Here is a 51,054-nt window from a genome sequence, read left to right as displayed (position 1 = left end):
GGGGGCAGTGCAAGCCACTTCATTCATATCCATCAACTGTGAGCCCCAGTGATGGAGTTAACCAATCAGACAGCTGGAATTAAGCTGCTTTCATGTGCATGTTGAGTTAGTATTGTACAAGCACTCCTAGGCTAGTATGAAAATTCCCGCGGTGGCTTAAAAGCTGAAAGTACAATGCATCAAGTGCATGAAATCCAATCTGCTAAATATTGCACACATGTTTATTGGGGGCTGGGAGGAGGGATACGTAGCGAAGTGAGTTTAGGGGGAAGAAATCATCATCATCTACGACCAGGCAGCGACTGTCACCTAAAAGCAAAATAATTTCACTGGCCAATTAACAAGCGCATTGATCACTGCCTGTTCCCACTGACTACAATTACCTAACTACCCTGAAATAAGAATAAAAATGGGGTCCCGTCAAGGGGTTCAGCTTCTTAAGGAAGACTGGACCTTCGGAGGGAGCGTACCTTTTAAGGCTCAAACTGGTCGGGAAATGAACAGAGACCAGACCAGGATGTACAAAAGCAAAGCGGCTATAAGCCTGATCTTTATTAAAGCTGTTGCAACAGGGTGCTCCCCCCACACACAGGAGAGAGGAGGAGTGTAGCCTTATTGGAGTTCACCGATTGGGTCTGCGTTGCTCCCAGACGGGAGGAAGGAAGTCAAATGACACCGAGCCTGGTTCAAAGAAAGAGTTTATTCTGCTCTCCGGAATGCAGAAGGCACTTGCATGATCAGTTCACAGCAAGTCCAAAGAAATGAGAAATTTCATACAGTATATATATCCTCCAGGCACCCTCTCCCTCCTTCCCTAGGAATCCAACCACGTCAGCCTATGTACGCAGGTTGACATCACATATGTTCCTGCTCTGGTATTCTTAACCATAAAAGGGTATTCCTTCCTATACTTCTGACCATAAAAGGGTATTCCTTCCTGTACTTCTGACCATAAAAGGATCTTCCTGTTCCTACTCTTATCTTGGAGCAAGAGGTCATCATCTCCAAGAACACACTCTGGCGCTGTTCCCAGACTGGGTCTGTGGTCTTTGTGGTCAGGACATAAGATATAACCCAGGACATAACCCATTCCTTCAGGAGGACCCAGAACAAAGGTGTGCAAGCCCTTTTATAGACATTTTAAATTCCCCGCCCTGGAGTCCAAGACCACCCCCAGAAACTGTTGGGATACTGCCACCCTGGCAGTATCCCAACAACAGGTTATGGGCCCAGGACGCTTCCGCTGCGCCCATAACCTGTTGTTGGGATACTGCCAGGGAGACAAAAGCCATCATGGCCCTTGGGGCTGAATCAACTTCAGCCTTCATGGCATTAAGCCAAGGCTCAGCATCTTTAGAGGTTAACTCTTGAACCTCTTTGAAGCTTGAAGGTTCCCATACCTTCTATGAGCTACTAAGAACAGAAGGGGTGTAGCCCAAGGCCACCCCCCAGAAACATAATACATACATCACAGAAAAGGCTGTCTACAACAGAGATCTGAGTGTGTTGTTTTTTCTCTTGTCTGCTAGGTTGCTTGATTGGATTACCTGGGCATCCTGGCCACTCTTTTGTTACTCAGTTCCTGAATACAGGTCACAGGCTCACACCCAATTCATATCTTGAATGTGCCCTTAAGACAGGATGTGTGAAAGAGACATTGGGAGATTTCCCCTTTCCTTCGACCTTGCAGAGAAATATTTGAGGTCATTTTGGGAGAGGGAAAATGGTTTCAGGACTTTGCTGTGGGTTTCAGACATGTGGTTTGCATATTTGTATGTGTTTGCTTAGTACATTTAGGAACATCTATTTTATATATATAAGTCATTCAAATTCTTATAATAACCCCCCTAACCATGTGTACATGTGACTGCCACACTTTTTGCCTAGGTTTTAGTTCTCTTAAGACTTAATTATTTGCCTCTCACTTGCCTTTGCCTTCTCCCCAGTCAAAGACGGTGAAGCAGATCCACAGACGTGACTGGAGTCAATGGGGAAATTGCACACTCCAGCCACCAACACAGTTGCACTGCCTTTTGCACTCCACAGCCCTTGGTGCAGTCGCACTGCATCATGTCTTTGGGGCATGGCAATTTAGAGCTCATTTGCCTAAAATTAGGGCAAGGATCAATGCCTTACACAACCTTCATGACAAAGCAGAAATTGAAACAATGAAATACTTTGTTGGCCTTTCTTTTTAGGTGTGAGGAAATTGCCCTGAGGTGTTTGTATGCCACTGCTTGGGTTTTTCCTAATCTGGTCTACTTCCTCTGCCCTCACTAGCAGTTTACACAGACACTGAATGGGCATAGCATTTCCTGAAAGCATCTCCATACCAGGTAAAGGTTTTGCTTTTCAGATGCCTATGCTTTTATGAGGCATAGGAACAGGGACTGTAAAAAAGATTTCCACGACTAAGAAAGGATAGAACACCCCACAGGCTGGGTCAGGCAATTCTGAACTTGCAGAACCCGCCTCTGAATAGGATTGTCTAATAACCTGTAATCTAAAGGTAATTGTTCTTAAAACAACAGCTCCAGAATATAGAGTGCATTGAATAGTGTCCTAACTAAATGAGCACAGGTTTGCAGCCATGTATCACATACCCTCCAACAAAAATAGAGATGTCCTATTCTATTATTATTATTATTGTTATTATTATTATTATTATTAATAATAATACCCCACCTGTCTGACTGGGTTGCCCCAGCCACTCTGAGCGGCTTCCCTCCAAGATTTATCTGATGAAAATAGGGACGTCCTATTCCATAATAATAGTAATAATAATAATAATAATAATAATAATAATAATAATAATAATAATTTTATTATTTATACCCCACACAACTCACTGGGTTGCCCCATTTACTCAGGGCGGTTTCCAACATATATAAAAGCATAATAAACCATTAAACATTTTTTAAAAAACTTCCCTATACAGTGCTGCCTTCAGATGTCTTCTAATGTCTAGTTACTTATCTCCTTGTTTTAGGGGTTACATAACTCCATACCCTCCAATATTTCTCCGATGAAAATAGGGACGTCCTAAGGGAAAGTGGGACATCCTGGGATCAAATCAGAAACCAGGATGGCTTCTGTAAATACGGTACTGTCGCTGGAAAATAGGGCCACCTCTCTCCATTGTTTTCAATGCATTTTGACATGCCTAGCTTTGCATAGGAATGGGCATGCAGACACGGAACAGTTTCGGGACGTGTCGTTGGTACACACCATTTAAAGCACATGAACCGCTCAGATCCCGGAAACTGTAGTTTAGACCTCACAGAGTGACAATTGCCAGAACCCTTGACAAACCACATTTCCCACTTTCCCAAAGGATCTTGGAGACTGTAGTTTAGAGCTGCAATCCCTAGTACCCCTAACAAACTATGGCTCCCAATGTCCTTTGGGAGTCGTCATGCGCTTTCCCGTGTGCTCATATGCTTCCCATGTGCTCATGTGCTCCCATGGACTGCAAGAAGATCAAACCTCTCCATTCTGAAGGAAATCAGCCCTGAGTGCTCACTGGAAGGACAAATCCTGAAGCTGAGGCTCCAATACTTTGGCCACCTCATAAGAAGAGAAGACTCCCTGGAAAAGACCCTGATGTTGGGAAAGATGGAGGGCACAAGGGGAAGGGGACGACAGAGGACCGAGATGGTTGGACAGTGTTCTTGAAGCTACCAGCATGAGTTTGACCAAACTGCGGGAGGCAGTGGAAGACAGAAGTGCCTGTCGTGCTCTGGTCCAGGGGGTCACAAAGAGTCGGACACGACTAAACGACTAAACAACAACAACAACATGTGCTTTAAATGAATGGTCCGTACACAGCCATTGTTACTTTCAATGGTATTTGTACAGCTTTAAAAAGTTGGGTGAGCTAGAAACGATTGCGTTTCTTTTCTTTACAAATAAACACTAGTCAATAAGAAGGACAAGTACATAATTTCCTGCTCCCTCCCTCCTTAAATAAAATAGTTCAACGCTTTCAACCACATGTGCCCATGATTGCATGAGTTGGGGATTTTTAATTCTATTTCCTCTTCGTAAAGGAGGTCAGGGAAGCAGAGCAAAAGTGATTCCTGCTCCACCTGTCATTCTGTAAACAATTCAAGGTTCTTTTCTTGAATCTCCCCACCTCTTGGTTCCTACTTGAGACAATGCTAGATGTCGAAAGTAACTGTCTGGTCCGCTTTGCAGATTGCCTATGTCACAGTCAGGGCCGGATTTAGCTTTGATGAGGCCCTAAGCTGCTGAAGGTAATGGGGCCCTTTCTATGTCCAGCTGTCCTTTGTCAACAACAAATTGTTGCTGTTTTTTGTGTTGAATATATGCCCTATGGTAATTTATGGTATCTAATAGGTATCTAAAGCCATTTGCACATAACAAAATATGTATTTTATCATAGTAATTCTTGAACTGAAATATAATTAAGCAGTAGTACATTAATAGTGAAATAATTATTAATTGGAAAGCTTTGGTTTTGGAACAGACTTCCAGAATGGATTAAGTTTGAGAACCAAGGTACCACTGTATATAAAGGTAAAGGTAAAGGACCCCTGACAGTTAAGTCCAGTCGTGAACGACTCTGGGGTTGCAGTGCTCATCTCGCTTTACAGGCCAAGGGAGCCGGCATTTGTTCACAGTTTTTCCAGGTCATGTGGCCAGCATGACTGAGCTGCTTCTGGTGAAACCAGAGCAGCACACGGAAACACTGTTTACCTTCCCGTTGGAGCTGTACCTATTTATCTACTTGCATTTTTTGCGTGCTTTCGAACTGCTAGGTGGGCAGGAGCTGGGACCGAGCAACGGGAGCTCACCCCGTCGCGGGGATCCGAAGCGCCAACCTTCTGATCAGCAAGCCCAAGAGGCTCAGTAGTTTAGACCACAGTGCCGCCCGTGTCCCTCTGTCCCACTGTATATAGAAATAAGAAACCAGTGATATTTTAGGGAGCAGGCTAGCAGGCCATTACTTACATCAAAGGAGCCAACACAACCCAAAACACTGTTGCTGTATGTAGGTTTTATTTTATTTGTTTTTTATCTTATACAGTGGTACCTTGGGTTAAGTACTTAATTCGTTCCGGAGGTCCGTTCTTAACCTGAAACTGTTCTTAACCTGAAGCACCACTTTAGCTAATGGGGCCTCCTGCTGCCACTGGACAATTTCTGTTCTCATCTTGAAGCAAAGTTCTTAACCTGAAGCACTATTTCTGGGTTAGCAGAGTCTGTAACCTGAAGCGTATGTAACCTGAAGCGTATGTAACCCGAGGCACCACTGTATTTTGGAAATGTACATCCAGGTTTTTTCCCTTCTAATTTTTTTGGGGGGCCCCAAGAAAGTGGGACCCTAAGCTATAGCTTGTTTAGCTTTTACGTAAATCTCGCACTGGTCATGGTTCCCAAACTGTGGTCCTCAACAGACCACCAGTGGTCTGTGAGCTTCATTTGGGTGATTTGCAGTGCCATAGAACACTTACCATAGAACTCACATTGCAATCCAATAAAATCCAATAGAAGAAATGGAGGAGGCAATAAAAATGCAATTAAAAAACACACAGCATCTACAATTGCTACATCAGGCAGGAAAAAATGGTCTGCTACTACCCTCAGCGATTTTCAAGTGGTCCACACATGGGGAAATTTGAGGACCATAGCAGCCAACTCCTAGGGGCCAAGGTCCCTTCGGCCCCCCCAAAAGAATATTTGAGATGGCTCCCCCCCCAAGTTGATGGACACTGCCATTCAAATGGTGTGGGTGCACCGTGTCATGTGATCAATTATGCCAGGTACGGCTTACCTGCCCCCTCCCCAATATTTTATTCAAGTTGGCACCCCTGTTGGAAACCATTGGGTTCTTGTGTTTCTCAAACACCTAGGTAGACAAAACTCCTTTAGTAATTTTGTGGAAGAAGAAATTTCATCAAGGGTAGTTTTTAATTATTATCATATATCATATAATGTTTTGTTGTTTAGTCATTTAGTCGTGTCCGACTCTTCGTGACCCCATGGACCAGAGCACGCCAGGCACTCCTGTCTTCCACTGCCTCCCACACTTTGGTCAAACTCATGCTGGTAGCTTCGAGAACACTGTCCAACCATCTTGTCCTCTGTCGTCCCCTTCTCCTTGTGCCCTCCATCTTTCCCAACATCAGGGTCTTTTCCAGGGAGTCTTCTCTTCTCATGAGGTCGCCAAAGTATTGGAGTCTCAGCTTCAGGATCTGTCCTTCCAGTGAGCCCTCTGGGCTGATTTCCTTAAGAATGGATAGGTTTGATCTTCTTGCAGTCCATGGGAGTCTCAAGAGTCTCCTCCAGCACCATAATTCAAAAGCATCAATTCTTTGGCGACCAGCCTTCTTTATGGTCCAGCTCTCACTTCCATACATCACCACTGGGAAAACCATACCTTTAACTATACGGATCTTTGTCGGCAAGGTGATGTCTCTGCTTTTTAAGATGTACAAAAGGTAAAATACCTTACCTTTATAATATAACATCATACAAAGGCAGCCATGCAGATCTATAAGAAGCTCCAAACCCCATAGATGGGCAATATCTTTTATGAGGGTCAACCAAAATATGGCGAATTATTGCAAAAGCTTTTGAGTTAAATATGCAGACTGAGCACATTCACATTTTCAAACGATTATTTAAAACATCCTTTAGCTATCTAAATCAAACTCAAGACGAGAGAGAAAATTCACATAAAATGTATAATATTTGATGTCTCACACAGTTCTGTAGGTCCTTTCCTAAAACCCAGACATTTCCTTCACCATTTCAACCCATTTTCTCTATCTGATGGCATGTGTACAGCTGCTGTGTTCATTATCTGATGGCATGTGTACAGCTGCTGTGTTCATTATCTGAAAATAATATGGGATATTGGATGCTGATGTTCTGTGTCAGGACTTAGCAGCATTAGATTTTTTCCAGTTTGGGGCAAAAACGCTCTTTTCAGCTGTGAGCATACTTTCAATCATCTCATATATATGTGTATATATATATGGTTTTGGTGTCTTCGGGTGTCTTCCCGTGTAAGAGTTGGGGTGTCTAGGCGACGTTTCGACGAGGTCTCACTCGTCATCTTCAGGCTGGTGCTTTCGGCTTCTTGTTACTGGAACAGAGCAGGATCTCAGTGTTTGAGTTCCTATAAATACTGTTGAGGGGGTGTGGTGTATAGCCTCCAACGTTCTGGGCAGAGAGGAAGTTCCCAGGTTAGTGTGTCTTTTCTTCTTTTGTTCATTAATTACTTGAGGGATATCTTGAGTGATTTCTTGAGTGATATTCTGAGTACCACTTAGGAGGGTCATTAGGTGTGGATTAGTTGCTAAAGCTTTCGTGTCTTGACCTCTTGACCTTGTGAAGAGTTTTTTCTGAGAAGATGGCTGTACTGCACTTAGTTGTGCTCTGGCTTGGCTTCGTGTATAGGGGCGAGCTGTGGTTTTGTGCCCTGTGCCAGCCAGATCTGTGTAGGGATTGCAGGGGGGTGCAGCATCCGGAGGTGCCACTATGGTTTGGCTACTGGATGGTGTCTGTAATTTATCTGTGGAGAGGGTCTGGGTTTGGGTCTGGTGTGGTTGATTGGAGATGGCGTTCTGTGTGCCTCTGGTTCTGGTGTCGGTTTTTGTGGGGAGGGCTATTTTCCAGATGTCTGGCAGGCGGGACGTATCGTCACGCTTGTTCATGTTGTGAGGGTGTTTCTCTATCTCGATGGCTTCCATGATTATTCTCTTGTGGTGGTGTTCCATGTTAAAGAGCAATTTGGAATCTGAAAAATTAATTTCGTGTCCTGTTTCTTTCATGTGTTGGTAAAGAGAGGAAGTTTTTTCTTCTTTTTTGACGGCATTCTTGTGTTCTGCGATACGTGCATTTATTCGTCTGTTTGTTTGTCGTCTGTTTGTTTGTCCAACGCCATCTCCAATCAACCACACCAGACCCAAACCCAGACCCTCTCCACAGATAAATTACAGACACCATCCAGTAGCCAAACCATAGTGGCACCTCCGGATGCTGCACCCCCCTGCAATCCCTACACAGATCTGGCTGGCACAGGGCACAAAACCACAGCTCGCCCCTATACACGAAGCCAAGCCAGAGCACAACTAAGTGCAGTACAGCCATCTTCTCAGAAAAAACTCTTCACAAGGTCAAGAGGTCAAGACACGAAAGCTTTAGCAACTAATCCACACCTAATGACCCTCCTAAGTGGTACTCAGAATATCACTCAAGAAATCACTCAAGATATCCCTCAAGTAATTAATGAACAAAAGAAGAAAAGACACACTAACCTGGGAACTTCCTCTCTGCCCAGAACGTTGGAGGCTATACACCACACCCCCTCAACAGTATTTATAGGAACTCAAACACTGAGATCCTGCTCTGTTCCAGTAACAAGAAGCCGAAAGCACCAGCCTGAAGATGACGAGTGAGACCTCGTCGAAACGTCGCCTAGACACCCCAACTCTTACACGGGAAGACACCCGAAGACACCAAAACCTGCATTCCTGTACCCGTGAAAATCTACGAAAGCAAGTATATATATATATATATATATATATATATATATGTAGGTTTTGGTGTCTTCGGGTGTCTTCCCGTGTAAGAGTTGGGGTGTCTAGGCGACGTTTCGACGAGGTCTCACTCGTCATCTTCAGGCTGGTGCTTTCGGCTTCTTGTTACTAGAACAGAGCAGGATCTCAGTGTTTGAGTTCCTATAAATACTGTTGAGGGGGTGTGGTGTATAGCCTCCAACGTTCTGGGCAGAGAGGAAGTTCCTAGGTTAATGTGCCTTTTCTTCTTTTGTTCATTAATTACTTGAGGGATATCTTGAGTGATTACTTGAGTGATATTCTGAGTACCACTTAGGAGGGTCATTAGGTGTGGATTAGTTGCTAAAGCTTTCGTGTCTTGACCTCTTGACCTTGTGAAGAGTTTTTCTGAGAAGATGGCTGTACTGCACTTAGTTGTGCTCCAGAAGTATTGCTCTTGGAGAAAAAACAGATTTATCTTCTGTAACATTTTGTCAGTAATTCTCATTCCAAATGGTTTTGCAACTTTCCAGCTCCACGAAATACGGTGGAGAAAATCAGCCTCTTTCATCTTTTCTCTACATCTCAAACATACATTACATTTGTGTCTGTACATTTCATTCAACCTTTGCCGGCTCGCAGTACCCACTGTGAGATTATCTTACAGAAGCTTTCTTTAAATGCCACATTCAATGTATCCATTAATCCCGCTTTATAAATATATTTCCATTTTTTTTTCCAATCTGAGAAACTGATTTTAATATCTTTCCCCATTGCATCTTGAATTTATTAGGCTTGGATTCCACTTCCATCAGTATTTCATAAATGCATGCCAACACACCTCTGCAACACATCTAAAATGGCCTAATATGCCTTTGCATCTCATCATTTAACGTCTAACACAGTTCGGTAACGTAAATGTCAAATGTTTATGCGCATGTACTGAAAGTTTGGGGAACTCATTCTGGACTTCTGCAAACCTTCCCCCATCCCCCCAAATATTGCATCTTTTATGCACATCCCAAACAGTTCCTAGGGAGAAGCAGAGACAAGATTGCACCTGATTGCCTACCCACTGATGCTTACCAAAGTGGAAGGTGGGGCGAATTTTTTCCTTGGTCAGGTGCAGACAGGGGCATACCTACGTCTAGGCTGATGCCTGCCTAGGGTGGAGGCCCAGGGTGCGCCTCTTGCACTCTGGCTTGGAATGGCTAGGAGCCAACCCACCAGTGTACTCCCCAGGGCTGCTCCTCTGGGCTGTCTGCACAAGGGAGGTAGGGGAGGCAGGCAGGCAGGCAGGCAGGCTGACAGACAGACAGACAGACAGACAGACAGACAGACAAGAGACAAACAGAGGAGGGGGTGGAGGAGGAGGAGAAGTACCTTGCATTAAAAAGGGATACAGTGGTACCTTGGTTCTCGAACATACAGTGGTACCTCGGGTTACAGACGCTTCAGGTTACAGACTCGGCTAACCCAGAAATATTACCTCGGGTTAAGAACTTTGCTTCAGGATGAGAACAGAAATTGTGCTCCGGCGGCAGCAGGAGGCCCCATTAGCTAAAGTGGTGCTTCAGGTTAAGAACAGTTTCAGGTTAAGAACAGACCTCCAGAACGAATTAAGTTCTTAACCTGAGGTACCACTGTAATCCGTTCTGGAAGTCCGTTCGACTTCCAAAACATTTGAAAACCAAGGTACAGCTTCTGATTGGCGCAGGCACCCAAGAAACAATAGCCGACAACCGCATCGGACGTTCGGCTTCCAAAAAACGTTCAAAAACCGGAACACTTACTTCCATATTTTCGGCGTTCAGGAGCCGAAATGTTTGAGTACCAAGGTGTTTGAGAACCGAGGTTCCACTATACGGGTTACAAACATTTCAGGTTACAAATGCTTTGGGTTACAAACTCCGCTAACCCGGAAGTAGTACCTCGGGTTGAGAACTTTGCCCCAGGATGAGAACAGAAATCGCGCGGCGGTGGGAGGCCTCATTGGCGAAAGCACGCCTCAGGTTAAGAACAGTTTTGGGTTAAGAACAGACCTCTTGAACGAATTAAGTTCATAACCCGAGGTACCACTCTATTAGTGATGAGGCGATAACTATCTAACACCATACCCTTCAACATTTCTCTGATGAAAATAAGGATGTCCTATTCCATCATCACCATCGACTGAATAGACTCGAAATTAGTTGTGGAAGGCAAACCATGTTAAACCAAAATTGAGCTACCAACTCTGGGCATTGTCTGTTAGAATCTTGCCGGCAAAATATATTTACATTTAGCTTTGTAATTTATTTGCATAAGGATTCCAGCATATTTCTAGGAACCCATGTTTATAACCAATTAAAATCCATCACAGTGCTAAGGTGAACGTTCCGATTGCTCCTTGTGAAATGGAATTCTCCCCTTTCCCTGCTGCCCTAAATCTGTTCTCCCTCAACCCTGTGGAGCAGATCTGGGGGGTGGCAAGGGGCACTCACTGCGGGAGAAAAGGGGGGAAGCCCTGTTGCACCAGCAGTAATCCTTGCACCTGCAACTCGAAGCACATCAGCCCCCCTAAAGATGATCAGCAAAGGAAACCGGTGGTCCTTCTGTTTATGTTATAATCCCTGCCCCAGTGGGTTGCTAATGTGCAAATTCAAACCTTGATTAGGTGACCAAATAAGCAGCAAACAACCTTATAATCAGCTCCCCATTCCAATTTAGGTCACCTCCAGACCGTCAGTATTTAGTGGGCGGGATTCAGTCACACACCAGAAATTTAGATCAAATTAAATTAAAGCGGGTCAAAGCACTCGGTCACGACAAATCCACTTTTTTAAAAAGTGTGTGTGTGGGGGGGTGTAGTTAGGAAAGGGCTACTGTAGACAACCTAGTTATTCAACATTCGTTCTGATTTGCTGGCACAAAGCTGACTATAAAAGTTAGACTATAATCCCACCTACATTTTACATGTAAAGCAGTATCCTGCCAATTTAAACAGTCATTGCTCGTCCCAAAGAATTCTGGGAAGTGTAGCTTGTTAAGGGCTCTGAGAGTTCCCAGAACTGTATCAATCAATTAATTAATTATCAATTAATCCCTCTTCCCAGGGAACACTGGCAGCTGTAGCACTGTGAGGGGACATTATAGTGATGTTGTTGCCAGTTCCTGGTTCCTCAGCCTTCTTGATGAACATTAATCTCCCCAAAGGGGCTGTCTTAGGTTTTGAAATAGGAAGGACCTATTCAGAATTACGGCTATCTTTGATGTGGTATTTCCCTGGGCAAGAAAGTGATTCCCAGATTACCCCCTTTTCACCAGTCTGTCCTCCTTAATAACATGGAACATTTCTTGTAAGAAACAGGTCCTCACTTGGTTAGGCCAACTGGATAGGAAAGCAAAAGTAGCCACAAGAACTAGTTAAAGGCAGAGGTGTGGTGGTCTGGGGTCACAGGGGGTTGAAGACCCATTACTGTAACAGGGTCCCCGTCTCCAGCATCCTAGAGCCCACGTTGTTGTTGTTGTTGTTGTTGTTGTTGTTGTTGTTGTTGTTGTTGTTGTTGTTGTTATTATTATTATTATTATTATTATTATCATTTATACCCCTCCCATTTGTCTGGGTTTCCTCAGCTGCTCTGGGTGGCTTCCAACAAAGATTAAAAATACATTAAAACATCAGTCATTAAAAACTTCCCTAAAGAGGGCTGCCTTCAGACGTCTTCTATATGTCAGGTAGTTGTTTATCTCTATGACATCGGATGGGAGGGTGTTCCACAGGGCGGGTGCCACTACAGAGAAGGCCCTCTGCCTGGTTCAGCATGAAAGGGAACCTTTTCATCACTGAGCAGTATTCTCACTCTTTGTGCTGAATGGAGTCAATCAGAGTGAAAGGGGGTGAGCTGGAAACTGAAGATTGGCTCCTAGGGTCACTCTGGAGAAGGCACTTTTGGAGTAGATGTGCAGAGTTGCCCCTTTAGCATTAAAAACCTAAGTTGTGTAATTTCTTCCTGTTGTTGTTCTCTGGGTCAGAGGGTGACAGGCTGCACAACTGAAATGTTGGATAGTTGCCTCCATAGGTAGTCCAACTTGGTGATGGTGATTATTGATTATTGACAGTGATATGGAGAAGGGCCATAGCCATAGCTGTCAACTGTCCCTTATTTGGCGGGAAAGTCCCTTATCCCAGCGCTGTGTCCTGCTGCTGTCCCTTATTGATGATGTCCCTTAAATTTCCCAGGTTTCAAAGGAAGCAGCTCCTCTCCCTCCCTCCCTGCCAGCCAGGGAGGAGGGAGGTGCCAACTGTGTTGCTTGGCTGCATTGCTCACCCAATAAGGAGTCTAAGAACAACTGGGGGGTGGAGCTTTCATGCCTTGTGCCGATCAAATCGGCTGCGTTGCCTGGGGACTCGCCTTTGCTCAGCGCTTCCCAGCGGAGAGGTGACGGTGGCTTTCCTTGCTGCATCCCCTTTGCCGGGTTGCTGCGCTGTGGGAACCACCACTTGAGGCTTCGTTTGGCTGCTGGCTGGGCTTTCTGCCTTTGGCTCGGAGGGGCTCAGAAGTTGAACATACCTGTGCTCGGAAAATCCCTTATTTTGGCTGCTGATCTCTTATTTTCGAGGCTGCTGGTCCCTTATTTTCAAATCTGTAAGTTGACAGCTATGACCATAGCTCAGTGGTAGAGCATTTGTGTTGAATGCAGAAGGTGCTAAGTCTGGCTAAGAGAGAGATAGTCCCGGCCATAAATCATGGAGAGCCGCCATGTTTGTCATTGCATGCAACACTGAGCCAGGTGAGCCAAAGGTATGACTCATTAGAAAGCAACTTCTAACGCTTCCACGGAGCAGGTCCTCTTCTGTTAGCGGCTTAGGTTCTGGTGTTGAATAACCTTGTTCTGTAAAAACTTTGCAGCCCTGAAATGTCATCTCTCAGTTTCACATCCTGGCTCATTAAGCCTTGTGTGTTTGCGTTTCTCACACTGCGGGTTTGTAAATTGACTTTGTCACGTTGCATGGAGAGGTGACATTCCTTCTACATCCTGTCTCTGTGCAAGGACTGAGGCTGCACTGCACACCACAGTCTTGCACACCACCTCAATCTCTGAGTGGTGCAAGATTCCAGGGGTTCCTGGCACTTACCCGAAGTTTGTAAGGTTCTGACCTTGAAGGACCAGGTGCACAGCCTGGGAGTCATTTTGGACTCCTAGCTGTCCATGGAGGCACAGGTCAAATCTATGTCCAGAGCAGCTGTCTACCAGCTCCATCTGGTACGCAGACCAAGACCCTACCTGCCCACAGGCTGTCTCGCCAGAGTGATGCATGCTCTGGTTATCTCCCGCTTGGACTACTGCAACGCGCTCTACGTTGGGGCTACCTTTGAAGGTGACCACTCATTTTTTAAAAAATATTTTACTTTAATTTTTTAACAGTGTTTTTATACATTCACATCGTTTTCAATTGTTACACTCCTGGGATTACTTAGAACCCTTGGACTCCCCCCCCCCGGTTTCTAATTTTTCCATATATATATATATATGCATCTAAATACATTTTTCTGTGGGACACGGGTGTCGCTGTGGTCTAAACCACTGAGCCTTGGGCTTGCCAATCAAAAGGTCGCGGTTTGAATCACCGCAATGGTGTGAGCTCCCATTGCTCGGTCCCTGCTCCTGCCAACCTAGCAGTTTGAAAGCACGCCAGTGCAAGTAGATAAATAGGTACCACTCCGGCGGGAAGGTAAACGGCGTTTCCGTGTGCTGCTCTGGTGTCGGTGTTCTGTTGCACCAGAAGCGGTTTAGTCATGCTGGCCACATGACCCGGAAAAACTGTCTGCGGAGTGGACAAACTGCCTGATATACATTTTTAAAATGCTGTAGGTGGAAGTGAGACAACCTTGATAGTTGATGTGCATCCCAACTCTGTGCCGGAGTAATTAAATAAGCTGCTAGATCGTTTGCATATGGAGGATGCAAAACTCAGAATGGCTTTTTATTACCCTAAGGAAGGGTGGTAAGGGGGAGAGAAGCTTATGTCAGCAGGTATTTGCTCTCACATTTTAAGCTGTTCTTATTGAGATTCTCTAAGCCTGCTGCTCTCCAGTTGGTTTCCTGTTGACAATGTATAAATCGGATAAGCCCTTTGTGGGGTGAGAGGTGTTCCCAATATATGGGAATGGCTAATTCTGCACAACAAAGTTACAAACTGTATCGGTGCAACAATATCTCATACAAATGAGCTGGTGTGGTAGCTGAGCTGCTAGCGTGGGGGATATATGGGACATGTTAGTCGACACCATGGGTAGGAAAACTAAGGCCCGGGGGCCGGATCCAGCCCAATTGCCTTCTAAATCCAGCCCGTGGATGGTCCGGGAATCAGGGTTGTTTTTACATGCACAGAATGTGTCCTTTTATTTAAAATGCATCTCTGGGTTATTTGTGGGGCCTGCCTGGTGTTTTGACATGAGTAGAATGAGTGCTTTTATTTAAAATGCATCTCTGGGTTATTTGTGGGGCATAGGAATTTGTTCATTCCCCCCCCCCCAATATAGTCCAGCCCCCCACAAGGTCTGAGGACACTGGACCGGCTCCCTGCTGAAAAGGTTTGCTGACCCCTGGTCTACACCAAAGATGGAGTACTTGTGGATCTTCAGATGTTAGATTCCTAACCCACATCAGCCCAGCATGGCCTGCAGTCAACAATTTTTGGAATTGCGTTAACCATTCCTTCTTTGGAAGATTGTTTTCATTCTTAAGCAAGCACTAAAGGTACGGTAAAAGGAGGTGGACAACAATTAAGGATTTATTATGTTTTCAGAATGTATTGGAAAAATCATATAGATTGTTTTGTGTGCATTTGATTGTAAGATAAAATATGTGCAAATGGACTTGAAGTTGAAGAAAAGATTTTGTAAGATAAAAGGGGGGAGGAAAAATTACTTTCATTATTATCATTTTGTGTGTGGGTGTGGGTGTCTGCACATATGTGTGTCTTTGTATGGAATGTTTGGGAGGAAATAAGACGGTAAATAACAAACTAAATATTGATGTATGTAATTTTTATTTCTTAATTATATTTAGTGGTAGTATGGTTGTATTGTTTTTTGTAACATAAAATCATTTAATAATTTTTTTTAAAAAATAAATATATATATATATAAAGTGCAGATGTGACCCGCACTTCAGACGGTGTGCAGGTACACAAGATGGCCTCTTCGGCTGACCTGAGTAAACAGGCAGACTCCTCTGTGAAAGAGGTAGCAGCCACGGGTGTCTATTTTTTTGCCACGGGGCAGGGCAGGGAGACTGCCTCTCTCCCCTCTCACACTGTGCTAATCTCTAGCAAGGGCAGGCTGCCTTGCCACTAGCAGGTACCATCCTTTGCAGCCGTAAAACCTCTTCTTTATGACGCAGCCCACCAGCCATTCAATGACATGACTGTAATGGCTCTTTTATCAAAACTGGAGATGTGTGTGACCTTCAATTTTTCTTTCTTTTTATTTTTTTTAAAAAAAACCTTTTTCGAACAGGCGCTGTATCTGTTGTGCTGTCTTCAGTATCGCCAAGCATTTATTTCTGGTGCGTTGAAAGCCAGGGAGTGTGTCAGCTGGGAAATGAATCAAGAAGCAAAGGATTCTTCACAATGGCGGCTATTTTGACAAGTGTGAGAGAGACAATGTTTGCTTCGTGATTGCTCTGTGCAGCCCTTAATGTTTCCATGGTTTTATATTCCTATATACTAGCACAGCGATATTTTATGAGACAGCAGCATATAAATCCTTTTATAATTATAAGAAAAACATATATGCTGAGGTGAGATTTGGAGACTTCCTGGTTCTCATCAACATTCTCTCTCTCTCTCTCTCTCTCTCTCTCTCACACACACACACACACACACACACACACACAATGATGCTCACACACAGACCTTTCTGTTTAGGCGAGTCTCTCAGCAATCCACCCTGCTGTTTCCTCTCCAGGAAAAGCTTTCTTTTCTTTATTCCGCAAAAAATTACATCTGCAATAAAACCTCCCTGTGGTTTACAAGGATAATGAATCATTTAAATTATCAATAAGCGGCAGCTGAAGACAGGGTGTTTAAAACATTAGAAGCGGAACTGAAATCGATAGTCAGCTAAAACGAAATTAAAACCCATGTGAACTTTTTAGCACGTCTGGATTGTCTTTCGCCTAAACGGAAGGATTTTAAGGAGGTGCCGAGTTCAGAAGGTGCCTACTGGCTGTCAACAGGCAGGGAGTTTCCAAGTAGGCACTGCCACCCTAAAAGTTTGATTCCTTACAAGTAAAGAATGAAATGTGTTGTCTTGCCTCTCCCCGTGTTTCCAAAGGGGGAGCCAGCAGCCCACAAGTTTCCCAACATCTCCATCACTTCAGGAATGTGGGCGGTGCCATACAGAGAGGTGGAAAAATAAAGGCTGCTGTGATATAAACCTGAAGTTTCCTGGTCCAGCCCAGTATGTTGCAAACACTCGCTTGTTTTCTTAGTGCTTGGGCATCAGGAAAGGAATCAAGAGGAGAGGCAGAATCCACACACAGAGCTGTCTTCCAACCTCTTTTCAGGATGTGGAGGGAACTGCGGACGGTGGCTTTTTACCGGGCTGTCTTTGCAGAAATCCTGGCCACCGCCATCTTTGTCTTCTTCGGCCTGGGCTCGGAGTTGAATTGGCCAGAGAAGCCCTCTGTCCTGCAGACTGCCATCACCTTCAACTTGGCCGCAGCCACCGCTGTCCAGATCGCCTGGCATGCCAGCGGATCCCACCTCAACCCAGCAGTGACCTTGGCCTTCCTGCTTGGCTCTCGCATATCGTTGGCGAGGGCAGCCTGCTATATACTTGCCCAGATGGTCGGAGGCATTGTCGGAGCAGCTGTCCTTTACGAGGTGACTCCTGAGGACATCCGAGGAAGTTTAGGCACCAGTACGGTACGTCTGTTTCCGTTTCTGTCTTCTGAATGTTTGCCGTCGTCGGGAAAGGTGAGGATGAGGCAAGGCCTGTCTAAAACAGCCAGTCTGTACCTGGGATGTTTCTGTTACTTTTTTTAAAAAAATAATATTTCATTAGAAGAATGTCATTCATAAAAAGAGAAGAAAGGTGAGAAAAGGAAGGAAGGAAAAGAAAGAAAGAATATAGTTACATCACCATACCTTAATATACAGATGTGTGTATTTATGGTCCAGCTCTCACTTCCATACATCACTACTGGGAAAACCATAGCTTTAACTATATGGATCTTTGTCAGCAAGGTGATGTCTCTGCTTTTTAAGATGCTGTCTAGGTTTGTCATTGCTTTTCTCCCAAGAAGCAGGCGTCTTTTAATTTCGTGGCTGCTGTCACCATCTGCAGTGATGATGGAGCCCAAGAAAGTAAAATCTCTCACTGCCTCCATTTCTTCCCCTTCTATTTGCCAGGAGGTGATGGGACCAGTGGCCATGATCTTAGTTTTTTTGATGTTGAGCTTCAAACCATATTTTGCACTCTCCTCTTTCACCCTCATTAAACCCTCATTAAAAGGTTCTTTAATTCCTCCTCACTTTCTGCCATCAATGCTGTCTCATCTGCATATCTGAGATTGTTGATATTTCTTCTGGCAATCTTAATTCCATAAATCTAAGAGATTGGCAGCTTTGGTGATGGTATACCGTGGTCCCACGAAAGCTCTTTCACTATTTCCTCGTCCTCCTCCCCAGGTGAGGGTCAACGTCTCATCTGGACAAGCTGTGTCCATCGAGCTCATTTTGACATTGCAGCTGGTTCTAAGCTATCTTGTGTCCACCGATAGCAGCCGAAACAAAGGTTCTCCAGCTATCATGATCGGTGTCTCCGTTGCCCTGGGACACTTAATTGGGGTAAGTGGAGGACCTGGGGCAGTTTAAAAACTACAGGGGATCTGATGAGCAAGGGAAGAAGTAGCTCTTGCTGATGACCAACTAATCTGTAGAATGCTGGAAGGAGATGCTCAAATTACACAGAGTACTCCTGTCCAATGCAAAATAAAAATCAGAAGGGAAAGTTATGTTTAACTAGGTGCTCATCAAAGAGCTGAATGCTCTTTAGAAGCAAGGTGTTAGGTAAAGGGACCCCTGACCATTAGGTCCAGTTGTGGCTGACTCTGGGGTTGCGGCGCTCATCTCGCTTTCTTGGCCGAGGGAGCCGGCGTACAGCTTCTGGGTCATGTGGCCAGAAGGACTAAGCCACTTCTGGCGAACCAGAGCAGCGCACGGAAACGCCGTTTACCTTCCCGCTGGAGCTGTACCTATTTATCTACTTGCACTTTGATGTGCTTTCGAACTGCTAGGTTGGCAGGAGCAGGGACCGAGCAATGGGAGCTCACCCCGTCACGGGGATTCGAACCGCCAACCTTCTGATTGGCAAGTCCTAGGTTCTGTGGTTTAACCCACAGCGCCACCCAAGTTTAAATAGGAAACGTGTTAATTTTCTGACAAACCGCCCAGGTTTACTGGAGGGATTGGTTTATAAATTGCACACAGAGACAGTGGTAAATGGCAATTTTGTTTTGTTGTTTCGTTTCATTGGGGGAATAGTGGCAGCAAGCAGGCCCAAGGCATCTTCACACCCACCCCATGGCGCCCCTGAGTGGCAGTAAGAATGAGCCCCCAAATCCTATGATCATTAGTATTATGGGCCTCCCCGACTGAGAACTTAGAGACATAATCTAGATATGGGTTAACTCTCTAATGGGTGAGATCCTGGAGAGATGGGTGAGATGGGTGAGATAACTCTCTAATGGGTGAGATCTTACCCAAAGAGTGCAGAGAACACCACAGATTGCAGCGTGTGGATCTTCCAGACATGTGCAGAACTAATGTGAGCCCATTGATCAGTGGCGTAGCGTGGGTTGTCAGCACCCGGGGCAAGGCAAGTAATTTGCGCCCCCTAACCCGTGGATTTGCGCCCCCTAACCAGTGGATTTGCGCCCCCTAACCCTAACCCCCAGATGTTGCGCCCGGTGCGGCCGGCCCCCCCTACACCCCCCACGCTACGCCACTGCCATTGATTACAAGAAAAGGGAAGCACAGCAGCAATTCTGCCAGTAGCCTAACCTACTCCATTCTCAAAAGTCAGTCACGAGGTGGGGAACCTACAGAGGGGTCTTCTGATCAGGGCCGGATTTAGTTTTGATGAGGCCCTAAGCTACTGAAGGTAATGGGGCCCTTTATATGTCCAGCTGTCCTTCGTCAACAACAAACTGTCACTGGTTTTTGTGTTGAATATATGCTAGACCATCGGCTGGGTGAGGACTGCAGGGCCTGCTCCCTTCCAGGGCCTTCTCCAACTGGCCCAGGGGGCGTGGCCCAGGCCCTTTCTCCCAGCTATAAAGGGACTCCTGCTGCAGGGAAGCCTCAGACCATCGGCTGGGTGAGGACTGCAGGGCCTGCTCCCTTCCAGGGCCTTCTCCAACTGGCCCAGGGGGCGTGGCCCAGGCCCTTTCTCCCAGCTATAAAGGGACTCCTGCTGCAGGGAAGCCTCGGACCATCGGCTGGGTGAGGACTGCAGGGCCTGCTCCCTTCCAGGGCCTTCTCCAACTGGCCCAGGGGGCGTGGCCCAGGCCCTTTCTCCCAGCTATAAAGGGACTCCTGCTGCAGGGAAGCCTCGGACCATCGGCTGGGTGAGGACTGCAGGGCCTGCTCCCTTCCAGGGCCTTCTCCAACTGGCCCAGGGGGCGTGGCCCAGGCCCTTATTTGGAACAAACTTTTGGGGAAGCTGGGAAGTGTTTTGCAATTGCTTCCCTGTTCCAATGTGTTTTAAAATGTCCTCAAGCAGTCGGTGGCAATTTAAATTTGTATTTCTTTTTTCCTTTTTTCTCTTGTTGGGGGTGGGTGGGTGTAATGGATATTTGGTTGGGGATTAATTTTAGTATAATTGTTCTGTTTTTGTTTTCTGTTGTTTTATTGGTTCTGTATGGTTTGTGTTTTGTTTTTAAGGGGCGGGATCAGGGCTGCCTGGGAGTGAGGCCCCAGCCAACACGATGGCTGGGACAAGTTCCACAGGGGGGGAAGCACTGGGACATCCGATCTCGGTGATCATGGGCAGGAGGCGGAGTTACGCTAAGACCAGACCATGTCATTACCGAGGAGGCAGGTTTAGTCGTTGTTTGAAGACTATCCCTGCCTCCGGGTCTGGCCTTGACCAGATGGATACTGGAATCAACAGGGAAAACCCACATAACCTGAAGGTGTTGCTGTGTAATGCCAGGTCAATGACGAATAAAACCACTGCCATCCACGACTTGATTGTGGATGGAGGATTTGACCTGGCTTGTGTGACAGAGACCTGGTTGAATGAGGCAGATGGGCCCGTCCTTGCTGCCGCTTGCCCACCAGGTTTCTCTTACGCACAGCAACCCAGGTCATGTGGGCGGGGAGGGGGGGTTGCAGTGATTTTTAGGAAGTCATTAGTTTGCACCAGGCGTCCTATTGGAAAGACCCAGTTCTCTGAGTGCATGTTCTGGAAGTTGGGCAATAGGGGCAGTACAGGATTCCTTTTGGTGTACCGACCTCCCCGCTGCACCAAGGATTCCCTGTCCGAGCTGCTTCAGGTCGTGGCGGATGTTCTCCTGGAGACACCTAGTTTGGTTGTCCTAGGGGATTTTAACATCCACGCCGACACGACCTTACAAGGGGCCGCTCGGGACTTCGTGGAAAGCATGGCCTCCATGGGGCTGTCCCTGAATAAGTTGGGCCCAACTCATAGTCATGGACATGCCTTAGACCTGGTATTCACCTCTAGCGACGTGGGTGATCTGACACTAAGTAAAAATGAAACCAAAGAAGTGCCATGGTCAGATCACTTCCTGGTGCAACTGGACTTCTCCGCGACCCTTCCCCTCTGCAGGGAGGTGGGACCAATTCGGATGGTCCGCCCCCGCCACTTAATGGATCCAAATGGTTTCCAGAGAGTGGTAGGGGATGCTTTATCCCATGTTGATGGCCTTTCAGCTGATTCCCTGGTGGCCCGCTGGAATGCGGAGTTAACCAGGGCTATCGACTGTCTGGCTCCGAAGCGCCCTCTCCGATTGCATGGAGCCCGGACAGCCCCGTGGTTTTCTTCGGAGCTGAGGGCAATGAAACAATCGCTGAGACGGCTAGAGCGTCGGTGGCAGAAAACTCACTCCGAATCTGACCGGACACAGGTTAGAGCTCAACGTCGAGCCTACCAAGTGGCGATAGCGACGGCGAAGAAGACTTTCTTCACCGCCTCTATTGCATCTGCAGAAAATAGTAGCAGGAGACTCTTTCAGGTGGTCCGCAATTTAACGGAACCACCTTTACCACCGGGGCCTTGTAAAGACCCCAAGATCTCCTGCAACGATTTTGCAAAGTTTTTTGCAGATAAAATCACTCATATTCGGAAGGAGCTAGACACCACCGTGGGAGCAGGGCTGGGGCGGGAGAGTGCTAGAGCCCTGTCTGGTCAAGTTGCATGGAATCAATTTCAATCCGTTACCCCCGAGGATGTGGACAGGCTGCTTGGACGAGTGAAACCAACCACCTGTCTCCTTGATCCTTGCCCATCCTGGCTAATAAAAGCAAGCCGGGAAGGGCTGGGCGATGGGCTCTGCGGGGTGGTGAATGCTTCCCTCTGTGAGGGAACATTCCCAGATCCGCTGAAAGAGGCGGTCATTAAACCGCTTCTTAAAAAACCATCTTTAGACCCGGCCAGTATGGCCAACTATCGCCCAGTCTCAAATCTTCCATTCTTGGGCAAGGTGATTGAGCGTGTGGTTGCTGAACAACTCCAGGCACGCCTGGAGGATGCGGACCATTTGGATCCCTTCCAATCAGGGTTCAGGCCTCATCATGGGACTGAAACTGCCTTGGTCGCACTGGTTGATGATCTCCGGCGAGCTAGGGACAAAGGTGAGAGTTGTTTCCTAGTTCTGCTGGATCTCTCAGCGGCCTTTGATACAATCGACCATAACATCCTTCTGGACCGTCTAGAGGGGTTGGGAGCTGGGGGCACTGTTATACAGTGGTTTCGCTCCTTCCTCCTGGGCCGTGTTCAGAAAGTGGTGGTGGGGGATGAGTGTTCAGACCCTTGGGCTCTCACTTGTGGGGTGCCTCAGGGTTCTGTCCTCTCCCCCATGCTTTTTAACATCTATATGAAGCCGCTGGGAGAGATCATCAGGGGGTTTGGACTGGGTGTCCATCAATATGCAGATGATACCCAGCTCTACCTTTCTTTCAAATCAGAACCAGTGAAGGTGGTGAAGGTCCTGTGTCAGTGCCTGGAGGCGGTTGGAGGATGGATGGCGGCTAATGGATTGAAGTTGAATCCTGACAAGACAGAAGTACTGTTTTTGGGGGACAGGGGGCGGGCTGGTGTGGAGGACTCCCTGGTCCTGAATAGGGTAACTGTGCCCCTGAAGGACCAGGTGCGTAGCCTGGGAGTCATTTTGGACTCACAGCTGTCCATGGAGGCGCAGGTCAATTCTGTATCCAGGGCAGCTGTCTACCAACTCCACCTGGTACGCAGGCTGAGACCCTACCTGCCCGCAGACTGTCTGGCCAGAGTGGTGCATGCTCTAGTTATCTCCCGCTTGGACTACTGCAATGCGCTCTACGTGGGGCTACCTTTGAAGGTGACCCGGAAACTACAGCTAATCCAGAATGCGGCAGCTAGACTGGTGACTGGGGGCGGCCGCCGAGACCACATAACACCGGTCTTGAAAGACCTACATTGGCTCCCAGTACGTTTCCGAGCACAATTCAAAGTGCTGGTGTTGACCTTTAAAGCCCTAAACGGCTTCGGCCCAGTATACCTGAAGGAGCGTCTCCACCCCCATCGTTCTGCCCGGACGCTGAGGTCCAGCGCCGAGGGCCTTCTGGCGGTTCCCTCATTGCGAGAAGTGAAGCTACAGGGAACCAGGCAGAGGGCCTTTTCGGTGGTGGCGCCCGCCCTGTGGAATGCCCTCCCATTGGATGTCAAGGTGATGGACAACTACCTGACATTCAGAAGACATCTTAAGGCGGCCCTATTCAGGGAAGCTTTTAATGTATGATATTTTAGTGTTTTTTGGTTTCTGTGGAAGCCGCCCAGAGTGGCTGGGGAAACCCAGCCAGATGGGCGGGGTACAAATAATAAATTATTATTATTATTATTATTACTATATGGTAATTTATGGACCTAACAGGTATCTAAAGCTGTTTGCACAGGTTGCCATGCAAACAGTCCATGCAGAATGTAGGCACCCTGTACAGTGGAACCTCTGGTTGCAAACGGGATCCGTTCCGGAGGCCCGTTCGCAACCTGAAAAGAACACAACCCGCGTCTGCGCACGTGCGGGTTGCGATTCACCGCTTCTGCGCATGCACGTGACATCATTTTGCACATCTGCGCATGCGCGAGCGGCGAAACCCAGAAGTAACCCTTTCTGGTACTTCCGGGTCGCTGCGAGACGCAACCTGAAAACGCGCAACCTGAAGCAAACGTAACATGAGGTATGACTGTATATAGAAAAGAGCAAGCCAGTGATATTTTAGGGAGCAGGCTAGCAAGCGGAGCTCTTTACTTACATCACAGGACCCTACACAACACAAAACACTGTTGCTGCTTGTAGATTTTATTTTATTTGTTTTTTATCTTATATTTTGGAAATGTACATCCAGGTTTTTTCCCCTTTACATTTTTTGGGGCCCCCAAGAAAGTGGGGCCCTAAGCTACAGCTTGTTTAGCTTGTACATAAATCCGGCACTGCTTCTGATGACTCCAGTCCTAATGAGTGAGAGCTCATCCAGACTTCCTATTCTGCCACATTCCTAGGCACAGGTCCAAGCTTTAAAGTGTTGTGTCCAGCGTTTTCCCTGTGAACACCCACTCTTTATCTCTAAATTGGAACAAATGGTAATCCGCGGGGAACCTGAACTGCTGTTTGCTCCGATTTAGCATTAAAGAATGGATTTTCATGGGGGAAAGCACGGGGGGGGGGCGGCAACACAAAAAGAAGCACACACCTGTGCCTAGAAAGCATATGGCAAAACGTAATTGTGGATGAGCCCTGACTGTAGGTGACTTGTAGAAATCTGGATCCGGGGACCTGCTGTAGCAGGGATGGGGAACCTGTGGCCCTTCAAGTTGTTTGTGAGAATCTAGCTCCCATCAGCCTCAGCCAGCATGGCCAGTGGTAAGGAGTGATGGGCACTGCAGTTCACCAATATCTGGAGGGCTGCAGGATCTGCATCCCTGAGCTCTTGGCATGTTTGTTTTCTCCAAAATTATTGCAGCTCGAAGTGGTGCATCTGATGCTCTTCACTTTATGGAGATTCAGAGAAGTGGGGAGGATGAAACTGGAACGTGTCCAGAGGAGGGCAACCAAAATGGTCAAAGGCCTGGAAATGATGCCTTATGACGAACGGCTAAGGGAGCTGGGCATGTTTAGCCTGGAGAAGAGGAGGTTAAGGGGTGATATGATAGCCATGTTCAAATATATAAAAGGATGTCACATAGAGGAGGGAGAAAGGTTGTTTTCTGCTGCTCCAGAGAAGAGGACACGGAGCAATGGATCCAAACTACAAGAAAGAAGATTCCACCTAAACATTAGGAAGAACTTCCTGACAGTAAGAGCTGTTCGACAGTGGAATTTGCTGCCAAGGAGTGTGGTGGAGTCTCCTTCTTTGGAGGTCTTTAAGCAGAGGCTTGACAACCATATGTCAGGAGTGCTCTGATGGTGTTTCCTGCTTGGCAGGGGGTTGGACTCGATGGCCCTTGTGGTCTCTTCCAACTCTATGATTCTATGATTCTATGATTCTATGATTCTATGATTCTATGAACCCTGCAAAATAGGCTTGTCCAGACACATCTCTTCCCATTTCTCCTTCCTAGCATTACTACACCACCTGTTCCATGAATCCAGCCAAATCCTTTGGCCGTTCAGTTGTAGTCGGGAATTTTACAAAGCAATGGGTAAGTCACCTCCTTTCTGACCCTTTTGCCCCTGTTACCTTGAAGCCAGAAGGGAGCGGGGATTGTGTCCATGGGGTGGAGATTCAGCCACCACCTGGGATGGCCCAAGGCCTAAAAGAGGCCCCGATTCTCCTCATGGAACCTATATAGGAGAGCCCATATGATATTGAGCGACAGAATAATCTGGCCACAATAAGGAAATTTTATCCATGGTATGATTATTGTCCACCTAGTCATTTGACACTCCGGCACCCTATTTGCAAAATTTAACAATTCCAAAATACAGGGGTGCTTTCACTTTCGCAAGATTGTATAGACAGTACTGCCTTTGGCTGTCCTTGAGGGTCAATTTCAAAAAATTCCTCTGCAAAAACAGTTAAATGTATGGGATGAATGTGGCCTAATTTCCCTGGATCAGGGCCCCTTCCTTTCATTATGATTCTTTTCTACCCCTATGAAGTGGGAACAAGTGATGTTTTGGGTAAATGAACTGCAGCCTCCTCTAGCCTCCCATCAGCACAAACTGTTTCTTCTCTTTGTCCCTGCAGATATTCTGGGTGGGGCCACTGGTTGGTGCAATCCTGGCCTTTGTGCTTTATTCCTTTATCCTTCACCACGACCCAAAAACCTTTGCGGAACGACTGGCCATTCTCAGGGGCAGCTATGATGCACAACCTTCGGAGAAGGAGAAAGAGCAGCCGGCAGACTCTGTATCTCTGCCCATGCCCAGCCTTGTACATAGACTCTAGACTCCTAGGAGCATGCCATGGAAGAACGTCGACAGTTCCTCCTGTTTTTAGGAAGGACTAAGTGAGAAACCACTCTTCTCTCTCTGGCCACGAGAGGGCTCCAAGTGCCTTCTCTCTGAAATCTGAAGTCCGATTGCATATGCACGGTGCCAAATTTGCAACGACTCTTTTAGCGAGAGGAACACCAGACAATAGGAATGGATCTGTGGTGTTGTATGGCCAGCAGGAGGCACTGCGTTAACATGTGTATGCAATGCAGGGGAAGGGCAGAGAGGAAGCCAGTTCAGAGGCCCATCGCTTGGGGCGCCCAGTGACTGTGAACACTGGCAGCTAAGGTAGCAATGATGATGTTCTCGAGGTTTAAGTCTGCCACCATCTGTGCAAAACCAACTAGACCAGGCTTCCTCAACCTTGGCCCTCCAGATGTTTTTGGCCTACAACTCCCATGATCCCTAGCTAGCAGGACCAGTGGTCAGGGATGATGGGAATTGTCGTCTCAAAACATCTGGAGGGCCGAGGTTGAAGAAGCCTGTACTAGATTGTGAGCAGTAGGGTCTCGACTCGCAGACTTTTCAAGTGTCCCAGGGACAGTCCCAGATTTACAGAAACTAACCCGGTTTCTGATTTGATCCCAGAATGTCCCACTTTCCCTTAGGACAACTCTATTTGCATTGGAGACACGTTGGAGGGGATGCAACTTCCAATGGGGCCTCAGTTGACGAGGGTGGCGCTGTGGTCTAAACCTTTGAGCCTCTTGGGCTTCCCGATCAGGAGGTTGGCGGTTCGAATCCCCACGGCGGGGTGAGCTCCCGTTGCTCTGTCCCAGCTCCTGCCAACCTAGCAGTTTGAAAGCACACCAGTGCAAGTAGATAAATAGGCACCACTGCAGCAGGAAGGTAAATGACGTTTCTATGAGCTCTGGCTTCCGTCACAGTGTTCCGTTGCGCCAGAAGCGGTTTAGTCATGCTGGCCACATGACCCAGAAAGCTGTCTGTGGACAAACGCCTGAAAACGAGATGAGCACCGCAACCCCATAGTCGCCTTTGACTGGATTTAACTGTCCAGGGGTCCTTTACCTTACCTTTTACCTCTACTGGTGCAGTCACCCACCATATAAATCACCACAGATTGTACATGGTGCAAGCTCATACATTCTACTGAGTGCACCAGTCTCTTTCCTTAGCTTACTGTCAAAGAAGCATCAGGGATGCTCTTAGCTATGGGCGTTTATTGCCATCATTGGTAGTCTTTTGCACCTGCTGTGCTCTTCAATGCTAGCCATGCTCAGCAGAGATCCATTTAAATTAATGGCCATGACTAACTAAGGTTTACTAATTTCAGTGGGCCTACCCTGGGAAAAACTTAGCTGGGTACAACACTACATTTCTAAAGTACTTCCAGAAGGAGCGTATCTTTACGGGATGCCATGACCTTATCACAGCAGCAAATGGAGTGATTTTCTAGTCATAAGACCTTTATTGCTGGCACGGCAGAAGGACAACAATTGAAGGAGGTTCTGCTGTATACTTTGCTGTGCATAATATAAGCCAGTGAAGCCGAATATTCAGGGAAAAGAAGGGGGGGGGGAATTAAAGCACCGTGGGTTAAACCACAGAGCCTAGGACAGAAGGTCAGCTGTTCGAATCCCCGCGACAGGGTGAGGTCCCATTGCCCGGTCCCTGCTCCTGCTCCTGCCAACCTAGCAGTTCGAAAGCACGTCAAAGTGCAAGTAGATAAATAGGTACCACTCCGGTGAGAAGGTAAACAGCGTTTCCGTGCGCTGCTCTGGTTCACCAGAAATGGCTTAGTCATGCTGGCCACATGACCCGGAAGCTGTACGCCGGCTCCCTCGGGCAATAAAGCGAGATGAGCACCGCAACCCCAGAGTTGGTCATGACTGGACCTAATGGTCAGGGGTCCCTTTACCTTTACCCTTTATCACACAAAGAGACTTAATATGAAATAAAAAACCCAGTCTAAATTAGCTAGTTGCATGTTATATACTTAAGCAAAGGCAGTGAAGTATAGGTGGGTTCCTACGAGGCAAGACACAGTGATAACAGCAAGAACCTTTGTTTAACTAACAGACCTGGGCAACAGGGGCAAAGCAACCGTTTATATACATTTCTGAAGGCCTGGGCCACTCCCATTCCCAATGTGATTCGCTAGCTAAATTTCCAAGCTGCGAATCATAACTCAAGAGTTTAAGGGCCAATAGCAGAGGCCCAAATCCTGAATTGTTCTGTGATTGGATATCATGTATTGAATCAGAACACAGGGCTCAGAATCTTTAGTCGAGACTCAAGCTCAGGCAAACACAGACCACTGAATACATAACAGGTGGGTTTCAGAGCACGAACAGAGTTTCTCACAGAAAGTATGGTCTGACTGAGTACCTTTTCAGAATCCTGGTTAGTTGATTTCAAGAGACCGAAACCTGAGAGTGAAGCCTCTCATTTTTATGGGAAATCTGAGAAGTAATACAAAAAGGATCCTTTACAGAGGTAGACTATTGTTTTGTTGGTGAGTTATTCTCAGTCTCTGATGGTCTCTGTGGCCAATCAGCACTTTATTTAGAAGTTAGATCAACCACCTTATAAACCCTGCACTTAAAAGGGCTAGCCAGTTCTGACTAGAATCAATGTAAAAGAAAAAAGAAAAAAGGGAGGGGTAGATTAACTTGAGGGTGTTTGTTGGGGAATAAAAACAAAACAAAACAGGATGTCTGTCTGTTGCAGACTTCCAGAGAACTGGCCTGATTGGAGATCTTTTAGGGGACACTGCTGATCTTTATAGGAATATAGGATTTGTCATTCTGCCTTCCACCCAGTGAGAAAATAAAAGTGATGTAATTAGTGCTGTATTTGTCCATTGTCCCTCCAGAATAATAATAATACAGTAATAATAATTTATTATTTATACCCCGCCCATCTGGCTGAGTTTCCCCAGCCACTCTGGATGGCTTCCAATCAAGTCTTAAAAACAATACAGCATTAAATATTAAAAACTTCCCTAAACAGGGCTGCCTTCAGATGTCTTTTAAAAAGAAGATAGCTGCTTATTTCCTTAACATCTGAAGGGAGGGCGTTCCATAGGGCGGGCGCCACTACCAAGAAGGCCCTCTGTCTGGTTCCCTGTAACCTTACTTCTCGCAATGAGGGAACCGCCAGAAGGCCCTCGGCGCTGGATCTCAGTGTCCAGGCTGAACAATAGGGGTGGAGACGCTCCTTCGGGTATACAGGACCGAGGCCGTTTAGGGCTTTAAAGGTCAGCACCAACACTTTGAATTGTGCTCGGAAACGTACTGGGAGCCAATGCAGCGCTCTCAGGGCTGGTGTTATGTGGTCCTGGCAGCCACTCCCAGTCACCAGTCTGGCTGACGCATTCTGGATTGATTGCAGTTTCCGGGTCACCTTCAAAGGTAGCCCCACGTAGAGCGCATTGCAGTAGTCCAAGCAGGAGATAACTAGAGCATGCACCACTCTGGCGAGACAGTCCGCAGGCAGGTGATCCAGAATCTGCTGAGAGAGACCTCAAAGGTTGGGGATGATGTTTCCCTCCAAACACAGCACATAGAAATGCAAGTTCCTTCCCCACTTCTGTGCACCCAGATATCCCTGCAAGATGCTGGCAAACCCTCCATGTTATGGTGGCCACCTTATTTCCATCCATTTGCTTACAGCCGTTTCCTGATACACATAATGGAGCAGGCAAAGCTTTTAATGGCAGAGTGGTAAGTGCTGGGAGAGACACTTCACTGTCTTATTTTCTGTGTGTCAGGAAACTGCTAAAAACACAGGAGTTGTGCCTGTGTTGTTAACCTTGCGGCATTCATTTCCTGCCAATCGCGGTGATGGGTGTTTTGCTAGAACGCAGCACTCAAGACATGTAGAAGATGGGATCTCAAGACAATGTTGCTGTTTACATAACAGCAAGACTCACAGCCATTGGGCATTTCAACTCCTGTTGCATTTCCCCAGAATATTAGGTCTTGGCTGGGCTGGGCTTTGCCTGAGGGTAGATATATTCCTTCTAAAATGAGCAAATGTTTTGCTTTGGAATCAAAATGTCCAAGGGCTGGAGAAACCCCCATATGGGGAAAGATACGAACTTTTGACGCTTTTCAGTTGAGGGACATGGTGTTGTTGTTGTTTAGTTGTTTAGTTGTGTCCGACTCTTCGTGACCCCCTGGACCAGAGCATGCCAGGCACTCCTGTCTTCCACTGCCTCCTGCAGTTTGGTCAGACTCATGCTGGTAGCTTCGAGAACATTGTCCAACCATCTCGCCCTCTGCCGTCCCCTTCTCCTTGCGCCCTCCATCTTTCCCAACATCAGGGTCTTTTCCAGGGAGTCTTCTCTTCTCATGAGGTGGCCAAAGTCTTGGAGCCTCAGCTTCAGGATCTGTCCTTCCAGTGAGCACTCAGGGCTGATTTCCTTCAGAATGGATACGTTTGATCTTCTTGCAGTCCATGGGACGCTCAAGAGTCTCCTCCAGCACCATAATTCAAAGGCATCAATTCTTCCGCGATTAGCCTTCTTTATAGTCCAGCTCTCACTTCCATACATCACTACTGGGAAAACCATGGCTTTAACTATACGGACCTTTGTTGGCAAGGTGATGTCTCTGCTTTTTAAGATGCTGTCTAGGTTTGTGATTGCTTTTCTCCCAAGAAGCAGGCATCTTTTAATTTCGTGGCTGCTGTCACCATCTGCGGTGATCATGGAGCCCAAGAAAGTAAAATCTCTCACTGCCTCCATTTCTTCCCCTTCTATTTGCCAGGAGGTGATGGGACCAGTGGCCATGATCTTTCTATTTTTTTGATGCTGAGCTTCAGACCATATTTTGCACTCTCCTCTTTCACCCTCAATAAAATGTTCTTTAATTCCTCCTCACTTTCTGCCATCAAGGTTGTGTCATCTGCATATCTGAGGTTGTTGATATTTCTTCCGGCAATCTTTATTCTAGCTAGGGATTCATCCAGCCCAGCCTTTTGCATGATGAATTCTGCATATAAGTTAAATAAGCAGGGATTATGCAAGGTGTGGGGAAAATGGAGAAAGTGGTTTTCCGTTTGCCTCTTGTAATACTAGAATCAACCCAGCCAATTGGCGGGGTATAAATGGTAAAATTATTATTATTATTAAGTTCCACATGGACAGTGATACTGGAGACAACACAGCCATCATGACTACTAGGGTTAACTTCCATGAACTGGTCTTATTCTCTTTGAAAAACATCCAAGTTGGTTCTCTTCACGGCATCTTGCAGCAGTAAATTCAGCTATACAGCTGCAAAAGTACCGTGTTTAGTGTGTTTTAAGTGCATTATACAAATCTGACATTAGATGGCGAGTTTATGGCAAATTCAATATATTTTTTAAAACTTTTTTTTTAAAAAAAAAGCATTTTCACACTTTTTTATATGCGTCTGGATTCCACCTTAGTTTAACTGGCCAATGTGTGTGAAGAAGTATGTTATTTTGTTTATTATAAAGGGGCTTCATAGCAACTGTATAATAATTTTATTATTTGTATCCCCAGCTGCCCTGGGCTGCTCCATGTTCTTTTCACCACCAGGATATAACAGAGAAAATATGGTTAGAAAAGGATACTGGCTCCTTTACCAAAAAGAGAAATCATTCATCTTGATATGATTCAGAGCAGTTTGGAAGAATAAAGACAGCCCTTCCTAAAATCCATATAATCGATGTCAATAAGGGGAAGTATGTTCGCTTTTGAGGCCGACCAAATGCCAGCCTTCATTTCGCGATCCACTTACAATCTCTCGCCCCCCGCTTTGTAGATTTCTCTTTTCTTACAAGGCCAGAGTCCTGTTGAGACAGCTTTTGCATGGAATTGAAATTTCATTTGCCCTATTGACAGCAGGAATGGTCCGGGGGCACGAGGACGTTCCGATTGCAGACAATTTATCTCTGGCTGCAAATTCACCCGCTGTCTTCCCAGCTTAGTTCATGTTACAAAAATGACAGCCCATTTCTTTGGAATGATTAAGAAAATGGACTTTTTTGTCAAGTGGCTTGCACCTCTGCCCTCCCTCCAGCGGCACGTTCCTACAAATTCCTTATGCTGTGCCATTCCAATGAAAAATTATTTTTGCTGTTAGTCCAGTTGGTCCAGCTGGAAAGCGTTTTTGCAAAATTTTGTCTCTTCTGTGTAGTGGCTGTAACCATTCCCAGTCCATGCCTTTGTTTTGTTTCTGGTGCTGCTCAAAGGCCAGATACCCCGGGGGCAGTGTGGTGTAGTGGTTAAGAGCGGTAGACTCGTAATCTGGTGAACCGGGTTCACGTCTCCGCTCCTCCACATGCAGCTGCTGGGTGACCTTGGGCCAGTCACACTTCTCTGAAGTCTCTCAGCCCCACTCACCTCACAGAGTGTTTGTTGTGGGGGAGGAAGGGAAAGGAGAATGTGAGCCGCTTGGAGACTCCTTCGGGTAGGGATAAAGTGGGATATCAAATCCAAACTCTTCTTCTTCACACAGTCTCTAGAAGCCAACTGAAGTCCTAGCACATTCTTGCTGCCCCTCCAAGTCTGCTTTTCCCAATGTGGTACCCTCCAGATGTCTTTTTTGTAAAAAAAAGACTACAACTCCCATCATCCCTGGCATTCCGCCGCCTTGGCTGTGGCTGATGGGAGTTGTAGTCCAAAACATTGGGGGGGGGGCACCAGGCTGGGGGAGGCTGCTCCAAGGTGCTGGAGAGACTGAGGTTAAGTAAGTGGAAGGCCCCGTCCTCTGCATAAGGAAACAGGGCTTTATCGCAATTCTCTTCTCTGCTGGCTCGACTGCATAGAATTGTGGCGTTGAAAGGGACCACGAGGGTCATCTAGTCCAACCCCCTGCAACGCAGGAATCTTTTGCTCAAGGTGGGATTCAAACCCACCACCCTGAGATTAAGAATCTCATGCTCTACCAGGTCTGATTTGCAGTAGGGCCGGATTTAGCTTTGATGAGGCCCTAAGCTACTGAAGGGAATGGGGCCCTTTATATGTCCAGCTGTCCTTTGTCAGCAACAAATTGTCGCTGTTTTTGTGTGTTGAATATACCGTATTTTTCGCTCTATAACACGCACCCGACCATAACACGCACATAGTTTTTAGAGGAGGAAAACAAGGAAAAAAATATTCTAAACGAAACAGTGGATGTATGATTTTTGTGGTTCATGCTGTGGCCACAGACATGTGATCTGACGGTGAGTTTGAGGTAGCCCAATGCAAAAATCCTGAGGATCCATGTGGATCCATGCTTTGTAACCACGTTTTAAGTGGGGAGGGAAGGAAAAGCACTCAAGGGCCAAGGAGCACGCGTGGGGTGGGTGGAGAAGGATGCTGTTAATAATGCAGAAGAGGGGTATAAGGGGAGAAGCAAGCAGGCTCTGCTTCTCTCCCTCCTCCCCAGCTCGCTGAAAAACTTTGCTGCTATTTAGCCAGCTGAGTGGGGAGGAGAGAGGGACAGAGAGCCTGCTTGCTTTAAAGGAGCCAACCGGACAGGAGCCGCTTACACTCGTGTAAGCGGCTCCTCTCCTCTCCCACTTTGCTGCTTTAAAGAAGCAGGCTCTCTGTCCCTCTCTCCTCCCCACTCAACGGCTCTTCTCCCGCTTTGCTGTTTCAAAGTGAGCCACGGAGGAGGGAAGGAAGGGGAACCATGGATCCTCTGCTCACGACTGCAGCAGATCCCCCCGCCACCCGTAGGCACTCGCTCCATAACACGCGCAGGCATTTCCCCTTACTTTCTAGGAGGAATAAAGTAAGTGTTATGGTGCAAAAAATACGGTATGCTACATGGTAATTTATGGACCTAATAGGTATCCTAAGCCATAATGGGATCAAAATAAATAAATAATGTATTCCATGAAATCAATCGGTAGGCATAAGACTCATACCCTTAGTCTATGCTGCCTGGTCACCAGTCTACAAGCACTCTTTAATATTAGATAACTGGTGCAACAGCTTGGCCGACATTCAACTGGGCTGCACTGCAGTCTGCAGCTGCATGCTACATGTTGCCATGCAACCGGTCCATGCAGAATGTAGGCACCCTACACAGTGGTACCTCAGGTTACATACACTTCAGGTTACATACGCTTCAGGTTACAGACTCCGCTAACCCAGAAATAGTGCTTCAGGTTAAGAACTTTGCTTCAGGATAAGAAGAGAAATCGTGCTCCGGCGGCGCGGCAGCAGCAGGAGGCCCCATGAGCTAAAGTGGTGCTTCAGGTTAAGAACAGTTTCAGGTTAAGTACGGACCTCCGGAACGAATTAAGTACTTAACCTGAGGTACCACTGTATATAGAAATGAGCAAACCAGTGATATTTTAGGGAGCAGGCTAGCACTACTTACAGTACATCATAGGAGCTGACACAACACAAAACACTGTTGCTGTATGTAGGTTTTATTTTATTTGTTTTTTATCTTATCTTTTGGAAATGTACATCCAGTGCTTTTTTCTTTTAATTCCCCCCCCCCAAGAGAGTGGAGCCCTAAGCTATAGCTTGTTTAGTTTATACATAAATCCATCACTGTGGCTTGCTATGTGCTGGCCAGTTTGACGCTGCTGCTTTTGCTCCATTTATTATTACCGCTTTATTGTTATTACTGCTATTTAACATTTAGTTTAGCCCCACCAGTGTGCTAGGCACTGAACAGAATTAACAGAGTCTCTGCCTCCAAAGGGCTTACAATCTACATTCACTGAAGAACACAGCCAGGAAGGAGAGACCTGGGGATGTCAAAAGACTAGATGCATCAGTTGACGTTGGAGGGTGTGGACAAGCTGAGACTTCCCATGCTCCAGGCACATGGAAGGCTATTCAACAAAGGCACCCGCTCAGTAAATAAAGGGATGCCTATGCAACACCCTAGAGCAGGGGTAGGCAACCTAAGGCCCGTGGGCCGGATGCGGCCCAATTGCCTTCTCAATCTGGCCCACGGATGGTCCAGGAATCAGCATGTTTTTACATGAGTAGAATGTGTCCTTTTATTTAAAATGCATCTCTGGGTCATTTGTGGGGCATAGGAATTCGTTCATTTTCCCCCCTTCAAAATATAGTCCGGCCCACCACATGGTCTGAGGGATGGTGGAGCAGCCCATGGCTGAAAACGGTTGCTGACCCCTGCCCTAGGGAGATGGTAGGAAAAATCCAGAATGAGGGCAGGGGTGGGAGCTGGTCTGTAAGGGATGGTGTGAGTACTGTTTTCGTTTGGTCCTTTATCAGCCTGGAGGAGTGGTGCAGAGTAGCCCCTTCTTAACCACCTTAAAAATTTTTAGTTTAGAGAAAAGACAAGTAAGGGGGAGAAATGATGGGAGTTCATACCATTATTTGTGGTATGAAGAAAGTGGGTGGAGGAATGTTTTTCTCCCTCTCTAGTAACACTAGAATTCGTGGGCATCCAGGGAAGCTGGACATTGGGAGGTACAGGCCAGACAAAAGTGCTTCTTTGCGCAGTGCAAAGTTACTCCCTTTCCAGATCTTGGGAAGTTAATAAAAGTAAAGGTAAAGGGACCCCTGACTATTAGGTCCAGTCGTGACCGACTCTGGGGTTGTGACGCTCATCTCGCTTTATTGCCCGAGGGACCCGGCGTACAGCTTCCGGGTCATGTGGCCAGCATGACTAAGCCGCTTCTGGCAAACCAGAGCAGCGCACGGAAACGCCATTTACCTTCCCGCCGGAGCGGTACCTATTTATCTACTTGCACTTTGACATGCTTTTGAACTGCTAGGTTGGCAGGAGCAGGGACCAAGCAATGGGAGCTCACCCCGTCGCGGGGATTCGAACCGCCAACCTTCTGATCGGCAAGCCATAGGCTCTGTGGTTTAACCCACAGCGCCACCCGCGTCTCTCTCTGCTCTGCCTTGGTCAGACCACACCTGTGTCCAGTTCTGGGCACCACAATTTAAGAAGCATATTGACAAGCTGGAATGTGTGCAGAGGAAGGCGACCAAGATGATCAGGGGTCTGGAAAGCAAGCCTGATGAGGAACGGTTGAAGGAGCTGGGTTCATTTAGCCTGGATGAAAGGAGATTGGAGAGTTACAAGAAAGGAGATTCTGACTAAATAGGAAGAACTTTCTGACAGTAAACGCTGTTTGACAGTGGGTTTCGGCTGGATAACCGTCAGAGTCCCTTCCAGCTCGACCGTTCTATGATTCTATGATCCTGTGATCCACCAGTTCCGTTGAGTACTTCTGATCATTCTTCTCCACCCAGTCATCTTCAGGTTGGTAGGTCCCTTTCAGAACATCAAGCCTCTCGGATAGGCTTCTTGTGTCAGGAGCGAGGATGATGTTGTAGATCAGAGAGGCCACAATGCCGCCCGCCAGAGGTCCCACCCAAAAGATCTGAAGAAGTGCAAACAAAACATAGGTTTTTGGTGAGTCACTCCTCAATGGAATCATTCCCAATTGGAGCAGCTACAGAGCTGTTTCCCCCCTTCTCGGCCAGTAGGGGTGCTATTGAGGTATACCACACCATCATAGAGTTGGAAGGACCTTGACAAGACAGAAGTACTGTTGGACTTCCGGGGTGGTGTTACCGGCAATGGCAGACTCCCTCTGAACTGGAGGGACTAGCTCCGCGGGAAACGGGTCTTCTCCGCTACGGTGAAGCGGGGACCCTTTTAAAAATCACAGGCGGATGAAGCCTGTGACCATGGGACTCAGCGGGCACCTTTAGCGCCCCCCCCAACCCGCTAAGGAACCCACTAACGGGCTCCGAAGTGAAGAGGGGGAAGTGGCGCGGTGCTGTGAGTCAACTGCTATTTCCGTGGAGCGAAGCCACATAGCCGTTGCCGGAGAGCGCTGCCTTTTTCCTGGGACAATTTGGACTTTAAAATAAGCACCCGTGAGTACTTAGACTTTGAACAATTGGACATTAAATAAGGACTAGCAAGCAGGAAAGAAAGAATTGGATTTTAAAAACCTATTCTAATTTGGTACGGAACGGGAAGGTCTAAACAGGAAGTCAGCCTTCTGTTCTTTTGTAAACAGAATAAAGCAAAGACAATTTAAACTAGAGCTCAGAAAATCTTTTTTAAAAGATTGGATTTCACCATTTAAAATTGTGGAACCTCCCTTTGACAGCAGGAGAAGGGGGGGGGGATCTTTTTGGATTGTTTAAAGTGACTTTAAAGTAAAGTAACTTTCCTCCGTCCTGATCCTGGAGCGGGGAGTCAGGACTGACGTTTGAAGTTCATTGACCAAAGACAAGTGTCTTTGACAGATAGCTAAAAGAAGAGAAACATAGTGATTCCACTGTTCCCTTTCGCATTTTAAAGAAATATATATGGACAAAGTATCTTAAAAAGGGAAACTTTGTTGCAAGAACAAATAGAAATTTTCCCCCTAGAGGGAGTCTGTGAAACTGTAACTAACTCCAGGGAGTTACAGATTACACCTGTGGGAACTGGCATCTGACCTTGCAGGACATTATTCAGAAGCTTTGTTGTGTGCTCTCTATAAAACAAATGCCCTACTGGAACAATTACACGAGAAGGTGAATTGGATGGCGACTTCGACTAGAAATTTTGAACAGGCAGTGGGAAATTTTGAACAGACAGTGGGAAAATATGTGGAGCCCACTCAGGAATTAAATCAGGAGTGTGTCTTGACAGAACAGGCCCAACAGGAATATGATTTTTCGGATTTGACAAATGAACGTGGAAAAAGCCAGATTTGGAAAGGAAAAGTTTGGTTTGGCTTGGAAATGGGGGGCTGGATTGACCCCCTATGCTGGGATGTTTGGACTTTTCAAATATGGCAATGGGCTGTGAGATGTTTGGGACTGTGGGGGCTCTTAATTTTGGAGGGTCTTTGAAACATGCTTTTAAATACTACATGGAATTCAGTGTTGAACATGGAAAAGGGGCTGATCTGTCGAGAAGGGTTAAAAACATTGTCAAGCTGGAGTTACCACGAGCAGGAGACAAGGGAAAATACAGTTACAAATATGAAGAAGAGCCGCGGAAGGGACATGGAAGAGACTTGAGGGCCTCGGATATAAGGTTGCCAGGTTAATGGGCTAGATCGACGGGATAATAAGGACTGACAAAACCCGGAACCAGGAGGAAGGGACGTTGGATGAAGATTGGATCTGTTTGTATCTATTTTCTCTACCATCAGAATTGTTTTATAAAATTGATGAATGTTAGAAAAATGTTGGAATGAAATTATTTGGCTTTAGCAAAGATGTTTAAATAATTATGAAAGAATATTATGGTTATGAGAAGTTGTTAAGGATAAGATTTAAGTTTTAAGCTTTAAGGTTTATTTTATTATAGAAAGATAAGATTAAAACAGTTTAGGGTAATGCAATGGCAGAATATTATGAAACATGGAAAGGATTTGCTGGGATAATTAATAACTAGGATACAAAGAAAGGGAGGAGGAGGAGGTCTAAGAAAGAAGGCAATGACAGTTAAGGATCTGAAAATAATTAATTTGTTTTTAAATGTTTTTAACGGTTTGTGATGTATTTCTGTATTTTTCTTTTTTTTCTGTCACTTTTTCTTATTTGGAATTTTTTACTCATATGGTGGGAAGGGGTTTTTTTGGGTTTTTTTTCTACTTTGTCAACTATTTTTATTTTGTATTTTCTTCTGCTTCTATTTTATTTTATTTTTTGCAACATTTTGAAAATCTCAATAAATATCTTTTTTTTTTCAAAAAAAAGACAAGACAGAAGTACTGTTTTGGGGGGACAGGGGGAGGCCAGGTGTGGAGGACTCCCTGGTCCTGAATGGGGTAACTGTGCCCCTGAAGGACCAGGTGCGCAGCCTGGGAGTCATTTTGGACTCACAGCTGTCCATGGAGGCACAGGTCAATTCTGTGTCCAGGGCAGCTGTCTACCAGCTCCATCTGGTATGCAGGCTGAGACCCTACCTGCCCGCGAACTGTCTCGCCAGAGTGGTGCATGCTTTAGTTATCTCCCGCTTGGACTACTGCAATGCGCTCTATGTGGGGCTACCTTTGAAGGTGACCCAGAAACTACAACTAATCCAGAATGCAGCAGCTAGACTGGTGACTGGGGGCAGCCGCCGAGACCACATAACACCGGTCTTGAAAGACCTACATTGGCTTCTGCCCAGATACTGAGGTCCAGCGCCGAGGGCCTTCTGGCGGTTCCCTCATTGCGAAAAGCAAAGCTACAGGGAACCAGGCAGAGGGCCTTCTCGGTAGTGGCGCCCACCCTGTGGAACGCCCTCCCATCAGATGTCAAAGCGATAATCAACTACCTGACATTCAGAAGACATCTTAAGGTTCAGGGAAGTTTTTAATGTGTGACATTTTAGTGTATTTTTGGTCTCTGTGGAAGCCACCCAGAGTGGCTGGGGAAACCCAGCCAGATGGGCGGGGTAGAAATAATAAATTATTATTATTATTATTATTATTATTATTATTATTATTATTATTATTATTTCCATCCTCTGCTCAGAATGCATAATGGGGCAAGGATCCAAGATATGCCAACCATGTTCTGCTGCCAAGTGCAGTCTCGCTATAGCCTATCCCACTGGGACATAGCAGTTGGCCAGAGCAGAGTCAAATGGCTTTGGAACTGTCTCGAGGCGCTCAAAGGAAATGATTCTGGATCCATGCACGATGTAGCTATACTCCGAAATTCTCTTATGTTTTGTGCTCACCATTCCTGTTACCTATGGCCAACGTCAGCTCCTGACATCACACATCAACATTGTCAACTGGAGCTGCTCCCAGAGATAATAGACAATTAGCCGATCTTGCTTGTGCCTCTGCCGCATAAACACTGCAAGTATTTTACCCATAGGGAGGAGTTAAGCCTTGAAATGTCTCTGTGATCCCTATAATGCAATTCTCGGGGCACAACAGTACTATTTGTTCCAATTCTGTATAATCACAGGAGACTCTCAAAACAACTCTGAGCCTAACACCCTTTTGTGAAAAAGCATAGTGGAAGAAAAATCTTAGACGCGCACCATAATTTAAAGCATGTTACTTCCTCCAATGAATCATGGGAAATGCAGTTTGTTAAGGGTACTGCGACTTGCAGCTCTGTTAGAGGTAAACTACAATTCCCAGAATTCTGGCAACTGTTGTTTACCCATTAAGGAACTCCAGTGACCCAAGATTCTTCTGTTCCTTATTCTGGGTCGAAAGAAAGGTGAGCCGCGTCGGGTCCCTGATCTTGCTAGAGTTGGCTGACTTCCTTTCACATTACTCCAGCATCTAATTTATCACTTGAGCATGTAAGCAAATTAAAGGCTGAAGCAAACGGAGGAATGATTATCTCAGGATAACAGATTGTCTAAACAGGGGCCCTAAGATAAGGCCCATAGCTCATTTATCAATTTCCACACCCGTATTTCATAAACAACTGATTTTAATTAAGACAGAGCCCGACAAGAATTGAGTCTTGTTTGTATACATCTAATTAATGCACCGGCCATTCATCCATGTGCCAGGGCCTGGAAGACAGGATTTTGCCCTTTCTACGCCCAATTTCTAGCACCTTGGAAATCTGATGCTCATCGTGGATGAGGGTGGTAAAAATCAGACCCTCCAAGTGCCCCTATTTTCCAGGGACAGTTGTGGATTTACAGAAGCCGTCCTGGTTTCTGATTTGATCCCGGAATGTCCCTCTTTTCCTCAGGATGTCCCTATTTTCATCAGAGAAATATTGAAGAATATGGTAGGATTTACTATTTTCTTTGGAGAAATGTTGGATAATATGGCACCCCCCCCAACGTTTCTCTGATGAAAATAGAGACGTAGTCAATCACCACCATCATCATTTATATTCTGCCCATCTGTGACTGGGTTGTCCCAGCTACTCTAGGCAGTTTCCAACATATATTAAGGTAAAGGTACCCCTGACCATTAGGTGCAGTTGCAGACGACTCGGGGTTGCGGCACTCATCTTGTTCTACAGGCTGAGGGAGCTGGCATTTGTGGCTTCCGGGTCATGTGGCCAGCATGACTGAGCCTCTTCTGGCGAACCAGAGCAGCGCATGGAAACACCGTTTACCTTCCCGCCAGACCGTTACCTATTTATCTACTTGCACTTTGAGGTGCTTTCGAATTGCTAGGTGGGCAGGAGCTGGGACCGAACAACGGGAGCTCACCCCATCATGGGGATTTGAACCGCCGACCTTCCGATCGGCAAACCCTAGGCTCGGTGGTTTAGACCACAGCGTCACCCTCGTCCCTCCAACATATATTAAAACATAATAAAGTATTAAACATTTTTAAAAATCCCCTATACAAGACTGCCTTCAAATGTCTTCTAAAGGTTGTATAGTTACTTATCTCCTTGGCTCGGGGCTTGCATAACTCCATACCCTCCAATATTTCTTCAATGAAAATAGGGGCATCCTAAGAAAAATCGGGAAATAGGGACACTTGGAGGGTTATGTGACCCCCGAGCCAAGGAAATAAGTAACTTTAGAAGACATCTGAAGGCAGCCCTGTGTTGGGAAGTTTTTTGGGTTTTTTTAGTGTTTAATGTTTTGTTATGTTTTTATATATGTTGGAAGCCACTCAGAGTGACTGGGGCGACATAGTCAGATGGGCAGGGTATAAATAATTAAATTATTATGTTTATGGAATAGGACGTCCCTATTTTCATCAGAGAAACATCAGAAAATGTGGGGGAAGGTGGGAATATCTACTTCTGTCCTTCATCTCCTAGAAATATCAGGGCCCATCACAAGCCTGATTTTGAAGTCTCAGGTGGCAACTGGAAGGAAGAACTTACCCAGTGATCCTGGAAGTTTGCCATTATGACAGCGGGGCCAAAAGACCGTGCAGGATTCATCGAGCAGCCCGTGAAATAGATCTGGAAGGTAATAATGATGGGGAAATGTCATCGTGTAACGATGGATAGAGCAAAAGGTCCTAACACCTTTCCATATTTTATTGCAATGTTTTTGTAAGTAACTCGCCCTGGGGCCTAGCATTGAAGGTAAGTGGCCATCTGGTGCCCATTAGGACTGGCAGGGAAAACAGCAGGGAGGTCAACTGTAGGTGGCGCCAGAGAGCCAATGACAGGCAGAGCCAACTGATGCTGGCTTTGCTCCCATCCTCCTCCCTGCTGAGTTCTATGATGGCAAGACAAAGGAGGAAGGATATGACAGCTAGCGCCACCCCTGGCCCTAGATGACACTTGGAAAGCAGGCAGATGGGGGGCTGGTTAGGGGCAGACAGAGGTTGGTGGGGCAATGCCCCATTCACCCCAACAGACCAGCTTCCACTGGGTGAAGGGCAGGTACAAAAATCAAATAGCAACAACAGTACCGTATTTTTTGCCCTATAGGACGCACTTTTTCCCCTCCAAAAATGAAGGGGAAATGTGTGTGCGTCCTATGGGGCGAATGCAGGCTTTTGCTGAAGCCTGGAAAGCGCGAGGGGTCGGTGCGCACCGACCCCTCTCACTCTCCAGGCTTCAGGAGAGCCACAGCGCCAGCCCCACAAGGTCGGGGGACAGCGGGGAGGCGGAACGCCGCCATCCCACTGTCTCCCGATGTGGTTTGGAGGCTGACGGCGGGGAGACGCGTGCTTCTCCCTGCCGCCAGCCCCGCAAGCTCCAGGGACAGCTGGGAGGTGCAGCGCGTCTTCCCGCTGTCCCCAGACCTGGTCTGCAGGCGGGCGGCGGGGAGAAGAGCGCTTCTCCCCGCTGCCAGCCCCGCAAGCTCCGGGGACAGCTGGGAGGCGCAGCGCGTCTTCCCGCTGTCCCCAGACCTGGTCTGCAGGCGGGCAGCGGGGAGAAGAGCGCTTCTCCCTGCCGCCTGCCCCGCAAGCTCCGGGGACAGCTGGGAAGTGCAGTGCGTCTTTCAGCTGTCCCCGGACCTGGTCTGCAGGCGGGCGGCGGGGAGAAGAGCGCTTCTGCCCGCTGCCGGCCCCACAAGCGCCTGGGGGGGAATTTTTTCTTCTTCTTTATTTCCCCCCAAAAAAACTTGGTGCATCCTATGGGCCGGTGCGTCCTATGGGGCGAAAAATATGGTAATTGTCGTTATGGGCACCCACAGAGACAATGGAGTGTGCCTCCAGGGGTGAATACAAACCGCTGCAATAGTATCACTGACGTGACCTCCCTGGGGCACAAGCCTGGGCCGTGGGTATCGAGGTCCTGGGCTGCGCAGACAATAATACTGCTTTCTCGGCCTCACAGATGTGATCCAAAGGAAAGCAGAGCAATACGTTTGACCCCAGCTTGGAGGCAGGAGTTGAAGAGACGTGCAAGACGCCATCCAACCGTCTTAGGGACTCCACTCCAGATGTGTGTTGTTTACCCCTTAGCCTTTTCTTCTCCTGAAGATATCCCTCAAGGCAGTGGAGGTTTGGGACCAGCGTTTTGCTTCTCCTATATGCTTCTCCCAGGTCGACTGGCCCCATCTTCTCCTCACTTCCCTTTACAGCATGTGCAGAAACAGCCTCCTTGACCATTTCACTGGCAAAATGCTGGCTAGCTTTTATACGAAGGAACCAGGCCACTGGTTCTACACACATGGTTCCTCCATACACTTATTACTGGCTAATAGAAGCACCAGGGACCTGCCTGTTAGGATATACCGTATTTTTTGCTCTATAAGACTCACTTTTTCCCTCCTAAAAAGTAAGGGGAAATGTCTTATGGAGCGAATGCAGGCTGCGCAGCTGTCCCAGAAGCCAGAACAGCAAGAGGGATTGCTGCTTTCACTGCACAGCAATCCCTCTTGCTGTTCTGGCTTCTGAGATTCAGAATTTTTTTTTTTCTCCTCCAAAAACTAGGTGCATCTTGTGGTCTGGTGCGTCTTATAGAGCGAACAATATGGTAGTTCCGTTCCACCTTAAAAGGAGCAGGCATGACTGGTGTGTCACATGCCTGTTTACTTCCAGCACTTGCTGGGAACTTCCGTTTGTATATAGCTTTCGTGTTACTGCTGTTTTGCTGGAGACGAAGGGAAGCAGACATGTTTTCCTCTGTTCCTGAACTATGCTGAATAAAATGCTGTACATTTATGCTTACACATTTCTCTGTCAGCCTCTTCTGCTGTGAGAAGATTTACACACTCTGCTGATCGAGTGTGCACGGGTCTCTAAACACATCTGAGGCTCGTGTTGCTGATTGATGCTGTTCCAAGGGAGATCGGCTGCTGGCCAGGGGCTGGAGCCAGCTGGGGGCCTGCCTGATGCCCCCCTCTTCCTGGCAGTATCCCAACACTGCCTTACCCCACCCCCACCCCAATTGCCATAGCACCCCCTGCTGGAATGCAATGGTAAATAATAATAATAAATAAATAATAATAATAAATTTGTATTTATATCCCGCCCTCCCCAGCCGAAGCCGGGCTCAGGGCGGCTAACAATAAAATAATACAACATTCTAAAATCATTTCATTATAAAAATTAATTCAAATCAAATTGATGGCACCCATTGGGCTAGAGTTCTGTAAAGATTGCCAAAGGAGGGAGTCAGGCTGTGCCTTGGCCAAAGGCTTAGTGGAACAGCTCTGTCTTGCAGGCCCTGCGGAAAGATGTCAAGTCCCTCAGGGCCCTAGTCTCTTGTGGCAGAGCTTTCCACCAGATCGGAGCCACAGCCGAAAAAGCCCTGGCTCTGGTTGAGGCCAGCCTAACCTCTCTGTGGCCTTGGACCTCCAAGATGTTTTTGTTTGAAGGTCGTAAGCTCCTCTGTGGGACATACCAGGAGAGGCGGTCCCATAGGCATGAGGGTCCTAGGCTGTATAGGGCTTTAAAGGTTAAAACCAGCACCTTAAACCTGATCCTGTACTCCACCGGGAGCCAGTGCAGCTGGTATAGCACCGGGTGAATGTGATCTTGCAGCAAGGACCCTGTAAGGAGAACTGTGGAGCCATCTCATCTGAGGAACACACCCTGTACTGTTGCTCTGCCCAGCTGAGATAACAACACTCACCCCTAGGAAATGGCCGACCGTGACTGAAAGTCCGATAGATAATGCCGGGGAGCCCACAACATCAGTTCTGCGGCTGTCCGTCGAGGCGAAGACGCAGAGGACCAGCAGGAAGGTCAGAATCAGCTCTACTGCCACTGCCTGTCCTGCTCCTGTGTTGTTGTGCAGCTGCAAAGATTAGGGAAGTTGTGAAGGAGGAGGAAGCACGGGAAGAGGCAGCCTTTGAGTCTTGGCAAAAGCAGAGAGAGACAGCAGACACAATTACCATCCCTCTCCCCCAGGCGGCAGCGTTTAGTGAACAAAAGTTAGGTGGCCTCCATGGGGTTGATTTCCAGGAACAGCTGACAATTCCAAGGGTTGGTCGGGCCATAAAACACCGACTTGCCGGCTTAGCATGGACGGGCTGCCCTGCTGAATGACGCAGCTAATTATGTGCCCATCCGTCTGATCGTCTCAGAAGCACTCCCAGGCCCAAATGTGTGTTTTTCCAGCAGGATCGGCACCAAAGGAGAAATCGAGAGTCTAGTAATTAAGTCGTGCTGGTGTTCGCTGGAGCCCTGCCAGCAACTAACTTCTAAAGGAAATAGGAGTATCTGGATATAACAAGTCGGCTTAGAAGCTTCTACACTTGCTAACCTGCCGGCCAGCTTCATCATCGCAGAAGCACCCAGTGCTGGTTCTCTAGGGCATGGGATGGAGATCCCTCTATGCTCCTCTCAGGGGTTGCTGGACTACAGACCCCCATCACTCTCCTGACCGTTGGCCATGTCGGCTGGTGCTGTTGGGAACTGGAATGTGCCAACATCAGGAGAAGAGCAGGTTGCTCCCACCCCTGCTCTAGGGTGGCAGAATTCAATGGAGGACAAAGACCCCCTGTCCCAGTTGCACAGAATTTTGGCAAGTGCTGCTTTTTCTCACTACTCTTTGGCAAGATGCGTAGGCTGACATCCCCTGTTGTTTAAAGGAAAACCTGTAACTGACCTCTTTGGGCACTTTAGAGATAAAAAGGGTGGTTTCTGGTGGTTTCGTTATGTCTCAATAATAATAATTTTATTATTTATACCCTGCCCATTTGGCTGGGTTTCCCCTGCCACGCTGGGTGGCTTCCAGCACATATAATAAAACCTTTAAAACTTCCTGATACAAGGTTGCCTTCAGATGTCTTCTAAAAATCAGATAGTTGTTTATTTCCTTGACATCTGATACAAGGTTGCCTTCAGATGTCTTCTAAAAACCAGATACAGTCATACCTCGGGTTACAGAATCTTCAGGTTGCGTTTTTTTGGGTTACAGACGCACTGAAACCCGGAAGTACCAGAATGGGTTACTTCTGGGTTTTGGCGGTCGCACATGCGCAGAAGCACTAAATCACGCTTTGCGCATGAGTAGAAGCGCCGAATCGAACCATCACGTGCACTGTGGGTTGTGAACACAGTGGGTTGCGAACGTGCCTCCCGCACAGATCACGTTTGCAACCCGAGCGTCCACTGTAGTTTTTTATTTCCTTGACATCCACAGGACAGGTGCCACTACCGAGAAGGCCCTCTGCCTGGTTCCCTGTAACCTCACTTCTCACAGTGAGGGAACTGCCAGAAGGCCCTCGGAGCTGGACCTCAGTGTCCGGGCTGAACAATGGTGGGGTGTGGAGACACCCCTTTAGCACCTTTAAGGTGATTTGCCCTTTGTTTTAAACTGTATGCATTACAACAACCCTATAAGTATACTGTTTTCCCTTTGCTGTGTTCTTTTGAAAAATACACCACTAATGTACTATTATTGCACTGAGAATATACTGCAGAAGATGTCCACAATAAAACACATCAGTCTGGAGAAGCCCCTAGTCACTTCTGTGATGTTCCATTCTGATTCTGGATTTATGGCTGGCATTGCCAGAGAAGATCCCTTCCCACTTTGTCAAACAAGGGAATGCAGTTCCTTGGAAGGGTGATATTGTAAAGATCCAAAGAGAATTGTACAGCGGTACCTCGGGTTACAGATGCTTCAGGTTACAGACTCTGGTAACCCACAAATAGTACCTCGGGTTTAGAATTTTGCTTCAGGATGAGAACAGAAATCGCGCGGTGGCGGCAGTGGGAGGCCCCATTAGCCAAAGTGGTGTCTCAGGTTAAGAACAGTTTCAGGTTAAGAATGGACCTCCAGAACGAATTAAGTTCTTAACCCGAGGTACCACTGTAGTTGGAATCAAGACCATGCCGGTGTGACAAAGTTTTCATAGCACTCTGCTGGAGAGCCTGTAAATGATCTAGATTCACCGGGCCACTGAAATAACCAGAAGCAACTTGCACTGCTCTGATTGTAGCTGAGGACAAGCACAATCCCTTGGCTGAACTCCACATCCCTTTGTATAGCTGCCAAAAACCTTCTGCAATCGAAGCTCGGGCTTTTTTGGCATTGCCCCAGCTATCTCCTCTCCAGCCTAACCCTATTGGCTTTAGGCAAGAGGGTTGTTCACACGTTACGATGGACACAGGTTCATCGTACTCTACACCTGCACAAGTGCTTGTCTAAAACAATGTACACTTGTACACTTGTACACTTGTGCATTTGTGCAGTCCAGCTATTGTGTACACAGGCACACAGACTGCACACTTGTTCAATGTAAGTTGTAGACACCCCTAAGGCCTGGCAATACAGTCGTACCTTGGATCTCAAATGCCTTGGCTCCTGAACAAATTGGCTCCCGAGCGATTGAAACCCGGAAGTGAGTGCTCTGGTTTTCTAACGTTCTTTTGGAACCTGAACGTCCGACACGGGTTTTCCACAGCTTCTGATTGGCTGCAGGAGCTTCCTGCAGCCAATCGGAAGTCGTGCTTTGGTTTCCGAATGTTTTGGAAGTTGAACGGACTTCCGGAACAGATTCCGTTTGACTTCCAAGGTACGACTGTATATGTGTTGTTGTTGTTGTAGTTATTGTTGTTGTGTGTAAAGAAAGCAGGAAGAAAACAAAGCACATAAAACACAACATAATATATTAAGTACAACATTAACTGTATAATTAAAAACAATGTAATTTTTTTATAAAAAAACAGTGGGAAATATAGAATAATTATATTAAAATGGTAGAAAACAACATAAAGTATTAATAATTTTTAAATTAAGACAGGATCCTGTGCCAACAAGCTTTTGCTGCTGCACAAAATCCTCTAATTGCTGATAATAACTGGCAGTGAGCCACCCCTGAGAAGGACAATAGAGGTAATCTCCAGCACTCATCATGAACCCTGATGGATTTTGAAATCTCCACACTCACAGGACTATAAATTGGCTATAATGCCAATGGGTTTGTAGAACGGCACTTGGCCATGGTGTGCCCCACGATATGATGTTCTTCCAGCCAGGGGAGGGCATAACATGTTTCCTCCAGGTAGCATTAGGGATGGGGAATTTATGGCTTTCCAGATGTTTTTGGACTCCAACTCCCATTAGCCCCAGCCAGCATGGTCAATAGTCACAGACCCTGCAAGTGTCCCTATTTTCCAGGGACAGTCCCAGATTTACAGAAGCTGTCCCAGTTTCTGATTTGATCCTGGAATGTCCCAATTTTCCTTAGGACGTCCCTATTTTCATCAGAGAAATGCTGGAGGCCACAGAGTTATGCCACCCCCCAAACCAAGGAGATAATTAACTATACAACCTTCAGAAGACATCTGGAGGCAGCCCTGGATAGGGAAGTTTTCTTAATGCTTTATAATGTTTTCATATATGTTGAAAGCCACCTAGAGTAGGACTGCCATATGTCTGGAATTTCCCAGACGTAACCAGAATATGGCAGTCGAAACCGGTAGAAGTCTTGATTTTGGCAAACCCCTTAAAAATAACTCAAAAATTTTTCTTTTCTGAGATTTTGGGGAAAAAAGAAGAAGCTTAACATCTTCAGATGGGTGGGGTAATAATAATAATAATAATAATAATAATAATAATAATAATAATAATAATACTATGGAATAGGATGTCCCTATTTTCATCGGCAAAATATTGGAGGGTATATAATCTACGGCAGAGGTCAGCAAACTTTTTCAACAAGGGGGCTGGTCCACTGTCCCTCAGACTTTGGGGGGGGGAGCGGACTATATTTTGAAAAAAGAAAAGAAAAAAGAGCGAATTCCTATGCCCCGCAAATAACCCACATATGCATTTTAAATAAAAGGACACTTTCTACTCATGTAAAAACACACTAATTCCCGGACTGTCCACGGGCAGGGTTGAGAAGGCGATTGGGCCGGATCCAGTCCCCAGGCCTTAGTTTGCCTACCCATGAACTACAGTGATGGAAGTTGTAGTTTAGTAACACTGGTAGGGCCTCAGGTTCTCTAACCCTGCATTAGGTGGTTCAATCCTGTATATGCTTACCTGGTATTAAGACCCACGAAATTTAGCAGGACTGACCCCTTGTCATTTTCCTCAGCCAGGACAATAGGAATACATGTGTCAGCACCACTTACCGCATTGACGGCCAGGGTCCCTCGGATATCGGCTGGAGTGAGCTGGTAGATCACCCCTGCCCCGGCTATCGCTCCCAACATCTGAGCCACAACGTAGGCCACCGATCGTACCACTGAAATCTTTTGTGCCACGAGGAGGGCCACTGTCACCGCTGGGTTGATGTGAGCCCCGCTGACATGGCCCACGGACTGGACGAGGGTGGCAATGGCCAAGCCAAAGGCCATGGCAATCTGCACCATCTGTGGGAGTGCCGACGGCCAATTCAAGGCCGAGCCCACCCCGACAAGCACAAATATCATGGTGGCCAAGAACTCGGCAAAGACGGCTCTGAAAAAGGCCAGGGAGCAAGCTTCATTCTTCATGGCAGAAGCGGCAATGGGGAAGTCAAGCCACGGTGCAGAAAGGGATTGCCACGATCTTTCCTTCTGCCAGAGGAAGGATGGGCGGAATATATATCTAGGGAAAGGATGAAAAATAGGGTGGGACTGGGAACGGGAGATGCGGTTCCTGGGAAATCGCCCATCTCCTGCCTCTGAAACCCTGACCTTCCTTGTTAGTAATACTCAGCTGTGCCATTTTGTTGCTTGGTGATTTATGACCCTGCTTGACTTTCGGTTGCATGCAGAGAAGGATCCTCCTGAATTCTTCCAAAGAAAACTCCCGCAAAGTGTCCTTCGATTTCGATTTGTATCCTCTCGGTCCCTTTGCATAACGCAGACCTGCCCAGCCTGCGGTCCACCAAGTTAAATGCTGCCCGCCAGTTTCGAATGGCTGCTTGCCAGGGACATTAGTGCTGGTTTTGCTGCCTGCCATCAGAGTCGGTAAAAAAAAACACAAAACACACACACACACAACAGTGGCGTTGCCAAGAACCTGCCAGGCCACAGTGCACACAGCTAGCAGCCTGTGTTCTGCTTGTTGGGTCACAAGATGGGCATACTTCATAAAGCATATTCAAGGTTGCTTCCAAGCAACCTGTTTCTTGTTGTTTTTCAAGCATTCTTCCTGATGGGTTTATGGGGGAAGTTAGATGGCATTGGACCAAGCAGACATTATGTGCGCATTCCAGTGCCTTTCTCCATTACTTTCCTTCCAGCAAACAGGGAGGGGAGTGGGTTTGTTGCGCAAGAGCTCCAATCCATTATAATTGCACAACTCAAATTTGCTAGGTCGAAACCCACCTGAAAATAGCAACAGTCTGTGAGCACTCCACGAGTCTGGAAATAATTGTGGAAAGGACTGCTGAATTTTGCATGACTATTATTATTGTTATTATTATGATGCCCAGTCCATCTGGCTGGGCATATACTCTGCATCCAGATTGATTTTGTTTGCCTGTTTTATGTTTCTTTTTCAGATAGATTCCCAAGGTTCCTGTTCCCCCCACAGTTTTAAGTCTTTGTTAGGAGTCATTGATAAAATCAGAAGGAATCCTTCTAGCACAGGGGTCAGCAAACCTTTTCAGCAGGGGGCCGGTCTACTGTCCCTCAGACCTTGTGG

At 46.8% G+C, this 51,054-nt stretch overlaps 2 protein-coding genes across 2 annotated transcripts; one reads left to right on the top strand and one right to left on the bottom strand.

Moving 5' to 3' along the window:
* The first annotated feature begins 16,905 nt into the window (after positions 1–16,905).
* On the top strand, positions 16,906–27,458 carry LOC308580185 (aquaporin-6-like). Its single transcript, XM_081181535.1, has 4 exons — positions 16,906–17,445; positions 18,211–18,369; positions 25,364–25,444; positions 25,993–27,458. The coding sequence occupies exons 1-4, from the start codon at positions 16,981–16,983 to the stop codon at positions 26,191–26,193; spliced, it is 906 nt and encodes a 301-aa protein (XP_081037661.1). The 5' UTR covers positions 16,906–16,980; the 3' UTR covers positions 26,194–27,458.
* Positions 27,459–34,032: 6,574 nt separating this feature from the next.
* Positions 34,033–50,315, bottom strand: LOC308580193 (aquaporin-5-like). The gene is made up of 4 exons (XM_081181550.1): positions 49,554–50,315; positions 45,094–45,258; positions 41,938–42,018; positions 34,033–36,548 (listed from the first exon to the last, which is right to left on the bottom strand). Exons 1-4 carry the CDS (start codon positions 49,914–49,916, stop codon positions 36,351–36,353), a joined length of 807 nt encoding a protein of 268 aa, XP_081037676.1. The 5' UTR covers positions 49,917–50,315; the 3' UTR covers positions 34,033–36,350.
* Positions 50,316–51,054: the final 739 nt, after the last annotated feature.

The sequence above is a fragment of the Podarcis bocagei genome, assembly GCF_964188305.1.
Source record: "Podarcis bocagei genome assembly, chromosome: 2".
NCBI classification, from domain to species: domain Eukaryota; kingdom Metazoa; phylum Chordata; class Lepidosauria; order Squamata; family Lacertidae; genus Podarcis; species Podarcis bocagei.
The sequence above is the reverse complement of the archived record's forward strand: the minus strand, read 5'-3'. Positions and strand labels throughout refer to the sequence as shown.

Bases quoted from the DNA above. Each gene is read 5' to 3' on its own strand.
- LOC308580185 (XM_081181535.1), top strand. From the start codon at position 16,981: ATGTTGCAAACACTCGCTTGTTTTCTTAGTGCTTGGGCATCAGGAAAG. The intron at 17,446-18,210 runs GTACGTCTGTTT...CCTCCTCCCCAG, and splicing joins GAAGTTTAGGCACCAGTACG to GTGAGGGTCAACGTCTCATC. The intron at 25,445-25,992 runs GTAAGTCACCTC...TTGTCCCTGCAG, and splicing joins GGAATTTTACAAAGCAATGG to ATATTCTGGGTGGGGCCACT.
- LOC308580193 (XM_081181550.1), bottom strand. From the start codon at position 49,916: ATGAAGAATGAAGCTTGCTCCCTGGCCTTTTTCAGAGCCGTCTTTGCC. The intron at 45,259-49,553 runs GTAAGTGGTGCT...TAATCTTTGCAG, and splicing joins GGACCCTGGCCGTCAATGCG to CTGCACAACAACACAGGAGC. The intron at 36,549-41,937 runs GTAAGTTCTTCC...GCACTTCTTCAG, and splicing joins CAAACTTCCAGGATCACTGG to ATCTTTTGGGTGGGACCTCT.